Consider the following 71,584-nt stretch of genomic DNA (forward strand, 5'->3'; position numbering starts at 1 on the left):
ACAGCCAGAAAAGAAGAGCATCAGCTTGTGTGCAGCGCATATACAGCCAGAAGTCAGAATAGGTCAGCACACAGGAGAAGCCCACAGCCTAAATAACAAGCAGAACAAACAGCAGGATTTCATTCCTCAGCCGCAGACCTTCTTCTCTGAATGCTTATAGAAAGTGTGGTATACACCGGTGCTGTCATGACAGCAGAATTTCAACTTTCACGTACTGCAACAGTCAAGATTTGTCTACGTGTATAATCCTTTTGTTGATTGTTATAGGAAAAGTCAACCAATTCACACTGTGGTTCAAATTAACCCAAGACGAACAATAGATTCTCTGAAAAATCTTGCACTTAGCTGACATGCAATTAATGAATCTCGGGGGCATCTCACGGATTCTTTTCACGTCAGACTTTGTTTACAGGTGTGGAGGAGTGCTACTGCTGCAGCGTGAAAAGAAGTTGTCTAAAGCCTTTTGTGTTTCCTGAGGGAGCAGTGTGAAGTCTGACAAATGTCCTCCAGCGATTTCACTTGAGTCAGCTTCGGTTGGGACTGAAGACTAGATGTCTGCTTGAGGCTGGCACAACACACTCTAATCTCTGACAGAACAGAGTTGCACTGTGGGAGGAGCCAGGTATTGATAAGGAAGACGAATACGCAGATTAATAAAGGCAGCGTCTCTGGTTCCGTTGCATCGGCCTTGATATTAACACAGTCTGTCCACTTGAGTCATTTCAGTCCTTAAGCAATGGGCAGTTTTAAGAAGTGAAGATCTGCAAGTTCTCTGTGATTTAATATAACCAAACTTTGATTGGCTAAGCAACCATTTATTAGCACTTAATTGATTAAATGGAAATAGATGAATAGATGAGTCTCAGCAGCTCTTGTCTCATCTTTTCTTTTCTGACCAGAATGAAAACTTGGCAAAATATGTCAGAAATACAGCTGCATTTATCCATTCTTATATTGCTATTTTGATTTAAAATACTAATGTGTTATAATATTCAGTTTTATTTATGTCATGCCGTTTTGAATGTCTGTGAAGTCACAGTGAGCATACTGAGCAGACAGTATTATACTCAGGGCATATGCTTTCTTCTGCATTTTTTACACAACACTGGTTTTACAGTTCTCTGCAAATAAAGCTGAGTTATCATTTGCATTTCTTGCCAACTCATCTCCTTGACCCATTTAATGTCTGGAGTCTGGTCTGAGTGACCCAGCATGAATTTTCTGAACAGAAGCAGCTCATGAACTCATCAGCAAACCCGACATCATCTGAGTGTGTCTGTCCTTTTTTTCTTTTCTCTTTTCTCTTGTGCAAGACTGGAAAAACACCTGACTCTCAACCTTCACACTTTTCTTTTTCTTTTTTAACAAGCATCACACCCTGCGGGTACAGATAATGATCCCATGAGCTACCACAGTGAAGCATTTGGTATATACTAGCCCAACCCCTAGCCATAAAACCGGTAAAGATGACCCATGATAATAATCTGTGTATGCAAAATTTGACATTATGTAGCATTCATTCTTTAAAACCCATTTTCTGTTCTTTAATTGACACCAATGGAGCTCATGCCTCATTAAAACAATATTTTAACATAGTGGGGAAATAAACATATTTGATTTCTTGTTCGATAATAAGAATAAAACCTCTCTCATGTTTCTATATAAAACAGCAAGCAGCCTTTTAGCTTAGCTTACCCTTACAGAAAAACCACATGAACTTCATATGTGATTTTTCACAAAATTTTGCACATGGGAATCATGTTATTTGCTCATGGGAAACATGTGGTTTGGGCCCAATGTTATGTGAATCATATGTGAATTCCCATGTGAACCCATTTCCCACATGTTGTAACATGTTTTACACATGTGCACTACATGGTAACACGTGATCACATGTGAAAATGTGAAAATTGGACCAAAAACAAGTTTCCCAGATGCAAATAACGTGATTCACATGTGAAAAATGTTTCACATGTAAATCACATATGAAGTTCATGTGTTTTTTTCTGTAAGAGTCATAGGAAGAAACAGCAAGCTTGATTCTGTTGAGTAGCCTAAGTCAATATTAGCCAGAATTAACTGTGAGGAAGTGTGTATTGCTGTAAATTCATAAACTTTAGTAACTTCTGGCAAACAGTCCTTCAAACTACTGAAAATGACCCAAAAATAGTTGGAGCCACCAAAATGAAAATTTAGCCCCCTCCAAAAAAAGACAAACAAAAAAAAACTAAGAAAAACATCAAACAACACAGTGGTTTTGATATCAGCTGGGCGTCTGTGTTCTTTGGCCCCATTCACAAAACACTTTGCCATTTCATCCCTGGCTCCAGTCTTCACCACCAGTTTATTTGGACTGGGATTGGGGCTGAGGACATGCTGGAGTGTTTGATGCTGGGGCCATGTTTTTTAGCTGTTTGACCCTGACTGCTGCAGCTGTCAACAGCCAGAGTGCAGCTCTGTGTCTTCCAACCCTCTTCCTTCCTTCTTTTCTTTTTTTCTTTTCTTTTCCGATCGATGGGTTTACGGCCTTTGGCAGTGACGGGGAATTTGATGCTTGCAGGAAAACAGTTGTTGCAAATGAATTCAATCCCTTACAAAGGTACAGAACTGCTGAACTGCTGTTTCGCTCCACCTTAATCAAGAAAACAATGATGTGACTCAGGAATTAGAGGCAGGGGGAAGAATCAGCTCACGCACGCTGAGTTCTGGCACCGGTATGTACCAGCTTTTATCTCCAGGTTGTTGTTTTTTTTGGGGGGGGGGGTTTTCGTGCGTCGACTGTGTCTATGGATACGCTCAGTCTCATCAGCATTCATATGGCAGAGCAGGGGCCATAAAAGTGACATCGGCGGGAGCGTACCGTAATGGCCTTTTTTAAAGTAATAATGTACTGAGTGGGTATATTTATATGACTGTCACAATGTGTGTGATGGTAAAAGGGCAGGAGTTACAGTGTGACTGTGTGTCTATGTGTGTGTGCGTGTATGTGGGTGTGTGTGTGAGCGATTCTCTGTGTGTGACGGGAGGTTTATTTTCCTGCTTCATGTGGCTGCTGCACATCACATGAAGTGAAAGACAGCACTCTGGCATCTTTTACGCTCCAATACACAGGAGAATAAATTCCCTCACAAGACCACCCTATTCTCCATGCGCACACACACACACACACACTCACAGCAGTATCAGTCTAAAAAAAAAAAACCCTAAACATTAGGCACGAGGAACTTGCTGAGAAGTGAAAAGCCGTCTAAGCTGTTGATCCTGTTTGCTGCTTTGAAATTTTCCAGGAAATCTTCCTTTTCAATCTTTTTCACTGAGGGATGAGCGCGTGGCGAAGGAGGCTGGCGGAGACGGAGCCTTATCTCTGGTGGGGCAGAGGAACACCCTATGAAGCTCAGCACACTCAGGTGCTTCATTTCGTGTGTCCCCTGCCGGTTAAGCCTAAACCCTTATGAAACAGCAGGGCGGCTGCAACATGAAATAATATGAGGGAGTGCTGTCTGCTAAGCCACTATCTATGGACGACATGCTAACACAATACACAGGGTCTAAAATGTTGAGATATGTGGAGATTGGACACTTTGCTGATTAGTAGCCTACAGTACATCCAACAAGTCCTTCAACCAAACAGTTAGTCACAACTATCTACAACGGTTCAGTCAGGGTATAAGGGAACGACCATGATCATGGTGATACCGGTAGGAGAACTGCTACTGAAGTTTGCATGCTAACCAGGTAGCTGTGTTATATTGAGAAAAGAGGGTTGTCTCCTGTTTCATTTTGAAGTTCCTGTCCTGTCTTCCTGTGCTCTCCTTCCTGTGATGTCATGATGTGTCTCACTTGTGTCTGGTTTCTCCCTTGTGTCTTTTTTACCTCATTACCATTGCCCTTTCTTTGATCGCCTGCGTTCGTCTCCTGTGCTTGTTACTGTGTTTTTGTTCTTTGTTAGCCTACTTTGCACTTCATCAGTCTGCATTTGGGTCCAGTCCGCTGCAAAACCCGATATGACAACCCATTTTAACGTAGGCAAACATTGCTGTGTACGCTTTTTACAACTCGTAACACTCTGCTACTACGGCAGCCTCTTAATGCCAAAAGTAAAAAACAACAGGATAACCAAATGAACTAACTAACCAAATACTGAGAAGTATAAGCACCCGTTCACAAGGATATGGGTTTCAGTGAATCTGCATACTTTTTTTTTTTATTATTAATATAGTTTCAGCATTTTGTCCAGATGAAAACAGCATTTTGGGGGGACGAAATCAGTATTTTTTGGAAACAAGTCCCACAGTGGGAAAACCTCAAAATGCCGCCCCAGTATTTTCATGTACACACCCAAAATGGATCTTTTTTATGTCATAACCCCCACTGCTCCAACCTATAGCCACACCGCTAGAGTATAATCTACAGACGTAACGTAACAACAATTTGTCAGTCCCTCGGACACTGTGGCTGAATCGCACCCGTTAAATCATCACCGATCATAAAATTTAGGACTTTTAGAGTTTGAATACAGCGGGCAAGCTTTCCCTCTTCTTCTCACTTCTCGTTTTTCGCAGCATTACAGCGCCACACAAACACACCACAAAGCACACAGGCCTGGAATATGTAGCATTTTCAGTCGTTTTCAGGGAATCTGTGTGTACGCAGATATTTCCTGAAATGATGCCGTGTTTACGGAGATTATTTTCAAAACGAACAAGAAAAAGATTGTTTTGGGTGAAGCTCTGTTTCCGTGTGGACAAGGCCTATAAGTACTTCAACACAAACACAACACCCTGGCTCCTCTAATCCAGACTGATTGTTGCCTCTAATCCTTCTTGAATATGTAGCGCTGCTCAGAGGGCGTATTATTACCTCTTGTCTTGTAATCACAGCAGCGGCTGTCGTTCTAGTCAAGCAACAATCACCACTTCCCTCCTAGAAAGAACCAACACATCTTTGACCACTTTGAGTTATATTGGGTGCATTAAAACACTTGTCTGTCCATTGACGTAGTGCAATCACACTTCCTAAACCAATGGGAGTGTAGCTTTAAAGCTCAACTGGGTTTTGAGTTTCTGAGTGAAAAACGGAGAATTATTGCCTAATTGTGCAGTTGTTCTCAGCTTTATGTGGTGTTTAGTGTATTTTAGCTCTTTGTTTTGGTTTACCCACAGCTTAACTGTCTAAGTATTGTTTCCAGACTCAACAGACAACTGTTTTCAGAGATTACTTGCATAGCCCCAAAGATAGAATAACAATGGTGAAAATTGACTTACATTGGTAAGGGTAGAAACATGATTCCCAATAAAGACTGATATTGTTGAGCCTGCTTCATGAAAATATAAGCAACTGCTTGCAAACAAAAAAAAAAACAACGTCTTTATAAGGTGATGATATATCAATGTTGTGATTGCATTTGATTTGTGCTGACACCAAGTGGCCAAAAATCTGTTATTACATTTCAATATGTTGGACAGACTGAGTGGACTGAAAAGTTATGACCCAGATAACATCCATTAACATGTGCAACATTACTGGAGCACTTTTGTTTTTACATCATGTCCTCACTAATCTGGTTAAACTTGCCAGCTTGTTTGCCACGCTTTGAACTTTTGATTGCTTGCTCTGTTGGATTAGTTTTTGGCTTTTTCACCGTGTTCCAAGTACAACATTTGTGAGAGAGATGAGTTTCTTTTCTTTTCTTTTCTCCTGCAATCTGAGCCTTTGGCTTTCAAAAACCACAATCTTTATTCACATGCCCACAAGAGGTTGTGACATACTGGAGTTTGAGTGTTGAACAAGCAATCAAAGCTGTTGCTTTCTCACAAGTCTCAGGACTGAATCGGAAAATGTGGGTAAGGAAAGCGAATGAGCAAAGTGCACCCTGCTGAGGTTCAGTCAGTGGCCATAGACACCCTGCAGGTATCACTGGACAAATCACACTGTGCAGTCTCAAAAGATAAAACGTGGACTAGTTAGCACTCTTATTACCTTGATAAAATAAAGGTTAAATATACATCCTGCTCTCACGGTGTCTTATTTTAACATTTGACAGTTGAAAATCTGGTATTTCAGCAACCAGAGGTTGGATTTCTTTCAACATGAAAGAGTTTTTCCTGTAGTCTGCAGCCCTACTGAGGGGGATGATGAGTAAAGAGAAAAAAGAGAAAGTTACGAGGGCCAGAGAGAAAGACAGCGGGAGTGAGAGAGAATGAAAAGGAAAACACATAACTAGCTCAGAGGAGAAGTCTCCGAGGAGAGACGAGTTCTGCTCATTTCATTTGAACCTGCCCGTGTTCATTTTAAAAAGTTGCAAGATGCTGCTGAGAGATGCTCCGAATTAGGTGAGGAATAAGTTTGGAAGCGATAAATAAATAAATAAACACATAAACAAACAAATGAAGGGTGGAAAAAATAGTGAGATTGCGACAAGTCCTTTGTGGAATTTCTTATCTGACGGGAGGAAAAGGGACCAAGGGCCTGACAGATTCAGGGCACAGCATGTCATTGTGTGTGTGTGTGTGTGTGTGTGTGTGTGTGTGTGTGTGTGTGTGTGTGTGTGTGTGTGTGTCTTCCCCCCTTTTTTATTTGTCCTGTGAAATAGGACATGGTAAAAAGGTTCCTCATCTACTCTTGTGTCATTCTTTCAAGGACAAACAACCTTTTTGTCTGGTGTTGTGGCCTTCTCCAAAACACACACACACACGGACACACAATGTATGCACACGCTGTATGAGACGTCGGGCAGCGGAGTAGATGGAATTTTCTCCCACATTCACACAGATTCTTCAGTCCGCTGCCAGTCTGAAGGTAACCTTTCCCTTCCTCCCTTTATCTTCCTCAGTCTAACACTCTTCCCCCACTCCGTTTCTCACCTCCATTCTCTCGCCGCACAAAAGATCACCTCGCCGAAAAGGTGAGCCTTGCAATGAGAGACGAAATTTAATCAGACAAGAGGGGACATTTAGTGGATCGCCAAAGGGAAGGAATAAACAGTGACAGCCAACTCCGTGGAAAATGCCCGTAATCAAAACACAACTGTAACTGTCCGCCCTACACAGTAATAACCACTGACAAATTGAATTGCATACTTTTCATGCCACTTGTGTCATCAAGTGTTTTGTGGGGCAACTAAAATAGCTGGGAAATCGTTTACCAAGCCAGAGGATGGGCTGTGCAGTCAGCAAAAAAGGTGACGGGTCATGAATTCTGTTTTCCACAGGGGGAGAAAAAAAAAAGAGGATGAAAAACACTTCTGAGGGAATGAATGATAGAAGAGCCACGTCGGTCTCAACGCCTGACGCTGCCAAAACACACCTCCGTGGCGTGTTTGCTCGTGTGTGTGTGTGTGTGTGTGTGTGTGTGTGTGTGGGCAGGGTTCTTGTGCACTGTGCTGCCACGGTGTGTTTTTGTGTTTTGGCGCACATACGTTTATGTGTATAAAGCCGGAGCATGTGACTGAATGTGCAACTGAACCAATGTAATTAAGGCCTCTCTGCTGGTATTTCAATGGGAACTGGGCAGTGGTGTGCACAGAGGGGGTGGGGGTGCCCTGTGGGTCTTTTTGCAACTGCCCTTCAAAAAATCTGTGCACGCCACTGGGGCACAGTAAAGTCATTAAGTCCTTAAATAGGGATAGAAAATTGAAAAGCCACATCTTAATGTGTAATAAAGAGTTAAATGAGCTGGGTCATACCAGTCAGTGCAAAGCCGGAGAGTTGGTGCAGTTTCCACCCAAGTTCAACTGTGAAACAGAATTCTCCAAGTGCAGTGGAGGTGCAGATAAGAGGGAGGGGTCAGGTCAAGTGCATCCAGGTGTAGTGGAGACCAAGATGGTTGTAATATTTTTGACACTTCTGTCTGTATCTTGGAGCTCTTTTAAGCCAGTGCGTTCAAAATGTGATACGGACTAGTTACATGTGTCTGCTATTAAATGGTGAGGCTGTTATCTATGCAACACAAACAGAAAATGCATGGTTTAGTTTCAGACAAGGAGTGAAATGTTACAAATAACCCCGTAGTCTGGGTTAGTTGTAACACACCCTGGGGTGAAATGTAACATGGTAAAACACACACATTATTAAATAGCTAAGTATTATGACAAAAACTTGATATTGAAAGCATTTCATTTAACACTTACTTTTTAACATAATAGGTGTGTGTTGTGCGTCTCAATTATTTTAGTTACTGTCAGCCATAATCTGATCCTAACCCCTAACCCTAACCCCGGCGGCACGGTGGCACAGTGGTTAGCACTGTGTGGAGTTTGCATGTTCTCCCCGTGTCTGCGTCACTGCGTGGGTTTCCACGCAGTGAAAACCCACGCATAAAGTACCTTTACCTTCATCATTGTTTCAAAGAAATGCAATAAAAATTTGGGCTGTAGTAAGTTGCAACATTCTTCATTGTTGTTACGACTAACCCAGACCCTTGTAGCCCTGAACTATCTTACCGTACAGCTAACAACTAAAAGCACTAACATCTTGCATAAAGGATACACAATGAACGTGATTTAGTTTAACTACAATGCAGACAGTGCTATCACAAAAAGAAATAGTCATCTCAGCATGATCTACAGCTGCACCGGAGGCTCATGGGAGCTATGAAAGGAGGATTTGTCAGTTTTGCTATTACTACTTGGCTCAACTTATGGCTACATATTAAAACAACACACTTTTACCTGTAAAATGACACTTTCACAATCATTTTCACATTTGATTGACAGGTGTTGTGCCACAGTAGCCTACGCAATTTTGCTTGCCTGCAACTCTCCTGAGAACACACATCACTGGACGGCAACACACCAACATCAACACCTCTGTTCGGCTATAGGGAGTTAAAGAGGAACTATTCAGGATATTTGCCTTAACTCTGCTACATTCCTACCTTAATTATGGAGTAATTGTGATGGTTAAATAAATAACTTGTAACTTGTTACAGGGCGAATGGAGGCTCTCTGCCTTCCACCTAGCATCTCTTGGCTGAAAACCAACCTTGTAAGATCAGAGCCTCTGAACCGCGTCTCATCTCTGCGGCACAAATGTACACACATTGTAACGCATGTATGATCAATAACGTCATCTATGGTTCCATGGATAGCTTTCTCGCCGGGTTTGTTGAAAGCAAATGCACATGGCCGGGAGAAGGGTTAGCAAAACAGCACAAAAGCAACCAGACTTGCATAGTTCTCCTTTAACTAGCTCACTGTTCTCCAAAGAAGAAGAGAGGAGACCATCAAGGCTAAATCTTGGACTGGCTTTTAGTTGTTGGTGAGAGAAAAGACAGCAAGACCGACACCAAACTCACCATCTTAGTTGCTGGACCACAAGTCATGTCTTTGCCGGTCACGTAGCCTAGACTTCAGCTCGTCAACAGCTGCACATGTGCCCCCATCTCTATTCTATTCTCTATCTGTGAGCAGGGTTCAATTGAGATTTCTATTTACGACTGTATTGTGAAAGGGAATTTACACCAAGAGCAAAATGACTCAGCTCGCTTCCACACTTAACTTTGTCTTGGTGAATCCTAATTGTTCCAACATAAAGATGGATGTGCAAGCAAAAAAAAAGTAAGATTTCAGCACAACTTTTGCTCATTTTTCTTTGTTTCTGACTTGATCCAAATGATTTCTTGAAACAGAACTTTCCTGCCAAGTTTCACAGTTTTTCTTTCCAGTCAGATTTTTTTTTTTTACACTGCAGCATTAACCTGACAAATGCACATTCAAATGCAGTTACTCCGTCGGATACTGACTTTGCTTCAGGCTGTTAAACGTAGCAGATGGCTGAGGTCTTTGCTGCAGCTCGGCAATTCACGCTGCGCCAAACAAGACAAAAACACACAGAGCTGTAAAATACGTCAGTGTGATTGCTTACACTTGCTGCCACCCGTCATATTGTCTCAACCTGTAAATGAGTTTAAGAAGGCAAATGTTAGGAATTCTAACAGTCTCACTGTGATTTTAAGGTTTGGTCTGTGGGAACATAATAAATCGTGCAGTTTCCGATTTTAGGGTTCAGGTTCAGGTGACTTTATGAGTACCCATAGGTGGATTTGTTGTGCCGCAACACTGAGGGAATCTGCAGGACAATAAAACATTAACAGGGCACAGACACAGCACAGACATGACAGACAATACTTGTTGTTATGATATTTTTAACAATAAGTGTGCAAACTATTATTGCAACTTGCTACAGTAGTGACTACTCCAGGGCTGAAGAACCAACTGTGAACAATGTCTCCCCCATGTGGCTGATGGGGAGAATTGCAGGTAAAGATGAAGCTATTCCCCTAAAATTTTTGCATTCCACTGGGATATAACCTGTAAAGGGCATTATTAAGTCTGAAAGCATGCATATTATGAACACGCACCCACCTTTGCACACACGCAAATATACTCATACCCAGAAATACACACCTTTAATTAATTCAGAGCATTTGGAGGAGCTCCAGACTTCAGCCTCAAGGCCAAACGTTCAGCACATAACAGCTTTCTGAGGGATTTGGGGGAATATTATCACGATGCCATTACATTACATCAGTCAGTGTGTCCACAGGCAATAAAACACCAATGCTTTTTCTAAATGCCAATTTACTGAGACATATTAATTTCACCTTTTTGCATTCTACCACCTCCCTCTCTTCGCACGCACACAAGCTTAACTGAAAATCAATTAACGAGCTGGAGGACATCAATATTAGCTTATGTAACAATTTTCTAACAACTCTTGAGGAAATTTTTTCTCTGGAAAATATTTTCTTTGGAAATGTGACAAGCAGAGACTGATCAGCATGTTTATCTGATGAAGCACACACTGTCACTTCTGGAAATTATGGCATTATCTCCATGTGCCATAAGGCTCTCTGAGGTCACACTACACTTATTATTTATTGCATAGGTAGTATTTATTTTTTACAAGTTATGATTTACAGATACAAATACATACTGACATGTTCCAAGTGATAAATGTTGTAGGTGCAAAGGAAGATATTAATATTATATCAACATCTTGACATTTTCAGGGGAAAACCAATAAATTAACCAATGCAAAGGTAGTTTTGTAAATACTGAAAAACCCACAACATGCTTTAGGATAAGTGTATCCCTAACATGATTTTTTATACACCAAGAATAGGAGATCAACAGCTGGAATGTGCAACCGAAACATCTGCAGAAATGATGTGATGCAGTCATGTCGACATGGAGCAGAGTATGAATGATTTTAGCATCTTGTGGAATCAGTGCAGCAGAGAACTGATAGAGCAAAGGGAGGGAGTGTTGTGTTTCTACTAAAAAGTTTGTAAAATCATTTAACTCCAGAGAGAGAGGGGTTAGTTCAAAAGCTCAGATTGACATAGTAACAGTGGACATGTCAGCTGCTGAGAAATAACTCCACATCTGATGTTAATCTAAAATATTAATATCTCAATTTCCTTCCTAAATCCAGTATCAGCCAGACTCCTGACTGTGTGTAACAATGTTCTGATCAATTGTCCTAAACTGGGCCACTTTACTGAGCTGCAGGGCATGTAGAAGGAGGTGTTTCTGTATGAGGAGGCAGCCAGAAGTCCTGCAGGACGTTTGGAGCCTCCTCCAACACCAGCTCCCGTGGGAGAACAAGTCTGGAGTTGGACTGGGAGCCTCCAGCTGCTGCTCTGTCAGGCTCTGTCAGCCTGGCTGGGGATGCTGGGACGTCTGTGGGTTCATTAAATTGTGTTAAAAACTACTGCAGAACAGAAAAGAACAACAGAGCCACAACAACCGCTTGAACTGAGAGTCAACATCCTGCAAATCTGTGACACGCACATCGGCACAGCAACCAAGTTTGATCCAGTAAAAACAACTTTTATATATATATATTTTTTTACTTCTGAAGCAAACTTCGGATTTAGATGAAGATTTAGAAAAGTTCTCATCCATCTTGACTTTTTCTACACAAGTGGAGTGTTTTTACATGAATGCTCACATATAAAAAACTGATTTCTGCTTCTGCTTCCTCTTAAAAGAAGAGATGATAGCTTATGTTGGAAAGATTCTGAATTCAGGGATGCAGCTGATGATGGTGGAGGAGAAAATTGTAGTAGATAGTAAAAAAGATATTATTTTATAGTAAAAGTAACAATGAAAAGAGTTTAAAAAGGTTTGTTTTATTTATTTGTTTGTTTGTTTTAATTAGCTAGGGATATTTATTTCATGTTCATTTTCCACCTTCAACCAGTTGTAACTTAAAGGGATAGTTCAATTGCCATAATCCCTATAGTTTTAGGTGTAGGTTCGTTACCTTTAATTGTCAGTGCAACCTATTTTTAGAACGGCGGAGCAGAGCTGCAAGCTGCTCAGAGCTACGCTACGAAGGCTCATGGGATTTCTTGGTTTCCCTCACCAAACCCATCAAATACACAATCCAACAACACCAAAACGCTCTCGTGAACAAGTTGTGACCTGCACATTCACCACGCTATGAGGTAATAACAGAACGTTACGAGACAGAGTTGTTTTCGAGGCAAATGCAGAGACTGCTTGTTGAAAAACTGCCCCCGACAGGAACGCGCATCAGCGGTTTTGCATGAACTTACCAAACAACTCCGTCTCGTAACATTCCGTTATTATCTCATAGCGTGGTGAATGTGCAGGTCACAACTTGTCCACCAGAGTGTTTTGGAGTTGTTGGATTGTGTATTTGATGAATTTGATGAGGGAAACCAGGAAATTCCATTAGCCTCTGTAGTGTAGCTCTGAGCAGCTCGCGGCTCTGCTCCGCCGTTCTAAAAATAGCTTGCACCGACAATTAAAGGTAACAAACCTACTCCTAAGAGTATAGGTGTAACCTAGGTCCGTGGGTATAGTCACAGTCACGAGGTACCAGTAAGGAGAAGTGACAGCGTGTGGCGGTTAGCGGTAAGTTAAACTCACTCTCCCATAAAAAAAGACATGCCAACCAACTTGCCAAGTGCTCATTGAGCTCTTGGCGAAACGGTTAGCATCCGGGTTTGAAACCCACTCAGGGCAGGCATAGAACAACATCGGTCACATAGGGATTATGGCAACGGGCCAATTTGCCCCAAATGTTGAACTATCCCTCTAAGGGGAAGGCTGTCCACCAGTGTTGTTGTTGTGTATTTTACACAGCAGCAGACACAGGTCCTGTAAGGACACAGCCAGATCAGCACAGAGCACAACTGTCAGAGTCACTGAGCGTCTGACAAAGGCCCGTGAAACCACCTGTTTAGGCAGCCTTGAAGAAAACCTGAAGGCGCCGACAAGGAATAAATAGAAAAGGGAATCCGTTGTAAATCCCGGCTGCAACAGCGTCAAGGGCCGATGACTTCCTGAAACACAACCACTCCTTTTAATGACATTTCTTATTTCCTTGTATCTGCTTGTCATCTTCTACCTTCACTCCTCCTGTGCTTCATCACTTTACTGACGCATCACAGCAAAACGTGGGCACATCCTCATTCAGAAAGCGCTTTGTGTCCTTAATGACTCCACATTTTATTCTCATCTTGGCAAATGCATTCCTCTGATGTATGGACAAGGGACGACGTTGCCATCTTGTGTTGAGGATCGAGCCACTACACTCTTACACAGTGGCCCCCCGAGAGCTCATGCAGCACACAGCAGCCTCAGAAACAACAACAGCAAGGAGTGTTTCTAGGGGACACTAAAAAGTGATGAACTGGCCTGAGAGCTGTTGTTCAATGCCCAGTTGTGACGTTTGAAGATAAAAGCTCTGAATAACAAGAGCGTCTCAGAGGATTTGTCACTTCACTCTCAAGTTATTTTTTTTGTGATAGTGAGATATTGTGCAGAGGGCTAGTGGTGGGACTTCCTGTGGTTGTGATAACACCTTCATGGTGAGATTTCCTTGTTCCTTAAACACCCCCTCATTTTTTCAATATATTTCAAACATGTACAACAAGATGGCACAATTTCAGTTTGTTCCTTCGTCTGTAAATAACATAAACAAGCTGAAGAACAAAAATTGAAAACAAAAACACAAAAGCAAAATCATACATTTTCGAAAAAGTGCTTATTGAATCCCACTCCTTTCCACAAATCAGGAATAAATCACTTGTCCCACTTCATTACATTGTTTGTGTTAGGGGAAAAAAGAAAATGAAAAAGAAGAAGAAATTAGGTTAATAAAAATAAAAGTAAAATTTATTTTTTGAACACCCCCTTCCTTGTACCTCAAGAGTCATGTTTTTGTACTTCATTGAGAACTGCTCCATGTTTGGACTGTTCCATAGTTTCACACCACATTCTGTATAGACATGCAAAAAACTTTTCCTTGTAGTTCTTCCTTTGGCTTTTGCGAAATAAAACAATCAGCTAAAATTATATTTTTCTTCCCTCTGACTAAACATGCTCTGAATTTTGGATTATTTTTTTGTCTTTTAACATGATTTGTGCTGTTTGATACTCTATTTGATCCCTAAGTTTTATTATCCTTGACTGTTAAAACAATAGATGTGTATGGTCCCTGTAGCCAGCTGTGTTAACTCTCCCGATTGCTCTTCTCTAGACTAGTGCGCAGTAGAGTGTGTGAAGTGATGTGTTATCTACAATCTGTTTCGCTTATAATACTGCAACTGTTCTTGAAACTTTAGACTAGATGTTTTATATGAGGTTTCCAATCAAGGTTTTCATCAATTATAACCCCCTGAAATTTGTTACTACGGTCTATTTGAACCTTTATTTGCTAAATTTTACTGCAATTCCCAAATACCATTATTTTTGTTTTGCTTAGATTTAATGATTTATTTATATTAAACCATGACTTTGCTCATTTCTGAATCTGAGCTCTGTAACTCACTATAGTGTAAGGTGGGACATAGTTGGTAGGAGTGAGACTCTTAAAGCACTTTTGTTTTATGCACTTAGGTTTGATACACGTTTATACCGTTTTAGTGATTAGCAATAATTGTAGATCTATTTTTAAAGATGCCGTTTGTTTTATTTATTTATTCTGTCTATTTATTGTTATGTCGTTGTTCGATTGAATGTATGAATGGGCTGCTGGCACCAAGACTTTCCCTCTGCATTAATAAAGTTTATTCAATTCAATTCAAATAAACCAAGACACCCCATACTGATTGTTTACACTTTTATTATTGTTATTGTTTTCTCATTGTCAGATAAAAGCAGATAGAGAGGAGCATATTCATCAGAAACAGCGTGCAGCTTTGGGGAGGGGGGGAGGTTCCTTGTCCAAAGCTGGACGAGTGACCTGTCTGAGGTTGAGTCTACGTTAACACCACAGGGGAAAACCCCACCGTCATAAATGCTACATAACACTGCTCCGTATCATAGACAGTCACAATAATGGCTGCTGCGCTGTCGCCGTGTTTCCCGCGACAGTCAGCTTGTAACACATTCATGACACACAGTTTATTCTGAGGTAAGCTAGAGTTGGCTAGTGTTGTACTGAGCAAATATACTATTCTATCACGTACTGTATATCTATAGTGTTGTGACTGTGTCGTATCCTGCTCCTGTAAGCACAGGTTTCTGTAGCTCTTCTCTACCTTGGCATAGCTTTGGCAATAGGAGGTAACATGTTAGCGGCCCCGGTGTGGGGCCGTTTGAGAACAAGCGTCTTTGTCCATTTCATGAACAATGTGGGGAGTGACTCCCCAAGGCCTTGGGCCAGTGAATATAAGGGACTACATGATGCAGAGAGTTTACGTCAGCTATTCGTTATTTCAAGTCTGACAAATAACAGTTTTCTATATACTGCTACTGTATTTGGAAGGAAAGCACCCATAGACGTGTATATGATCTGGGTTATGTACATGTCTGGGTCCAGATGCAGGGGAAGATGTCTGCGTCGCTCCCTCCTCTTTCAGTTATAGTGAGATCCACTTTGAAGTGCAGCTTTGCAGTCGGAACAACGTACAAGAGCTTTAAGCTTTAGCTTATTCCAATAGGAGAGAAGGTGCTTGTAGCATGTAGGCCTACACATTATGTTTTTGTTTTTATCACATTTGTCTTTAGCGTTCTTTCAAACGTTAAAAAAAAGAAATAAAAGAGAAAAAAAAAACAGGTTCATCAGAGTAGACTTATGCAGTTAGTCTAGCTTCACTGGCTGAGTTGAGGTTTGAGACAGATTGTGAAATGAGGGTAGACTACAAAAATGACCAGAGCAGCATTCAGTATAACAAAGAAGACCATTTGATGACAAAGAGACACTATGATATATATATGTATATATATCATCCTAGGCTTGTTTTGCTAATATAAAAAGGTATAAATAACACATCCAGTTTTGGTTAAATACAGTTAAGATGAAGAAAAAACAAAAAGCATTGTGTTAAGACACAAAAAGAAACCTGGTGCAGTTCCTCACCGTCTTTATCCACCATTGTTTGGGATTACCTGAGATTCCAGTTGTCCCTCAGGGCTTTACGGATTTGATAGCGAACAGCGCTGATTGATCGACCTGTTTGCCCGATCGATTGATCGATTGTGGTCTCGTGAACCGGATGGGGGTCGGAGACGTTCGAGCGAGCAGAGAGGGAATTCTTGCCACAACAGACCCGTGTCCTTGATCTTATACTTGTTTATCCCCCCCACCCTGCACAACCTGACCTGCAGGCTCAGCACGTTCATGTCACCACAGTCCGTCCAACTACCACTCTGAGAAAAGCTAAAAGAAGGCATGTAGCGAAGACAACAGAAAGGCTTAGCTTCAAACGGGCGAGGTATCCTTTACATAATTCTCCCTCTAAGGAATTTAGGCTTTTTAATACCATCTTGGAATGCTCTATATATTGAGATATATATATATTTATATATACTGTATATTGCAGTTAATATAAGCAGGATTACTGTTGATAAATACAGTGGCCTCCTTACCATCAGAGGCACCTCAGCAAGATTCAGCACCCTTCTCCCTTTGATTTTTGGGTGTCACGGGCCCCAAAGGCTCTGCATGGGTGGTGGATGAGGATTAGGAGGAAGAGGAGGAGCCGCCACTTATTGTTTTCCTATTTCATCTGGTTAAAAAAAAAAAATCAAATATGATGATGTAACACTACACCGGCTTTGGTCACTCCTCATCCACAGTCTCCCTTTTTGAATCCTCTTCTTTCTGTTCCAGGACCTGAGGGGTGGGGCTTGGCAGGGCTGCCACCTCGGTAGTAGCCAGTGAGGAGGGGTCTTGTTGGTCTACGATCCTTTGGGAAGATGCGTCTTCCTGAGGAAAAGTCACAGGAGATATGAGAACAAAATATAAGGAATTTAGCAGCTTTCCTGTTGTTATCTACTGCCCTCCCTTTTAGATTGTTACTTTAAACAAACAGCCTTAAAGGGATAGTTCAACATTTTGGAAAATTCGCCTATTGCCATAATCCCTATAGTCATAGCAGTAGGTTCATTACCTTTAATTGTCAGTGCATGTTGTTTTGAGATCAGTGGGACAGAGACGCAAGCTGCTCCGCGAACACAATGGAGGTGAATGGTACAGGTCCCCTGTCCTTCAAAACTCATCAAATACACAATCCAACAACTCCAAAACACTCTCGTGGAGAAGTTGAGACCTGCTCATTCACCATTTCAGGAATGAAATAATCATGTAACATTACACACATGACATTAGGCAAATAGTCGGAACTACTTGCGCTTTTGAAATCACTCCGCCCAGCAGCCGTGTCTGTAATGTAGTACGAACTATGCATTTGCCTCAAAAACAACTATGTCTCGTAATGTTACATTATTATTTCACAGCGTGGTGAATGTGCAACTTCTCCATAAGCGTTTGGAGTTGTTGGATTGTGTATTTGATGAGTTTGATGAGGGAAAGGCAACAACATGCACTGACAATTAAAGGTAATTAACCTACCTCTATGACTGTAGGGATTATGGCAATAGGCGGATTTGCCAAAATGTTGAACTATCCCTTTAATGTCCCCATAAGCAGTTTCTGACTAGGTCAGCTTGTAAGTTTAGCCGAGCGGCTCAGGAAGCTTAACAGACTGTGTTTATGTGACTCTGCCAGCAGCTGGCTCAAGTCTGTGCTGCAGCCCCTCCTGACCTCTGGCAACTTCTCCATTTGTTCTGGGTGTAGTAAACAGAAGCGTAGGCCCACCTACCACTGGCCTGGCTCGAATGTTAACATGTGAGCAGTGATGCCAAGAATATCACCAGCAGAGGAAAGACAGAGGCTGATGTTATGTTCATGTCAGAGCAGCAAGATAACACAAAACACAGCAGAGACGAAGTCGGTGTGTGATATGCTGCTACAAATTACGCAATCGGCATCATTACAGGCTTCTTGTAGCATATATCTCTAATCACAGGTGGTGCTGCTAATGTTTATTATAGCTGCAGGGCATTTATGCACATCTCTGCTGTCTCACTAGCACAGCTTATCGCCCATGAATAACACATTTAGGTGTTATTCATTTAGGTGCCTACTACACACCAAAGGACAATTTCAGTCATACTGTATATTTTCAAGCAATTATAAAATCCAGTGGTTCTACTTATTTTCACAGTCATCCCTGCTTGATTTAATTTTCTACGTTGCATGAATGCAAACATACAGTACATAATCGTTACATCTGCTGTTCTGACTCATGATCACTCCTGATGACTGTGGACAATTTTCAACAATGTTGAACATTTCTAATTATTTTCTGAGAGCAGAAGAACTGGCAACAAATGCTCCCCTGTCTATAAACCAATGAGGGTCAAGTTTAGGGAGATGCAAACCTGCATTGTGATCAAATGTACACAATGTAACAAACACGTGAACCCTGGTTCAGTTTGGTCCACAGTTTCAGGTATGGAAACACAGTCAAAGTGTAATTATTCTTAGTGCGAAACCTGCTTAAACCAACAGATTTAAAGAACCATGATCAGAGCCTATCGATCATACAACTGGTTGTCTAGTTTCCTGTCTCCATGGCGACTTACTTGTTCTGAGAATCGGTGGGTCACCTGATCGGCAAACTCCTGCATCTCTCCCTCCTCGCCGTTCGAGTGGCAGCTCGGGCTTGGCACCTCAATTCCGTGGCTTTCCAAAATGGCAGCCTCTAGTCGTGTTCGCCAACAGTGGAGAATGGAAACACAGGAAGCATAAATGTCCGTGCAAGCTGTTCTGCCGTCCACAGACGGGGACAAGCGTGGCCACAGGCCTGCAATCATGACACGTGAGGCGAGTTATCATGTCCTCACCAATATTCGCTCTCCTTTTCATCTCCTTCCGGCGGTTGGCAAACCAGTTGTACACCTTCAACGCCGTCACACGCTCGAACTCGGACAGCTTACAACCTGAGAGATGTCACAAAATACACAGTTAATGTTAAAATAATGCTGTGACCAGGCCCATGTTTTTTGGTTTTGCCACTCCATCAGGTTGTGTATGGTATTTAGTCTTTTGGATATACAGATCACCCCTGGACCTTTAATTTGTGTAATTGTTCAGTGTTTTGTATTTGTCTTTTGTTTTAACTTTTTCAATCTCTGTACTGAAATATGAAAATGATCTATAAATAAAGCGTTAAAAAACATTGTAATAATGCTGCTACCTACACTCTTAAAGGGATGGTTCAACATTTAGGCAAATTTGCCCATTGCCATAATACCTATAGTCATAGGAGTAGGTGCATTACCATTAATTATTGGTGCATGTTGTTTTGAGATCAGCGGGGCAGAGACGTGAGCTGCTCAGCGAACACAATGGAGGTGAATGGTACAGGTCCCCTCTCAAACAAATTCAAAGTGCTCTTGTGGAGAAGTTGTGACCTGCACATTCACCACACTATGAGATAATAATGTAACATTACAAGACAGAGTTGTTTTCGAGGCAAATGCATAGCGGGAACTACATTCCAGACATGGCTGCTGGGCGGAGTGATTTCAAAAGCGCAAGTAGTTCTGAGTATTTGCTTCATTTGTCGTAATGTTACATAATTATTTCATAGCGTAAGGGTAATGACTATAGGGATTATGGCAATGGGTGAATTTGCCAAAATGTTGAACTATCCTTTTAAGACACTACTACTGGGAGGTGCTACTGATGGACAGTCTAAAAATATAGTATGTACAATGATATGAGCAAACCTTTTATATTCTAGGGGCTGGAAACAGCAAAGATCTGGTGTTTTCACCGACATAAATCAACTGAAATGATCAATGTTCAAAACTGCCTTTGATTACCTAATCTCCTGACTAGTCAACGCATCAGAACTAATACAGATCAAGTATGCAGCATGCCATTTTTTAGATGCCTATTTTTAGACGTTTCCCTGGGTCACTTCTGACAGAAACGGGCCCGGTGCACTGAAAACTGTCTCCGAGTACCTGGCTTCTGAATGACGGAGTTACAGGCACTGGCGATCTCCTCCCGCTTGGCTTCGTCCGGATACTGGTTCTCCATGAAGAAACTGGAGGAAGACAAACAGCCGCGGTATTGGAAATGCTTTAAATCACATGACATCACCCCCGGCTCCGCATTCATCAGGAGACGGCACCGGTCTGAGCAGCGCTAGTTACGCCCTCATTTTACACCTCATCAACTTTTAGTCTTTTGTATTGAACCGGAGGAGAGAGAGGACAATATTTACACAGCGGAGGAGCATCAGGAGAGGGACTCGCTGTAAAGGAATAGATTAATGGATGCATTAAGTGGATTAATTTCTGCAATTAAAGCTTTACCCACTTAAATCCCCTCTTAGGCCTATAAATATGAAGGCTCTCTGGTAAAAACAGAAATGTAGGTACCCAGGTAAAAACATTTTTTTCCTTCCTCACCCTCCATGACTGAGAGAGAATCAGTATCTCACATTACAAAACACACTGATCAATTTCTTCAAGCCCTCTTATCCTCTTACCCTCTGGGTTGACCTATCCTGTTCATTCTGTCTTGCACACACACACTCGCAAACACACACACACACACTCGACATCGGTTTCACCTCTACTTTATCGTCCTTGGGTCTAAACTAGCTCATAGGGATCAGCACTGCAGAGGGATTGCGTAATCCGAGGGCACTGCTGGTGAGTGTTGTCTGAGGCCCTGTGTGGTCTTATTACTGCGAGTGGCCAGTCTGCACCCTCTACTTACAGCAACCATGTAATAGAGAAATCAATTGCCAGCAGCGGGTAGAGAGGAATGCCTACTCCTCTTTCTCTGTATCTTTCTGAGAAGACAGTCTGGGACAGAGGAGCACCGACATAATACACCCTATCAGAAAACTGCATCAGAAACCCAATGCTTCTGCACCAGGCAAAAAGTCACAGTAAGACCCGGAAGGAGGTTCTTCATACTGAGGCTTCCCTCCTGTCACATGGGAAGGACAGTCTGAGGACTTATGGTTGACTTTTTCAAGTATTGACAGGAGGTCTTACCCCCAATTTCCACTGACTCCGATGCGGTATAGCCCCGTTTGACCTATCAAGCCCTCGCCATCTGGATGCGTCGCTTCTCCAATCCATCGGGTCTCCAGCGGCTCTGGGCTCTGGAGACCCGAGATCACGAGAGAACAACAAACTATCGTGACAATAGCCGTGAATAAAGTGAGAATAAAATGTAAACAACAGGTCACTTTGCCTTTCTGAGGTGAATTTTCTGTTGCCGCTGTGTTTTTGAAATTTCCGGGTTTGATTGTCATGTCGGACGTCGCGCTTGTGACTCTTCCAGTGACGACGCTCTGCCCAATCAGTGGAAGGCAGTTGGCTGACGTCACGTTTTAGTATCGCTTCGGCTCGCTTGGAACCAGGGCCGAGACGGTACTAAAATAGTACCTGGTACCAGGTACTAGGGGCTAGTGGAAAAGAAAAAAAAAACGGGTAGAGCCGTGCCGTACCGCGCTAGTGGAAAAGCGCCATTAGGCTACTTACTTACTCTGCGGTATTTTATTACTTTCTGTTTGTGTAGTATCATAAAATAGGCTATTGTGGTGTTCCACCTCCATGATTGGGCTAATGTTTTTTCATCCATGACGTCCTGTGAGCTCTGATTGATTGATGAGTTGTTGCTTGAAACTAAAGTTGACAAAGTGATGATTCACGATCGGAAAGTTGTTTGTTGTTTTATTTTGAAATTTACCGGATGCTCTGTGTGTTGGACTTCCAGTGCAGGGCGATCTAATCGATGTGTATTGATGCGTGATGGCTCTGTCATCTGGTAAAAATAGACTGTGTATTTCCACCGGACCGCCGGAGCTACGATGCAGCACACGTGGCCGGAAATGCTCCGATTGGCTTGAATGGAAGCAAATTGCTGCGGCGTTCACAATGGAGTCGGAACGGAGCGGAGACAGAGTCAGTGGAGATTGGGGTTTATAGTAAAGCATGGTTGGACAGGAACTCCTTTTCAACATTTGGTGCAAAACTCAGTAAGTGATGCATCTGTTTACAGCAAATCAAACTGAACACTCAATATATATCAGGACTTTGCACAAGAGACAGATGTGTAGATGCCACATTGGTCTATTGGAAATTCTTCCTTTCATTTGGATAGTTCACAGACAAAATGATGAAATGATAAATTGCAAAAGAAAGATTAGTTGCAGCTGTGCCTGAACAATATGGGAAAAAAAAATCCTGATGCAATATTATTTCGGCAGATAATTGCAATGCCAGTCACTATTTCAGTTAGAATGGTCATTTGTGTTTTCAAATTACAGTGAATTAAAATGTAAAAATGATGATGTGATTGTTGTTGAATTAAAGCAGAAGTAAGTGATATATTTGTGTTAAAGCAGAAGTGAGTGATCCGGTCGTTTTCGCTAATGCTGCGTTCCAGGCAGGCTTTTGAAATCATAAATTACAGCTTCAAGTCACAACTTACGACTTTGTAGCGTTCCAGGCAACCCACTCGTGTTTTTCCGACCTGTTTTACCAGTGAAAGTCACTATAACGGCCACTCGTAACTTCCGACTCGTGAAATCGTACCAGTACGTCTTTTTGTACAGTCTATGTACCAGATCGAACTGGTACGACTTCACAGGTCGGAAAAAAACGAGTTTCCTTGAACGCACCATAACAGTCCTCGTCCCTACGTCACCACATTCACGGCGTCCCTTGGCTGCACACACAGCCCTGCATGCCGTTCTCTCTCCTCATTGGATAAAAACTGTAGGATACGATAAATGTTTTCTCCTCGACTCAGAGCAGAGCAGAGGGACTGACAGACCCGTGATTCAGACCAAACACTCTATGTAAGTGATTGCTGTCAGAAGATATAACTATTTAAGACTTATATTAACACAAATATATCACTTACTTCTGCTTTAATATAAGTCTTAAATAGTTATATCTTCCGACAGCAATCACTTACATAGAGTGTTTGGACCGAAACACGGGTCTCTCAGTCCCTCTGCTCTGCTCTGAGCCGAGGAGAAAACTTTTCTCGTATCCTACAGTTTTTATCCAATGAGGAGAGAGAACGGCATGCAGGGCTGTGTGTGCAGCCAAGGGACGCCGTGAATGTGGCAACGTAGGGACAAGGACTGTTATGGTGCGTTCAAGGAAACTCGTAACTCGTGTTTTTCCGACCTGTGAAGTCATACCAGTTCGATCTGGTACGAGTTCACGGGTCGGAAGTTACGAGTGGCCGTTATAGTGACTTTCACAGGTAAAACAGGTCGGAAAAACACGAGTGGGTTGCCTGGAACGCTACAAAATCGTAAGTTGTGACTTGAAGCTGTAATTTACGGTTTCAAAAGCCTGCCTGGTACGCAGCATTAGCCAAAACGACCGGATCGCTTTAACAGGATGACCCTGACATCTAGACTCCAGAGAATATTATGATTCATAAGCAGCGCTTCAGTTCTGGTCTGTTGTGACACATTGTAACTGTAGCTCTACAGATTTGGATGTTGCGTTAATTGTTCAGCCCAGGTTCATTTCATATCCAGAAAAAATCTGCTTCACTTGAAGGAAGTCAATGTAACTGTGGAACTGAGGAAATCTTCATTTTACACCCTTTTCCCATGGGACATGAACGCAACACAAACAGAGCTCGTCTCCTTTTTGAAGTACATCCAGACGCTCTCTCACCTCTCCATGATTGATTGGCACTCCTTCCTCCAGGTGAACCTGCTTCCTCTACGCAGCCTCAGCGGCCCGCCCACCATCCCCGCTCTGTCGCCGGACATGATCCCCGTCCTCCAATCGGGTTCCTCTTTTACCAAAGATCGCATTGATAAGGTGGCACCTGAGGCGGAGACAAGACACCAGGAAAAATTTGACTGTTGAGAGTTTGTGAAAACAAAAATGAAAGTGATGATGTTCAGACAGGAGATGGATCTTAAAGAGATAGTTCAACATTTTGACAAACTGGCCCATTGCCATAATCCTAATAGTTTTAGGAGTAGGTTCGTTACCTTTAATTGTCGGTGCAAGCTATTTTTAGAACGGCGGAGCAGAGCCGCTGCGGAGGCTAATGGAATTTCTTAGTTTCCCTCAAAACTCATCAAATACACAATCCAACAACTCCAAAACGCTCTGGTGGACAAGTTGTGACCTGCACATTCACCACGCTATGAGATAATAATGGAACGTTATGAGACAGAGTTGTTTTTGAGGGAAATGCAGAGACTGCTTGCCGAAAAACTGCCCCCAAAGGGGACACGCATCAGCGGTTTTGCATGACTCCGTAGCGTAGCTTTGAGCTGCTTGCGGCTCTGCTCCACTGTTCTAAAAATAGCTTGCATCGACAATTAAAGGTAACGAACCTAGTACTCCTAGAACTATAGCCATAGCCATTTGCCAAAATGTTGAACTATCCCTTTAAGTTGCAGAGTGAGACACCCACAGCAAGTTATCACATGTGGGCAACCTAACACATAACACAAGTCTGCCTGCTGCCTCAGTTATAATTAAATAACACATTTTCCAATCATCCATTGCTTATCTTTTACCTTGATGTTATTTCCTGTGGGTGGTCTTATTCATAATACATGAAAAGATTCTCTGAGAAACTTTCATCCTGGTCAAATATTCAGTTCAAATAAAACCAAGTGGAACCAGGTGTTGACAGTAACACTGCATATCTCCAGCATAAACACTGGGGTCTTCACAACACACAACGACAAAGTCTCTTTGATCATAAATGGGAATGGTTGTAGCCTGTCACAGGAAATGAGCTCCTGGTTTGGACTGGGTCAACTCCTCACTGTGTTCTTAGCTCTTTTCCAACAGGTCATTTTCTAAATCAGGCTGCACCACTAAAATTTGAGAGGCTCTAGCTCAGGGGTGTCAAACTCATTTTAGTTCAGGGGCTACATACAGCGCAATTGGACTGGACCAGTATAATAACAACATGATAACCTATAAATAACTAGAACTCTAAATGTTTCCCTTTGTTTATTTAGTGCAAAGACGTACAGGGAAATTTAAAGGATAGTTCAACGTTATGGCAAATTGGCCCATTGCAATAATCCATATAGTCTTAGCAGTAGGTTTGTTCCTTTAATTGTCAGTGCAAGTTAGTTCTAGAATGAACTGCTCAGAGCTACGTTACGGAGGCTCATAGGATTTCTTGGTTTCCCTCATCAAACTCATCAAATACACAATCCAACAACTCCAAAACGCTCTGGTGGACATGTTGTGGCCTGCACATTCACCCCGTTATGAGATAATAATGTCATGTGAAGAGACAGTGTTGTTTTCGAGATTTCTGATGCGTGTTCCCTGTCAGGGGCACTTTTTCAGCAAGTTTGCCTTGAAAACAACTCAGTCTCGTAACGTATTGTTATTATCTCATAGCGTGGTGAATGTGCAGGTCACAACTTGTTCACCAGATGAGTTTGATGAGGGAAACCAAGAAATTCCATCAGCCTCCGTAGTGTATCTCTGAGCAGCTCGCAGCTCTGCTCCGCCATTCTAAAAATAGCTTGCACCGACAATTAAAAGGTAACGAACCTACTCCTAAAACTATAGGGATTATGGCAGCGGGCCAATTTGCCAAAATGTTAAACTATCCCTTTCAGATGTTTACAGTTTATGAACTATTCTTTTACAAAACATTATCAACAACCTGAAATTACTTGAGAAGAACATGTTCTATATCAACAATATGATGCCTCTTTTGTCTTCTATGTAATTTTTACACTTGGAAAATTCATCCTACAGGCCGGACTGGACCCTCTGGTGGGCCGGTTTTGGCCCGTGGGCCGTATGATTGACACCCCTGCTCTAGCTTATAAAGATGGATAATATGACTAAAAGTAGTTTATTGTCTCAGTCTTTACTTTCTTGATCAAACTACACCATGTCTGAGCTTACACTCAGCCACAACAACAGCCTGTAAGAGCTTTCTGTTAATACAGCAGAGTCAAGAGGATTTGAATCATATGGAGCCACTTCAGTTTTAGCATTAGAGCTACAAGCCTCTGCTTCATCAACAGTGTTTCAAAGTGCTCGTGGGTTTAACGGCATGCAGGCCAGCCGGTGTGAAGGCGCCTCTTGCTGCAGGCTACCGATGCCGGGGGGGGCTGGGCCTGGGGAGGGGGAGGCAGGGGGAGGGGCTGGTTACCTGGCTGGGCCTGGGCCTGGGCGGCGGCAGCAGCAGCAGTGTACCACGGCAGCAAGTGCATCAGCAGCTCTCTCTGCCTGCTCCACACGGGGTTGGGGTTGAGGTTGGTGTTGGGGTTGGGGAGGACGTTGGGGAGGCTGCTGCTCGCCCCCGCTACTGTCCCGTCTCTGTCTCTGTCCCCTCCCCTGGCCCTGGGCATGGGACTCACGCTGTGCTGGCTTTCACTCCACCTCAGCCCTTCAGTCGGGACAAAACCAATGGTCAGGCAGGGGCCAAAAAGCCACGGAGTAGATTGTTAAGACAGGTTCAGGTTCTCTGGGTTTACTGACACACTCCTGTAGACCTGTCTTGCAATTTTCAGTCATATTTTTCTTTTTTTATAAAAAGTGTTGATTTCAGTGCATTTGCCAATTTTCTTTTAAAAATTGACTGCTTCTTTTAAGTTTTCAGGTCAATAGGAACCTACGTCAGAAGCAAAGCACTGTCACCGCTTTGGTTTTTTAGAAAACATTGCAGAGAAACGTAGTTAATGTTAGTATCGTTGTTAATAGCCTACTTGTTAGCCATGTGGGAATGAAAACCAGCACCAGAGTACCTCCAGCATCACGGCTGAGAACTACAGAGGAGCTAAGGAAGAGCTTGGGGTGGGCAGGAGGAGGAGGAGGAGGAGGAGGAGGAGGAAGAGGAGGGGGGAGGGAATAAAAGATTAAGATGAAAGGAGGCAGCAGGGACAGCAGATGGTCCATCAGTGGCTTGGTTTGTTTTACACAACTGCAATCGTAAAATATTGCGACTTTTTTGACGTGATTTATCGTGAGGGTGCGCTGTCTGACGCAAAAACCATGGTAACAAGCTGTGAGCATCTCCAGCAGACGACGTATCCCTGTACCCTTGGACGTGGAGAACCGACCCAAAAGCTGTTACTCTAGCCTGCACGGACGAAAACCGCACTCCACCCGCTAAAGTTTCATTTCCAAAACCAGAAGCCTTAATATTATTGATCAGCATCTCCTGTGACAGGACTACCTTTATCGTTTGTCTTTGCTCTGAAACTATAGATTTGTCTCGTGTCCTTCCTTGACCTCGCAGCCCTCGAGGACAGGGGATGGGAGTTAGCGTGAGGAAATTAGAGGTGTGTGGGTTTGTACCATGCAAGAGCAGAGGAGAGGGGGGTGGAGGGTGGGGTAAGGATGTCAGGGGAAGGTTAGCAAGCAGTGGTTCACATTCAGGAAACATAAGAAATGTCACATTTTCTTTAATACCAGCCTGCCTTCCTGCAGCGCTGCATCTATAATCTGTTACATCAAGCTGAAATTCAACCTTCCTCATCATTAGACTTCCTCTGCCTCACATTCATCATCCTTTCTAACGATCTACACTCCACTCATCGGCCCTGTAATGGCCCTATTCTTCACCGCGGCCCCGTCTCACCTGGGTTGTTCCTCTCCAGCAGGTACCAGCGGTAGAAAGCTCTGCGCTTGGAGTCGCTCATCTCCAGGCCCTGCTGCAGCAGCCACTGGGAGATGTAGCTCTGGCTGATGCCTGCGTGTGTGAGGGCAGGAGGACACGTTATCTTTACACGCCAAAAGACTTGATTGATTTCATGGCGCACCTAACCGGCAGCATCTGTACTCTGTGGAAGAGATGGGCTGCGCGCCAGCTGTGGACTACTGCTGTTAGAGCTAATGGAGACAATTCCATGCCAATAGTGTAATTAAGGACATGTGAAGTGATGGAAAGTGTCATGAAGTGTAGAATTTGGTTGAATCTTGAATATAAAGGGGCAAGGGGCACAGGCAATACCAACCTGCCTATTACTTAACTGCATTATTACATCTATTATTATTCAAAGGCTATAAGCAGGCAGACACATTTAGCCCACTATTGTTTTATTTACACTGCAGCCTGTGTGAGATTTTATTTATTCATTTCACCTAATGTTGTTGATAAGAGGTTGTTGTACCATTCAGTCATGTGTAGGGATGTCACAATTAGCCTATAGGTTTTCTTTGTGTGATAATTGTCAGAGAAATAATCACTGTATTATGCTTTAATTCATTTCACAACACTATTAAGGTGTAATATAATTACATTACTAATTATTTACACTAAATATTTTGAGTATCTATTAAAATATGACCAATTATTATTCGCCCAGGGGAAGGGGTGATTCATCTTCAGTTAAATGAAACTACTTGAAAAACTACTGAAATTCTAGCCAGCTCAGATCAGGCAGTTGTGTTTGATTTCAAAGTAAAAGGCCTGTAGAGTTGAGTTATGTAGACAGTGACAATGACAGATGCAGCCGAGGAAATTCTATTGAGCTAAGTAATTTTTCGATTAACCAATCAGTTGGTTGACAGAAAAACAATCAGCAATCACTTTCATAATCAATTAATCTTTTTTTTTTTCTTTCAAGGACTTTCTGCTTTTCTTTCTCTCATACTGTGATTCAATGAAAACTGAAATGAAACAGAAAATCCTACACATAGAAACCAGTAACATACACTTTCATGCATGCAGAAAACTGGAACATAATCACTGTGGGTAAAAGTTTCAAATTCATTCACCCACTTTGATCGTTGATAGTCAGTTACATTTATGTTTCATGTTTCTTTTCAGTGAACTGGAGTGAGAAGCTAAATATAGTTTCCCTTCTATTTAATGAATCAAGAATCAATTATGTGTCTTGTTTGAATCTAAGTGAAAGTGGAGGAGGAGATTCCCGCCCCCACGTCTCTGTGTGCTGCACGTAACTGCCAGCGACTGACATCTGACATGTGTCACCCGTCTCTGGAGCCGTTCACAAAGGCGTCGTGAGAAAGCAGCAGCGTACCTGTGACTTGGCCTACGATCGCCTGAGAGATCCTGCGGTTGTTGAGGAAGGTTTTGATCTCCTCCTTCACTAGGTTGCTGTCTCTCCTGTAAAAAAAAAAAAGAAGCAAAAAACGAGAAACCCAACCTCGGCATGAGAACCACTGCACTGTGGTTAAAGCACGAGCCTTTGCTCTGCCTAACCTTATTCACTGATGCTTCTCTTTTCTCAGCCATCCCCGAACACCTGACCTGAATTAACTCCACTAATATTCTGTAGAACCAGTCTGCACCTCTGGGGACGGGAGCTGTCATTATCTGATGTTATAATAGTCTCTCTTTGTCTCTACTATTCTGTTTCTTTTCAACTCATCCTCACCTGGTGTTAAATCATCTATGGCTCTCTCTTAACAATTAACCATCCCCCTCCCTCCTTCCTCCCCTTCTCACCTCATGTACTCCTCCACCTTCTCCTCCAGGTCCCACTCCTCCTCTCCCATCATGTCGTAACTGAACGACCTCTGAACGGCCACGCTGGGGGGGTAGAGGGGCGGCGGCGAGGCCTCGTAACTGTGGCTCGGGGACAGCGCGGCGCCGTCCAGGCCGGACGTCTGCGTGGTGGCCGACGCCAGGGACAGCGAGGAGGAGGAGGACGACGACGAGGACGGGGCCGGGGCGGCTGCGGTCGGGGTGTTGTTGGATGGGGCCGGGTGAGAGTCGCAGTGCGATGGGCGGTGGTCCGGGTCCAGCCGCTCCAGCGACTCCAGGGCGTGGATGATCTGAGGTTTGGTCATGCCGGAAAGACGCAGGCGCTGCAGGAGGTCGATCTGTTCGATGGTGTAGCGGGGCTCCACCTCGCAGCACTCCATTCTGGCATCTGCATACATAATGAAGGGTTTGTTACCATAGTGAACTCGAGACTGGCTTTTTCTTTTTCTTGAATGAAATACAACACCAATTTTGTAAGTGAATATGAACCAACTGTAGCTCCATTAAAGGGATAGTTCAACATTTTGGCAAATTGGCCCATTGCCATAATCCCTATAGTGTTAGGAGTAGGTTCGTTACCTTTAATTGTCGGTGCAAGCTATTTTTAGAACGGCGGAGCAGAGCTGCTCAGAGCTATGCTATGGAGGCTCATGGGATTCTTGGTTTCCCTCATCTAAGTCATCAAATACACAACCCAACAACTCCAAAACGCTCTTGTGGACAAGTTGTGACCTGCACATTCACCACACTATGAGATAATAACAAAACGTTACAAGACAGTTGTTTTCAAGGTAAATTCATGCAAAACCGCTGATGCACATTCCCATCAGGAGCAGTTTTTGGGTAAACAGTCTCTGCATTATTTTGCCTCGAAAACAATGTGCAGGTCACAACTTGTCCACCAGAGCGTTTTGGAGTTGTTGGATTGTGTATTTGATGAGTTTGATGAGGGAAACCAAGAAATTCCATAAGCCTCCGTAGCATAGCTTTGGCCAGCTCGCGGCTCTGCTCTGCCATTCTAAAAACAGCTTGCACTAACAATTAAAAGGTAATCTACTCCTAAAACTATAGGGATTGTGGAAATGGGCCAATTTTCCAAAACATTGAACTATCCCTTGAATAAACCAAAGGTTTGTGTGGGACTGGGTTGAATCCTCAACAGATAAACAGCAACCCAAGGTTTCACAAAGCGTTAGCAGGACATATACAGCTATATTTGTCTCCACTCAGCACCTTTGATAGACCTTAAATTTAGAGACTATGTCGCAGACTTTTTTCAAAAACCTCCCGACAAACTGATAACTGATGAAAGGATTATTAATAGATGAAAACACAAATAAAAAAAGCAACACGCAAGGCCAGATTCAAACGCCGCACTTCTATTGTTTGGGGTCCATTTGTCTTGAACACGGCACTTAATCTGAAAATAACCAAAGTGTTGTAGGTGTGCCATTATCAAATTATTACTCAATAACCCCTTGCTGACACAAGAGCTGGTTTACAAAACTCAACTTAAGGAGAAGAAATAGACTGCATTCTCCTCTGAAGAACCCTTGGGTCATTCAAAAAATTTGGCACCCGTTCAAAACACTTGGCACAGACAGTTGGGGCTAACCTTGCTCCATTTGTCCAGGGTGGATTTAAAGAAAGATCACCCTGGCATACATCGCCTAAACATCAGCTGCCTTCAGCCTAGTCAAGTCTGTCCTTTCACTTTCTTTACCTGCCTGTCCTGTGCACATAACAGTTGTGGAGAGCGTAGCTTCAACAGTCTGCATTAGTGATTTAAGAGTAAATGTTGTATGATGCCAAATTAGAAAATTTGGCAGTTTGACATGACCTTGCCTATAAGAAAGAGAGAAAACTTGGGACATAACTTGATATTATTAGGAAATGTATCTAAACCAACTCTTCAAATTGCCATGGTATTTCATGACTTTGCAAAGCCATCCAACAAAAACACAGTGGTGAGCTACAACAAACTGGGCAGGGACTCCTATGAAAAAAAGTTGCTCTTGTTAAGTGGGATGTGTAAACAACTGATCAGGAGGATAATGATCACTGGGATGCCTCTACTTTTCTTGACTGTCAGATTATGTGAATCTGACGAGCAGGACAGAGTTAGGTTGCCAGATTTGGGGTTTGAGATGTTGTGTTTACGGGACCCGCCGAGGTCCCACCTGAGCTAAAGTTGTTGAAGTCCTCCAGTGTTCACATGCCCTGCTCTCTTTAGTGCAAAATCAAACAATCTCCGAACAAAGATAACAAACATGTTTTGGCTTTTAAAAACGGCAAAGTGTAACGGTGTCCCCGTCATTGAGGGCTGTCTTACCTGGTGGAGGGGGTGACACGGACACGCGCCCCGGGAGTGGTTCGGTGCGTGGGGTCGCAGCGGGGACACACCACTGTCGCATGGCTCAGCGGAGTTCAGCTCGGCTGGACCTCTACGGAGGAAGACAGGAGAGTTGCTGCAGTGTGCTGCGGCTCAGCTGCCTCTACTAGCATGCTGGCGAACCTGCAGCGGCGGGTTAACTCGCTAGCAGGCTACGTTGGCTAAGCTAACGCCGTCAACTCTGCCTGGTGCCCCCCCCTGAGCACCAGCCCCCCTCATCATCCGTAGCTGGTGGTGGTGGCGGCGAGATGGCTGTGTTAAGTTTGACAGCGTGAGCTAAATACAAAGCGGAAGCACTGTAGTGTAACATTCACAATAAAAGCATGCGTCCCGTCAAAAGAGAAGAAACGATGAAAAACGACATGATTATATTTCCAGAGGAGAAGACAGAAGGATTCTTACTTGCTCTTTTTGTTGGGAGAGAAACATATGTCTTTTTGACAAATCCTTGGCTGCATACCACCACTACACATTATAGAGTATAAAATAACTCAGAGGGGTGTTATGCCTTTGTCACTGATGTCTACCATGGACTTAAAATGATTATTCATAATTTTGGTGTATTGAGTATTCACTTAGAAAGTCAACCAACCATGTAAAAAGTTATAGGCTACATTGCAAAATCCCATTCTATTTCACAAACCCACAGTACGGTCCTGAACTTTGCACACTTCAAAAGAATGTAGAGCAAAAAGAGGAAGAAAAGTGTTACTTGTTTATATGTTTACTTTACCTGATTGTAACCAGAGAATGTGGTATAATTTAATAATTGTTCCAAACAAAACCATTTGATAAAGTTTGTACAAACTATATGCAGACTATAACAAGCACAGGGACAAAGTTTGCCACTATTTCAAAGTAATTTTGACAAGTGAACTTGCAGTTCATTCCTACTTTTAACAATTGTCCCTAAAGGGCCAAGGCAACATACACTTTTATTTTGAAGGTTAGAGGAAATAACTATTCAGTTTGGCTAACTTGATGGTGATAGTCTGCCTTGTCTCGGTTATCAACTTATCTAAAACTTGAACCCTGGCGGTATAAATGACAGCATGACAACATTTTACACGTCTGCTGTTAACGAAACCTTTACGTTTAAACGTGGCTGCAATACAAATATTTAGTGTATTCGCTCGAGGAGCTGGAACTCAGCCAGTTGCTAACGAGTTAGCTCGCTAGCTAGCAAAGTTAGCCGATAGCTAGCAGCAGATTGTCCCACCGCGGAGCACCTCTCTTACCTCCCGTTGCTGTGGAGAGAGCTGCAGCCGGCCGGACGAGGAGGGAAGACGGTGAAAACAGTGGAGGAAGTGTCGGTCCGCTCGCCCCCCCGGTAAAGAAAGTAACTCCCCGGCGTGGAGCTGACGGTTAACTAGCGACCAGAGGGTGAACGGTGCAGGGTCATATTGTCTTTGAGCTGTGCAGTGGGGAAATACTGTATGCAAGTGTGGGAGTCTGTCTCAATTTATGACCCCTCACCCGACACCAGTCAAGCAAGCAAAAATTATAATTATTATTTCCGGTTATACTGTACCCACTATAAAACACCATAGATCAACATAAACAACCAAACCACAGTAAAAGTAAAGGTTACATTTTGATTACATTATTTTGAAGTTAACATAACGTGCATGTACACACCTACTGTAAGCAGCTTTAGTTGTAGGCTACTCTCATTCCAGCAGTTAAATAGTTTATCCTCTTATTTTGTCTGCCAAAGGAAAATATGTCACTAAATATGTCTGCCTTGACGCAGCACCACCCTACACATAAGTGGCTCTGTCTCTTTACATAAGTCTGTGATCTATTTACAGATAAGATGCCTGTCACGTCTATAAGCGTTTATTGAAGAAATAACAAGAATGGGAATTATAATCAACACTAATTATTATGATCACACAAGATATATAATAATTAAATGATAATGATAATAATATAAATAAGCTAATAATGCAGCTGGTTTTGGATTTAGGTCCTGTGAAGGAATTTAAGCTTCAGCTACAATTTAACATGAAGTTGGATGATATAGGCTACTTGATACCAGAGGTGAGTGGTTAAAATTAATTGATTTTGGTGTGGCTCTCTATGGACCTCTGAATTTAATAATGGGATGGGCACTTGGCTTTTTTTCTAGCACACATCCACACATGTTCACATCCTAATGGAAGCAAACTACCATGCGACAAAGCTTTTCTTTTTATGGAAACTGGAGGAATGCACAATGACATATGAAACTATTAATCTGAGTATAGATTTCTCTAGAACACACTTCAGTATGGCTGTGAATTAATGTTCAGCAATCTGTCTGCCTCTAGACCTGTGGGAATGCTGTGCCTTTATTCTGCCGTTAATTGTACACTACAAACCCAGAATGAGGGGTGGGGAGGGGAGGGGGTCATTGTTGTTCCGAGAGCGGAGGTAGTCACAGACATTGACATTTTTTTTGTGTAAAAGGGGGAGTCGGCTTTACAGGACAAATGCTGTTTTGTCACAACTCTGATTTCAGCACCAGCATGCTACCTGAAATCACTCACAGGGGCGGCATTATGCTGCTCTGTGTGGTTCAGTGTTTAAACAAAGGTGGCATAAGCACATCAGGGGGCTTCTCAATACCATTTGTGATTTCTATTTATAAGAGGTTCATACCTCTCCTGCCTGTTAGTGAGAGCGTCTCCTATCACAAGTTCCACTAGTGACTGTAGCTGAAGAATGAGTCTATGTTTGCTTTGCTCAGTATTTCTCCCTCCCCTTCAACCTGTGCCAAGAAGGCAGCAGTAATAAGTACTATATTAAAGAGCCTTTGTGCCTGATATGCTCAGTTCAGTGTGAGTCCAAGCAATCTGTATTTGAGCACTCAGCAGAGTGTGTGCCAATTTCTGGGGGGTTTGTAGGATTTTTTTCCCTTGAACGGGTCCAGTCTAATATCAGATACAACACCATGAACTGGGCCTTCCTCGAGGGCCTCGTTAGTGGGGTGAACAAGTACTCGACAGCGTTTGGCCGAATCTGGCTCGCCATTGTTTTCATTTTCAGGCTTTTGGTTTTCCTGGTCGCTTGCGAGAAAGTTTGGGGCGACGAGCAGAAGGACTTTGACTGCAACACCCGCCAGCCCGGTTGCCACAATGTCTGCTACGACCACTACTTCCCCATCTCCTACACCCGACTCTGGTCTCTCCAGCTGATCTTCGTCACATGCCCTTCCTTGCTTGTGACGCTCCACGTGGCCTACCGAGAAGACCGGGAGCGCAAACACCGACGGAAGCACGGAGAAGATTGTACCCCTCTTTATAAAAACACAGGTAAGAAACGAGGGGGTCTCTGGTGGACCTACTTCTTCAGCCTGCTGTTCAAGATAACGGTGGATGCCGTCTTTGTCTTCCTGCTGTTCTACATCTACGAGGCCACGTTCTTCCCTCCGTTGGTCAAATGCAATGAATATCCATGTCCGAATACCGTGGACTGCTATATTGCCAGGTAAGGGCTCCTTAGCTTTTGGAAGCTTGATGGCTGAACTTGGCTTCTGACATAGTATCAATAACTCTTAATACTGTATCTCTCATCTTTGACCATGTTTTCCCCAGGCCCACAGAGAAGAAAATATTCACCGTCTTCATGGTGGCGACCAGCTTTGTGTGCATCTTCCTCACTTTCTGCGAGGTCTTGTACCTGTGTGGGAAGAGGTTCAGTGAGTGTTGCAGAAGAGGACCTCACCCCATGAGAAGAAACTCATTCATGATGACCAGAACCCCTCTGAATGGGAAGGAAAACTCAGCGTACAATGATCATGTCCTGGAGAAGGCCAAGATGACTGACCATCGCAACGGAGAAGTTGGCATACAGAGTTCAGCCCCAGCCTACAGCGTAGCAGTCTCCTGAGTTTGACTTACGACCACAAAGTTAAAAGTCTCAGGTGGATTTTATTCTGTTGGCAGTTGTAAGGGAATTTTGTTTACAAAAGTGATATCACTGTTAAAACAATTTACATCAAAGATATGCAATGTTTGTATCCCCTTAATGTTGCTTAGTGAACATATACTTTTTTATTACTTTGTAATTTGTAATGTCTGATATATAGATATTTGTCTGTTCATATGTTATTATTTTGTTATCTTTCTCCAAAATATCATGGCCACATACATTTACTGGACAGTGCGTATATTGAAAATAAAGTGGAAAGGAGGAAAGCAAGGAGCATGTGCAATGTCATGAACTTAACCCAGAAATTGGCAGATGTTTTTTATATTATATAAAATAAACCAACATCCTGTGAAATTTGATGTTGTCTTTCTTTATTACTGTTTGAAAAAATCAGAATCATTCAAGTCATTAATAATAATTTCTATACAATATGGAACAAGAAATGGGTGTGGAGCAGTAAACTGAGCCAACAGAGATTCAGAGTGTGGAGTGAAAAGTCGTCATAAACCACAATGTGTTGCACAACAATTGCTACATTACAAAAAGACTAATTTATGGTTAGTAATGTGAGAATCACTAGTGACAAGCTGATAAATTACCACTCCCACAGTAAGTTTCAGACTAACTTGATGACAATTAAACATATCCTGCATTCCTCCATGGCAGAAGAATATACTGAGATTACATTTGTGAAAAGGACAGTATCATAAAACTGAACGAGCCAATAAGGCAGTGGCTGTATACCTGAGGACTGAACAATGAACAAGCAAAGGGCTTGTATTAGATTTTGCAGCACTGGCTCTCTGTATCTCAGCTGTAGTTAAAAGGTCTTAAGAGTGTTTGCTCAAACAAACGCAAGGTGGTGGCACTATTTAATCCTGATTATTCAAAGGCTACAAAGGGACATATCTCCACATTACAGCTGCTTAATGGAACTGATATGAAGTCACCTGTAAAGAAGGTGTTTGTCTACCCTGGTCACCACACCAGGGTAGACAAACACCAAACCCAGGACCACTGGTGTTATGTATTATAGCCTACCCTATCACCTTTATTAATTTGCACAGTCATACTTTGGTTAAACCAATGATGTCCAAGTCTACAGCTGCCACAGTGCATTCATTGTTCCTGGAGCTCTTAGCTGAGTGTCAGTTGGAAGATAAATCGATGCAGACAAGAAGCTTAAAAATTAGTAAGTAGCTGGAGTTTAAAGGGAACCTTGGGGTGGTTGCCAGAAGTGGCCACACCTCCAGATAATGGCCAAGAGTTGAGTCTTCTACTCAGTCAATATTGGAGACCCACTGTAGGAGAGACGTTGGCCAAAGGGAGCAGTGGAGCCCTTTTTCCGCTGTAAATCTATTTCCAAGACATGATCGACTGAGTGGTACACCAGAATTTATTAAGGTAAGCTAAGATAAAACTTTGTCCAATTTAGTGGAGTAATGTTTTAGGTGTTTCTAAAAGCTCATAATTAGATGTTTCAGAAATATTACTTTCAAAAAAGTAGATTAAATTTAAGAGAAGAATTCAGTGTTGTAATGACAGGAAGTATGACAGGCAAGAAAAAGTAACACGACATTTAAACTTCACCTTAACTTTCCTAAAGGTGTGAGAGGCTGAAAACATGCATTGCTGTGGAGTGTGAAAGGTTTTATGTGCAAAGCATGCAATTGATGATGACTAAAGCAAAGTATCAAGGCCTGTTAAGGATCGGCCCAGAAAAGTGAAACATTTGATCAGAAAAGAAAACACCCATCAAATACATTTAAATATATTTTTGTATTATTTCTGACTTTGCCTTTGTATCTTTACTGCAGGTCTGCATAAGGTTTCCCTACTTCTAAGAGCCAAATCAACGCTGAACTCATGGATTGGAAGTTTCTCCAGGGTCTTCTTAGTGGGGTCAACAAGTACTCCACTGCCTTCGGACGCATCTGGCTGTCAGTGGTCTTTGTCTTCAGGGTGCTGGTCTTCGTAGTGGCGGCCGAGCGTGTCTGGAGCGACGACCAGGGACACTTTGACTGCAACACCCGCCAACCAGGTTGCACCAACATCTGCTATGATTACTTCTTCCCCATCTCCCACATTCGCCTCTGGGCTCTCCAGCTCATCTTCGTCACCTGCCCTTCCTTCATGGTCGTTCTGCATGTGGCCTACAGAGAAGAGCGGGAACGCAAGTACCAGGCCAAGCACGGCGAAAACACCCACCTGTATGACAACCCAGGCCAAAAGCATGGTGGTCTCTGGTGGACTTATCTGATCAGCCTGTTCATCAAAACCACCTTTGAAGTCACGTTTCTCTACTTGCTCCACTACATCTATGACAGCTTCAAGCTGCCCAGGAAGGTCCAGTGTGACATCAGTCCCTGTCCCAATTTGGTGGACTGCTACATCTCCCGGCCCACTGAGAAGACCATTTTCACCTACTTTATGGTGGGGGCGTCTGTAGTGTGTGTAGTGCTTAACATCTGTGAGATTTTTTATCTGATTGCAGCCCGTGTGGTGAATCTCAAACGAAAAGGCACTGTGCACACTAGGCCTACATCTAGAAAGATCCACCCTGAAAAAGACTGTGATGGCTGCAGGTCATCTCTTACATCCTAAGTGGAGATGCAGTGTAGACAATCAAGATGTCCTTTTATACCTCTGGTAATTAACTGTTGGGTTATCTCTTTCCCCCCCTCTATTATAGATTAAGTTCACCTTTTTTTCAAGTCTGACTTACTACAATTGTCACATGACTGCATGGTAATTTACATTGAAAAAGTTGTTGGTTGCAAAAACCCATATTAATGTGAAATGTCAGGAGTAGATTATATCCACTTCATTTGTCTAACTCAGAGACTGTTAAAGCCTCAGCTGAACTACAGGATGCATTGTTGCACATAACAGGACTTGGTCCTACAAGTTTTTTTTAAGTTAATAAACCTGCTCTACATGGATGCCATGGACAGCAGAAACAACCACCGCAAACACCAACTTTACAGTGCACATTGGCCATAGAACACACACATGGAAACGGTGAACTTGTCCCCTAAGGATATTTTAATTTTCTATAACTGGCCTAAATATAGCCTAGCTCTTAAACACAAACATGCTTTGCCTTATGATATTATAATTATTTTATGTGTAATGAACATTTCTTTACCCCAATGAAACATAATGAACCAATACTAATTAAAACGTGGTGCTCTCTCTTCACATTTGTGAACATTGTCAGCATACAAAACTGGCATTTGTAATGTATTCCCTGAAAAATATTGTCAAAGCAATAAGAATAAATTTTTCTTTTCAACTCAATCACAGAAAACTTCTGTTCATGTGATATGTTTTTCTCCTCATTTAATGATGCTTTTTCTCCACCTGGTGGCACTAAAGGCACACAGTATCATCATGCCGAGGGTGTAAAGCCCTCATGACAATGATCACCTGATCATTCACAAATCTTGTGCTTCAAGTGTCTATCGACAACCAATTTCTGTCCATGAACTATGACTTGTGCGAAGGTTCTCATTAGTAACTTTACAAGTGATGTAAGAATTTTAATTGTCTGTTGTCTGATTGGCTTTGATCCAGGTGTTTAAACCGGAAATGGCATAATAGACTGAGGTTCTTTAATGCACCACATTGGCAAAAACAATTGTTTAATGCAAAAAGAAAAAAAAAGAAAAAAGCTTTCAGAATAAGTTCATTGATAGTAGCCTAATAGTGCATTTTCATACCACAAAAAAAAAATAAAGGCTGGGGAAAGTACCTGTTCTCATTTACATAACAGTTGGCTCAATTTAACGGACGAGTAACTTTGATTTCAAAATAAAAGCACAGACTACCTCACTCTGAAAAAGGATTACTTTGAAGTAGCCTATGTTTATGAAAATGCCTATAAAAACTTAAGGATTCAAATGTATTTACTATCTATCTTACACAGGGGCACCTGAACACACATTTAAAATGCTTGTAAGAAACAACAATAGCTGTCACAACACGTTTTAGGCTACTTTGCCTGTTTTAGTCTATGCATAATTTCTTATTCATGCAAATTGTCTGGTTTTCTTTTTTAAGTAGGCTATATAGGCTATTCTAGCCGATACTATAGGTTGTTGTCAAACTCTTGAAAAAAAATCAGTTCTATACGTGATGCGCTTGAAATTAAGATGAGGTTTTATTTTGAAAAGTCTGGACGGGAGTATCCTTTTTTGTCTGTCCTACTGAGTGGAGCGTCTCAGTTTGAGGAGATGAGATAATAGGGAAGAGGGGGACACAAGTTAACACCACACGTTACTTTAAAACTTTACTATGAATGTAAACGAATGGTGACCTGACGGAGATGGCCGGCGCAGGTAACAATTGTCACTGAGAGGTTTGTTTATGTAAAATTGCAGGCGGTGTTTGTTCAGAAGTTTCGGGGGTGTTTGTTAAGGTGTGGTAGCAGAGTGGCTCACCTGTAGAGGATGATCAACTCTTATCTCGTGAGGAAACCTGTGCAACACGACTACTTGGAGGGCATTTCTGGTTCAGTGTTTTTTGTTTTGTTTTATTGTATCAAACACTTTAAACGACACGTAGGCTACATCAAATCAGTGGTGATCAGCACTGATCATTTAGCCAATTGGTCTTGATAGTTTACATAGGTTGAGAGAGTAAATAGGCTAGGTTGATACCTAGGGCCTATAGACTAGTGTCCACACCCTTAGGACCACGGTTTGTAGATGAATCTGAGCAGTTTTAAGGCTCAGATTTAGAAACTCTGCATGTGTGTTGCAGGTCTCTCTTCTTACTTTTCAGGTGGCATTTGTTGTCCCTGGTTTTTGTGTAAAATTTTAGTTTAAAATGTCATCTTTTCACTGTCAGGTTGAGAATGTCTGATCTGAATGCTGCATGTGGTCAGTATACAAAAAAGTAATGACAATTTACACATGTAGCTATACTCGTTACCTTACTAAGAAATAAAAAAGAAAATATTGCTAAATGGTCATTATTGTAATTCTTCTGGTTTTTAAACGCAACATTTTGCTGATTCAGCACATCCTCTTAACTTAAATTCTTTGAATGTGTGGGTAGTTTTTTTTCTTTACATTCTTCAGTCAACTCTATGCACTTGTTTGAGACAGCTCCAGTGAGGCCAGCCTGGACTGTAGTTATGTGCTCAGCAGCTAATCATTAATGCAGGTGACATCTCTGTGGTGGTTTCGACCAGTCTTCTCTGATCAATAATACCAACGGTCAACCGGCATGATGTAATATCATCTGAAATAACTGACACTCTCTGAGTTTTTGTTATATTGCACTGCCCTGAGCTTTAACTCACTTCTCCTCTTCCCTACACTCTCCAGGACTGTGTTGTTCCAGCCTGGAGGAACCCAAGGTCCTCATGAAGATGGGCCTCAGCATGATTCTTATTGGTCATGTTAACTTCCTGTTAGGAGCGCTGGTACACGGCGTGGTGCTCAGACACATCAACCTTCACAAGCAGGCCCGGGCCATGGAGTACGCCATCTCTAACGTAGTGGCTCTCACCTCCGGCCTGGTGGTGAGTGTATGAAGACACACACTGCATTCAGACACCGTCTCTTGTTCCCCATGTTGTTATGTGGAAAAAATCATTAGAATTATTTGTTTTCATCGTCTCTCAATAATCCATATAGACAAAGTGACATTTTACACTTTTTTCAGCAAATTTATTCAAAAAGAGAAACAGAAGTACTAGCCTACATTGACATGGACATGATTAACCCCCATTTGTTTTGGTCACGGAAATGTCTCCACACTTTGATTGGAGTCCACTTGTGATGAGTTCCACTGGATCATCTCTCTTTCCCTCTGCTTGACTCTCCTGTCTCTCACTTTCACTCTAGCAGCAAATCAAAAGAGAAAAGTGAATGGACCCGTTTGGGATGCACTGATTATTCAATAGTTTCATCTTAAAAAGTCACAATTGGGTATTGAATGCCAAGTCCCATTCAGGTTCCCCTCTTTTTTGTCTTCCGGTGTGCTGTGTTAATTTGCAGTGCATTTGAATGTATTTTCTTCATCTGCAGTGTGTTTAGTTTTCAGTACAGAAGGTTTTAAACTGTGAGTTTGCAAAGAGTGGCTCATTCAGCTGATCATTGCAAACAGATGAAAGTTAAAGGGCGATTCCATGATGAGCATGCTTTGGCCTGACAAAAACAACTTCACAAACACACACAAAGAGACACTTCTTGAACACATATTTGAAATGCTTGCAAGAACAACAATACTGTCACAACATGTTTTTTTACTTTGCCTGTTTTACTACATTGAGACTGGCTGAGAGATATGTGATGTGAAATCTTAGCATTTTTAATGTTCTGGTCCTTTTTTCCAGGATGTCTGCTGTTGTTTGCTCCTGTCTAGTCATAATAGAACAATATCTGTCTTGTATCTACAGGGAATTGTTGTTGGCATTCTGGCTATCATCCTGTCTAAAAACAAGAGGATCAGAGCCCTGGTCAGTATCACTTACATTTTTTTCCTACAAAATTGTTACTTTTTTTATTTGAAAGTCCTCAAAAAAGATGATATACTTCACTGGTCCCTCCCTACTTTGTCAGATCAGTATTTCTCACTGCGCAGCACATACACTTTATTCTCTTTGATATTTTCCAGCTTTTTCACACCATCGTTCTCCGCTTTGCTTTTTATCTGTGAAGTCAGGAGAACATAAAATAATCCCTTTGAGCTCCTCCATGTTGCTTCAGGTGTCTTGAGTCCAGCCCCGCATAGCTGGAGCGGTCTGTTTATTCAGTCAGCTGCCTGTCAGGCTGCTCAGACGGGACTGACAAGGCAGCGATCTGAACGGAATGAGTAAGCTTTGGCAAACCTGCCGTGATAAACCACTCCCGCTTTCCCTTTGTTAGTGAGAGCAGCTGTGAACTGGCCAGGGCAGAGCTGACAAACAGCAGGTTACCACCTCATCTACTTTTTTATCTTTAGTCAGCCATCCAGGCATCACTTAGCATGAATGAACAACATGTAATCTCAGCACTCCCCTTTTTCATGTGAATGTCATGTTTTTATCTTGTACCGGCTACTGCAGTTTCTAATCTCCCAGACAGATTATATTATTCCTTATTGTTTTTAACAGGTTATAATTGAATTACTCAATAATCTTCACAAAGCAATGTTTCCAGTGTAGAGGTTTTGTGAATCCATGTCTCACCTTCTGTAAACTCCTTAAAGGTTGGGTTTCTATACAAGAAACATGTAGTGATCATTTATTATCACATATGGCTGATTGCATAACAACATAGTTTGACTAAGGATTATGCTACACCGTATTACTCTGACTATCAACAGACCAAAACCAACAGTGTGTGAGTCAGTGTGGGTTCATACTCCATGGTCATGGGCACCTCATAGCTTCAAGCCCAATGGTTCCTACTGAAAATGTAAAGAAGACTCAAAAAACATGGTTTGAAAAAATGGGGAGGCTCACTGATGTGTTTTTAGTAGGTGCTGAGTAATAATGGAGGTCAGCAATACAGAGGAATGCTGTATATCAAATCATATTAGATTCACAGAATATTTGATAGGATGATGAGAAGGAATTAAAGGATGAACATGATTATTTTAGCACTGTTTTTTCCCACATTCCTTTATCGGTAAAAAAAGAATAACAAAAAAGTTCATCGGAACACAAGTGGACATGTTTTAAATGTCTTGTTTTGCCTATTCAAAAGTCCCAAACCCCAATCCTGTGAAAGGGTAAGCTTTAACCTGAGAATATTTGATCTGATGTATACTAATAATTAAATAACTAATATTTTATCACCATTTTTGCTTTTAAATATACAATTAATAAATTTTCAGAGTAGTTGCAAATTATCTACATTTACAGTATGTAGAACAACAAATGAATTCATTTACATTAAAGATAACCAGAGGAGTTTGCTTTTGGTTATAAAAGAGTCTCATATTAATGTCATGGGAATAACGTCATTGGATCGCTAGTTGGCATCGTTTATGGTCGTAACTGATGAAAACATTCTTGGCAAATGTTTTCGCTTTTGTCCATCTTGTGCCAGTCCAAGAATTTCACCATGTGTGCGGAGGCTCATGGGAAATGTAGTGTGAAAACACTTCACTTTCGAAACTCCTCGTAGTCCCTTTAAGTAATTTTAGCAGGTGCTTATATAATTGCTTCTGCTCATTGGATTTGTTGATGATTAGAAAAATATCAAACATTGACTTATTCTTTAAATTTGAAACTCTTGGACGCACATCATTTTTGCTTTTTTAATTAGTATCCATGTATTATTGCTTTCATGTTGCAACAGATGCCTTAAATCTGCTGTATTTGCACTGTTTGTATATTGTTTATTCTTTGCTGTGCTTTTATCTATTTCCAGCTGCAGATTCCCCAGGTTCCCTGCTGGGTGCCTTAAAGCTTCATCTTAACCATCATTTTTCTTTCCTGATTATTTTATTTGTGTGTCTCACACAGACGTGGTCGCTTTTCTCAGTCGGTCTGGCAGCATCAATCATGGCAGCAGCTTCAGCCGTTGGACTCCTGGTGTCCGTGGTGATGGCCATCATTCATGGCGGGCGGAGCCTCCTGACTCACTGCCGCTTCCCCGATGCCATTGGCTACTCAAGCATCACCAACGAGTGTCCTTTTGACCCCACGCGCATCTATGTGAGTGTGTTAGTGTGTGTGCCGCACACACTGAGATCAAAGCATGAACTGCCACTTTTTCCACAGCAGCTGGCTCTTTGAACAGCTGATCATTGTCTCCGCTGTATAATGGCAACAGAGCAGCGTGGCAGTGCGTTGCAGTGGCTGTATCACTTGTGTGTATGTTTGTGTACAACCTACATAGTGTGTAAGGGGAAGGAGTGGGAGGTTGAGTGTCTGTCTTTTCTGTCACTCAGTCAGTCACACTCTGTAGCCCATGGGCTGGTGGCAGAAATGCTGACCTGACCCTGTCGGCCCACTTTAGGCTCCGTCCTGTTCCAGTGTGTTGCAGATGGACTGTCAGGCTGACTCAGCCTCACAGCTGCATCCACGCATCAGCACCACTTTGGTGTTTTAGCACAGCTAGTAGTCTACAATTTGTCAGTTAAGTGACCTTTGTCTTAAGCTGGATTTATACTTGACACAAGAGGTTAATGGCGGTGCCGCTGCAGATACATACGGCGTAGGTTTTGAGTAATACTTCAGTGGTGGATTTCACCCATTAATAGCACAAACACCAAACTAAATGGATGTTGTATTTGTAGACTACAGCTCGTTGCTTTGTTTACATTTGTATGTTCACTTCTGTGACACAGAGCAACACCTGAAGGTGTGACTTTTTTCATTATTGAGACTTCTGTGGAATTACCTGTTTACAGATCATTCAATTATTCACTGTCACAGAAAGGAGTATCATGTGAAGCTGAAACTAGCCAGAATATCGCACAGACTAGGTTCACTTTAACGTCTAAGGCGCCTTACAAGTGTTTTTAAAGAGTAACTAAACCCCTAAACCATTTTTTTCTGCTGAAAACAAATACAGTATATTTGTCGCATACTGGGGTGCCATGTGGAGCAGTAGGTAGAGCAGGTGCCCGATATGCTGAGGCTACAGTTCACGTTGCCGGCCCCGGTTCCGGTTTGAATCCCGCATCAGGCAGCCCTTAATGCATGTCATTCTCTCTCAACTATACTGTCAAATAAAGGCAAAAAAGCCCCCAAAATATACTTTAAAATAGGAGAACACACAGCAGCTTATTGCTAACAAGTCTCAGTTTTTGGTATCTCTGTAGACATCTTAGCTTGAAGAGGTGCAAATAAGTCTCCGTAGCTACAGTAGCTACTTCAGTTATTTCCATAGAAATGTCTCAACTAGCGAGTTCAGCATTGGCCTTACAACAAGATACTAGCAATAACCACAAATGAATAACAAACCAGTTTAATTTGTCAGTCTAGCTGTTGTTAGGCAGATGTAGATTGATTTACTCCATCATACAAACATTCACATGCTCTGTGTATCTCTTTCATGCTAGCAAGCTATCACCAGAACATCCACCCAAATATTAAACTCACTGGTTAACATTTAAGTGTAATTTTTGATAATGATTGGGTATTGGGTTGTTGTTGTTGTTTTTTATCTTGTCAGTAGGCTAATGGGAGAACTTAGCCTACTCACAGATCAGGTTTTAAACAAACCCCCCAGGTTAGCAAGACTAACAATAAATTCAATAAATTATAAATTTACATCAATAATCTTCAGTTTTTCAGTGTTTCTAAAGAGGGATAGATGTATATATGCTCATTATTGATTTTACTTCAATAATGGTGGCAGTGAACCTAACTAAAGTCATAAACAGTTATTCTGTAATCAGAAAAATGGTCCCTACTGAGACTGAGGGAGGGGGACTAGCCTACATCACCTGAAAATGTGTCTTGTTTCTGGTTCTGATTGTTGCTGAGTTTTTTTAATACTTTCTGCATATTTCACCACGAATCCCAAAGAAAGCTCCAGACTTTGAACTGGAAACTTTGATTATCTTTGTAGTCAGCATGGCTAACAAAAGGCAGCTCTTCCTTTTTTTGAATTCCCTCTGCACATTTTTTTACTTTGATACATTCCTCACTGCATAAGTTATTCACAATGCTGACTCCCCTGTGTCCAAAAAAAACAAAACACATTCTGTACCACATAGTAACCCACATTGTTTCCTTATTTATGTAGAGCTGCTGAGCGATCGTGCTTCAAACTGTGCTCTGTACAGTCCAGCTGGTGGTTGGCTCTAACTCCACTTCTCCATCTCTCCCCAGAGTACCACTCTCATCCTTTGGGTGCCTCTGATCGTGACTTGTGTCATCCAGATGGTGTTCTGCGCCCGGTGCTCTGCCGTCTGCGTTTCATTCCTGGGCCTGCGTTGCTGCGCCAACAGGAAGATACACAGAGACTACGGCAGAGCGGTGAGATTTTGAGACAAATACGCATGCATTTTAAAGGGATAGTTCACCCAAAATTCAAATTTCACTCATTATCTACTCACCCTCATGTCGACTAAAGACTGGGAGAATTTTCAGAGTCCTCCGTGCCTTCTCTGAGTTACGGGGGGGTCTACGCAGCAGTATTTGTCCATATAATGGTTGTGAATGGTGCTCACTTTTCTTCGTCCAAAAAGACACACCAAAAAACATCCAAATACCTCCATACTGCTCGTCTGTAATGTCCCTCTTGTATTGAAGCCCCAACATGAGAAATTGTTATGAAAAAAATTAAATAAGTCTATATTTTAAGCTTGTTTGTAGCGGAAGCTCCCAGTGTCTCAGTTCACCGCTCTTCCTGTGTCACCGGCGGAACAATTTCTGATGTTGGGGCTTCAATACAAGAGGGACATTACAGACGAGCAGCATGGAGGTATTTGGATGTTTTTTTGGTGTGTCTTTTTGAATTAAGAAAAGTGAGCACCATTCACAACCATTATATGGACAAATACTGCTGCGCGGACCCCCCCGTAACTCCGAGAAGGCACGGAGGACTCTGAAAATTCTCCCAGCCCTCAATCGACATGAGGGTGAGTAGATAATGAGTGACATTTGGGTGAACTATCCCTTTAAATAAGGCAGAATTTTAAATCTTGGGCAAAACACTGTAATAAAATAATTTCTATGTGTTTGTGTAGATCAATGTGGTGAGGCCAATGGAGAAAGCTGCTTCCTCTTACTACAGTGAACCATCGAGAACTCACAGTGAACCCCCATCTCGCTATAGTGAACCACCACGAACTCACAGTAAACCCTCATCTCGCTATAGTGAACCTTCAAGAACTCACAATAAACCTTCATCTGTTAATACTGAACCTTCAAGAACCTACAAGGAACCCCCTGCTCGCTATACTGAACCTCCACGGACCTCCAGTGAACCTCCATCGAGCAGTTGTGAACCTCCTAGAAGCTACCATGAACCTCCACGACGGAACACTGCGCCTCCAAGACGGCAGCACCGACCTCCACAGCATCCTCCCCGTCAGCAGCGGAGTCTTCCTCCCTCTGAGAGGCAGCCTCTCCGCCAGCCGTCCAGAGAAAGGTCAGGGAGAGAGAGGCAGGAGACGAGGGCTGGCAGCTGGCAAAGGGCACCGGAGCAACACCAACTGCTGGAGAGGAGTACATTTGAAAGGTCCAGTTTCTGGATTTAGCCATTATTTGACAGGCCAGAGCTCACAGAACAGGGGGCTGTGAGGTTATGAACTGAAGCTGGAGCCTCAAAGATTGTGTTCAATCTCTAACAGCCCTGTTTCATGTCTGTACTTCAAAGCTATGGACTTTGAGAATGAGAATGTTTTATTTAGTAATGCAGCAGATCTGAAACTGAATGTGATGCGTGAAATTTCTGCAGTGTAGCATCTTTGAACTGCATGATGAATCCCAGTTATGTGAGTGTGTATGTTCATGTATATTTGTGCTTATGAGGTCAAAGGTGTTCGCATTGGGGCAGATTTAAAACAAAAGCCCTAACTAGGAAATTCCTGTTCTCTGATTGGCTGTACTTGGTAAGACTTGAACTATTATTATTAACTGTTACTTATTATTCAGGTTTTGCATGGAAGTCATGAGAAAATAAGGCAACACAGAGTGCAGTGTGTGTGTGAGAGTGCCTTCCACCTTTTACCCATTTTTAATAAGGATGAAACTGTGCTGGAGTAAATGAAGAAAAAGTGTGTGTGTGTGTGTGTGTGTTTTTTTTGTTGTTGTTTTTTTCTGCCGGTCGGTCAAGAAAACTAGTTTCATGAGAAACTAGTGCTGCAAGATTTTGTATTTATTGCTTAAGTAAATAAAGTTTTTATTCAAAATTACGCAGCCAGTCTGTGGTTGGTATCTGAAAACTGAAACTAAGAACATTTCATTTTTATATGTGCTTATAGCAGTAGCCATAGTGACCTGACAGGTATGACTGGTTACAGTCAGTGGTGTAAGTGACAGGCTGGTACAAACACATTCACCCATGTCCTGTCAGGTGTATGTTAATGAAGGCCTGCAATGTGGCTTGACAGACTGCAGATGCATGAGAGTCATGCTCAGCAGTCAAACCAGACATTAGCCTCCTCCACTAAGTGATACTCTTCATGTGTTGCATTCATGAACAACCAGAAATGAGGACACAGTCCACACGTACAGCTTTGAAACACTTAGGTATATTTCTATTTCAGGTCAAACTGAACAAACATGACATCCTCACGTGAGGTTTTCATGCAACAGAAAAAATAGGAAAGAGAGGTTAGGAAGGAAAGAAGGGAAGGAAGGAAGAAAGAATGGGGTTAGGCAGGGCATATTTATCCAACACAAGGTACCAGTTTATCAGAGGCAGTGAAAATAGAAAAGGGTTCAACTGTAGTAATCATGGGGGAGCAACTGTTGTTCCTTATCCTACCAGCAGAAGGCAGTGACACTACAGGGTCTCCAAAGCAGAGAGGTGTGGCTGGTTAGGAAGCTCCTGTGCAAATGTTTGGTACCAGTTTACCTTAGATCAGATCTAATGTCATGTGGATGCAGCTGCACCGGCACAGCTCCCAAGGCTCTGATTGGTTGTTCACTTTGCCACCACTGTGCACAAGTCAGTCTGTGAGTTAATGATGTCAGGCAATGTAATTTAAATGTAAATCACAATTAGAGTTATAATTGATGCTGATATTTAAAAAAAAAAATAGATGTTTATCAGTTTAGTATAGTTGGAGTTTCATTTTTGACCACAAAGCAAACACATATTTCTATCCCACACAGCAGACAGAGAAATCAACCAGGGTGCTGAAGTGTTTGCGTTTCATTCCTCACCTTTTCCCACAGTGTGTAGACTGTGGAGCTGCTAACCTACCTGAAATAACTGAATCCATCTGAATACATTGTTCCATTTAAAAAGGATAACAAATGTGGAATAAACACTGAATCTTTCACAGGGAGAGGCCATGGTCAAATTGAGAGATTTTGAATATCAGCTTTGCTTAATGCCAGTGGTGGAAGAAGTATTCCGACCATGAGGTAAAAGAAGCAGTAATAAAACGTAAGACCCCGCTACAAGTATAAAATTTGCATTAAAACTGTTTACCTAAGTAAAAATTACAGAAGTATCAGCAATAAAATCTACCTAAAGTATCAACAGTGAGAGTACACATGCAGAATGGCCCTATCATTATTAAAAGTAAAACTATTATTGAATGTAATACATATCGGGGCTAATTTTAACTACCTTCACTACTTTTAAGTACTTAAATCTATAACAACACATTAAATTCTGTTTGTAAAATCTAAATTTAAAATAACTACAACTTAGATAAATGCTGTAAAGTAAAACTTAACATTATTTGCCTCTGTAAGTCTCAAGAAAGATAAAATAAAAATCCTCAGGTAATGTTTTTAATAGATATAAGTCCAGTACTTATACATTCCACCACGGCTAAAGGTATTATAGACTGGTATCAGCATGTAACAACGGAAAAGTCAGTCAGCCTCAAATTTCGTGTGCATCAAATCAGGAAACATTTTTAAATGGAAATAGTACCGTAATACTACTACTTATACTGCAGGTGAATTGGTTTCAGTCTGGCCCGTGGTTAGCTACACCACAGACTGACTTTGTGGTGTGTGTTCAATATCCCAAACAGAAGATGGCAACAGTGATCAGATGATGGAGCCTTTACACAAGAGTGATGCTGGCACTGCTGCAACCAGTGGCTCTGTTTACATTTGCACAGTATTTCAGTTTTTTTTTTTTTTTTTTTACTGTGAAACATGTTTTTATTCAGTCAAGGCTATGGTCTAATCTCACACAGTGTAAGTAATTTAAAGTCTTATATTTCATTCACATCCAGATTTGATGCCCCGTCTGGAAGTGTTTCACTCTCTCTGTGCTCCAAATAGAAATATGTTAGAATAGGTTATTTGAGATATGAAGGATTTAGAGGTGCTGATATAAACATGGCCACTGGCTTCTTTCTGGAGAAACCCTAAAAGTCCAAATCAGAAAAAAAGCATCTAAGCCTGCTCCTGTCTCCTGACACGTATCCCTTCATCTAACTGCCCTGTAAGCAGACTAATCCAGGAGGTTATAAAAGCATTCAGCTAGAGAGTGATGAACGAGCCCTTAGTGAGTTTTCATGTCTGTCATGAGGAAAAGAGAAAGAGTGGGGTCAGGGTTTGTCCCAAAGCCTGGTACTGTAGGGTGCCGAGGAGGCTGCAGAGCTACAAAAAGCTGTGCGTTAACTGTTTCTGTGTCGTTGTAGTTGTTGGGTTCGCAGGATCATGCAGTATAGTCACAGGTCACGATTATCTTAAGTTTACTGCTCGTTGATAAAGAACTTTAAAATACTTACAAATTAAGAAACAACACAACATGGTAATACTGTAAAAGTTAGCCTCGAGCATACGGTGCATATTCACATGCACACACACACATTCAGACCAAATGCACAGCCATACTTTATAAACACATGGCGGCTCAAATGATATGTGCTACTGGTGTCGTTGATCAAATGCATTATGGGAGCTCCTTATTTCACTAGAATTTCATATTCCTCGCCCAATTTAACAAAAACCACAAATCCCAGAGAGGTCAGTCTTAACTCGCATGTTCTCTCTCTCTCTCTGTCACTGTAAACTAGAGTGTGGTCATCTTAAACAACATATCAAAGTAAAAGCACAATAATAAGAATAAAAATGAATAAATAAAATGACATGAATGAGGAAAACAATATGTACAAATGAAAAAAAAAACACATTTAAAATTTAAAAATCAACAAAATGCAAGTAGATATTAATAAAAACCTAATGGGATCTTAGGCCTTCTTTTTTCTCAGTGAAACGTCCCAATATAAACCCCCACCCACTTCCAACCCCCCACGACCGCTCATTCAGATCAGACCAGGAAGCTACGCTACATAATACTGCCTTTCAATGCCAGAGAGTGTGCACCATACATGAAGACAAATGTACTTCATCTTATGATATACATAGACATACAGTATATACATGATATACATGAGTGTTGGAGGAGAAACTGAACAATCCCCACCCTGCAAAAAAAAAAAGAAAAAAGCTTTGTCACAAGCCCCCTGGAAATCCGATGTTCCAGAGAGAGAGAGATATTCAGGAACATTAGCGGACACCTCTGTCTCTGACTCATCATTTAAATGTATCCATGTCCCTTCATTTTCTTTCCCCCAAATATAAAAATGAAAGTAAAATGACAGTGATGACTTCTCTGTTATCCTCTTTAAAATTCCTCCTCCATCCTTGCACACAACAATTAAGAATTTAAGATGATATGAGAGACGAGAACCATCATGCATTGATTTGAGTGACTGGTTCAATAGCAACGGAGAGGGTGAGGAAGAAGGGGTCATAGCGGGGCAGTAGTTCAGAACTGGGAGGCCGAGCTGGGGTCGCACTGGAGTAGCCGGACGATGGAAGGGTCGCTTTTGGCACCTTTGATAAACTCCTCCAGGGACAATTTGCCTGCAGAACAAAGAGAAAATTATAAAAATAGACTTCTTTTTTTTCCCCAGTGGTGCTGCATTTAATATGGTGTAAAGAGGCATTATCTGAGCTGTGGATTAGTTTTTGAGCTACAGTTCAAGTCCTTAAAAATAGTTTTCATGTGTGAATCAGTAGGCTACAACACAGTGGTATTTGAAATTGCTGGGTATGCACAAACATGCACCAAACTTGGCTATAGCAGGGAATATGGGATGGGAGCCATGTAAGATATTTATAGCTCAGTTATGGAATCAACGAGTTCAGATGGAAGAAACAGGCTGACCAGAAAAATATTTATTTGGGGTAAACAACTTTTTGGATCTAAGTCAGAAGTCATGTGCAATTTGTTTTACAACTCTGGGTTTGTGTGTGTATTTTTAGCCATGCTAGCAGTGTGGCTGTATAATTTACATGGTAATCAGAGTCACTCTGTCAGTCAGCTGGTTGGTCCATCCACTGAAACATCGCTACAACTACTGCATAGAGTGTCTTAAAGGTTTGTAAGTACAGTGGTCCCTGGATATGAATCATTTTTGGGTTTTTGGTTTTTAAATATATTTTACTACATGTTGTGGGGACTGAATTTGATACATACTATATGGTCCCAAGAAGGTGAATCCTACTAGTGATCCCAACTTCTCATCGAGCACCATAGCTACATGGTCATCTTATTGGATGGACTGTCATAACATAATAATGATATCGACCAGTGACACTGGTGATTCTTGAACTTTTCCTGTAGTGTCAACATTCATTGCAGTGTAAATTAGATACCTTGATAGTTAAACATTTAGGCAAATTGGCCCATTGCCATACTCCCTATAGCCATAGCAGTAGGTTTGTTACCTTTAATTGTCGGTGCAAGCTATTTTTAGAATGGTGGAGCAGAGCCGCAAGCTGCTCAGAGCTACGCTGCAGAGGGTCATGGAATTTCTTGATTTCGCTCATCAAACTCATCAAATAGCCTACACACAATCCAAGAACTTCAAAACGCTCTCGTGGACAAGTTGTGACCTGCACATTCACCACGTTATGAGATAATAACAGAACGTTACGAGACAGAGTTGTTTTCTAGGTAAATTCATGCAAAACCGCTGATGCGCGTTCCCGTCGGGGGCAGTTTTTCGGCAAGCAGTCTCTGCATTTGCCTCGAAAACAACTCCATCTCGTAACGCTCCGTTATTATCTCATAGCGTGGTGAATGTGCAGGTCACAACTTGTCCACCAGAGCGTTTTGGAGTTGTTGGATTGTGTTTTTGATGAATTTGATGCGGGAAACCAAGAAATCCCATGAGCCTCCATGGCATAGCTCTGAGCAGCTCGCGGCTCTGCTCCGCCATTCTAAAAACAGCTTGCACCGACAAATAAAGGTAACAAACCTATTCCTAAAACTATAGGGATCATGGCCAATTTTCCAAAATGTTGAACTATCCCTTTAAGCATTTAGCTCAAAGAGCTGTTGTGTGCTGTACCCTATGTGAACAGCCTCACAGGGAAGGGATGGCTGCAAGTGCTGAATTATGAAAAGGTCAATATTCTTCATCATTCATTTTGTAAAAATGGATGATGCACAAAGCCTAAAATGGTTGTGCATTCATGAAATATATAAATCAGCCAGTCATTCGGAGAAAGCCTGGGAGTTCAGAGAGAGGCTGAGTCTTACTAGTCTAACTATAAGATCTCTTGTTTTCAATAACAATGAGCACATTTCAAGAATTATCTTCTACAAACTGTCACATTTCGTCTGATACCCCTCACTCCTGCCCTCTCCTCTCAGCATATTCATCCCTCCTCGTTGCCATTTCCTCCACTCACCATCATTATTGAGGTCCATTTGTCTGAAGATCTTATCTGTCCTCTTCTCCGGCGTGGATTCATCCTCTGGCATCTTCATCACAGATGACACCATCTTGTAGATGGCCTGAGAGACAGAGCGGCAGATCAAGCAAGATAGAGAGAGAGACACACAGAGAGAGAGAGAGAGAAAGAGGGAGAGAGACAGGCGTGGTTGGGTGGGAACGAGAGGAAAGAAAGATAAGTGAATTCAAGCCAGCAGGGATCCATTAAGGGGACTCAGCAGGAGAGAACTAAAACAAAACTGAGCTGAAAAATAATGTCACTGCAGCTTTCAAGATGCTGATATACACACTTTCTAAAGTCCACATGATCCACTTCCATTTGTTAGTCCTGATGCTAAGAGCTGCTCCCTGGGCAGCTTCTCCACAAATACCCACGCAGGGTCTGTGTGCCTGTAGGACTACACGCCATCATACCACAGTGACAGGGATTGTATGTACCAATAGTTTGGGGGCGAGAGGCTTACAAGCAGAGCTTACTATATTGATCTGATACATCTTTATCTCTTGACTGATAGGAGCACCCCCTGTCCCCTGATAGTATTAAATTAACCTTGCAAGCCAACACCGGACAGAGCAGCTGCAAGTACCAGAGTATCTGCAGTCAGCTTACTGACCGTAGATCAGTGTCACAGCAGCGCCCTCAGAAGTGTAGGTAGCCTGCATGAAATAAGCCCTCTGAGCTTTTCAGTAAGACATAGGGATTTAAATGCATCTCTTGACTGAAATATATTGTTTATTGCCTGACTGGTTATATATTGAAAAATACTAAAAGATAGGTGCACAAAACAATTGAGTTGATTCCAAATTCAGTTTATTCATTTATTTATTTACTATTGCTTCAAAAAAAATTATCATAGTCTTATGAAATAAATCAGCCACACAGACCAGACAGTGATTTAACAGCCTGTCTTTAGACTGACTATGAAAATAACAGTAGATAAGAAAGAACAATAGAAATAATACAATCCATTTAGAGTTCCAATCCATCTGAAAGCATAGTTTTAATGGAGGAAAAAAAACTGAATACAATTGAATTAACAGTTATTTGGTCCCTGCACAGTTGTTGAGTTGCACAGTGCAAACTCTTTTGTGTTCTGTTTGTTTGTGTGTAGTGATACACAAGGTTTGGCCATTTTAAATTAGCTTCTCAGAAATAATGGACAATTTTGCAGGCTAAGATTGACTCTCCAAAGAATATCACCCCTGCACACATTAAGATGAGGCCTATGTAGTCTTCAAACAAATCTACAGGGAGCTGCTAGCACCAAACAAGTGTACAGTAAACCATTCATTCCTCAAGTTTTATGTTATATTCAATGTCTTTATGGGGCATGTTTACAGAAATGTAAAAAACTATTTGTGGTTAATACAAAAATATGTTGTAAACTTTCTTGGCAAACTGTATCCTTCCTAGAGTTTTGCAACCAAATTTCTTACTGTTTACTACATTGTGCCTGTCAAGAGACATAGATAAACTGTTGGAACTGTTAGATAAACTCTTGTTAGGCTAAGTAAAGCTAAGCTAATAGCCTCCAAGCACTTCTTATCTAACTCTCAAGAAAAAAGTGAATGAATAAATACATAAATGAGTAGCCTAATGTATTTCCCAAAATGTATGACTTCTTTCTTTCAACAGAGGGTAAACTCAGTTTGCTGTTTTCTGTTCAATGTCATTGAAAGCTACTTAAAAAAAGGTGGTGAATAAGCATTAGATTTTAACTTTAAGTTCCTGTCCATGGATCAATAAGGATATCCGATTGTTCCAGTGGTATTCTGATGCATTTATTCATGCGTGTCGAACAAGGTTGTAGTAATACTGCAACATCCTCTGCTGTTTGGGGAAAATATCCATTTTCTGCAGTTTGATTTAACTAAATTTCCTCCTTACATCATTTTCAATCAGCAGGAACAAGTTGATTTGGTAGGTTTCAAATAAGATTAAAAAAGGACATTTTGTTGGGCATGTGTTCTGATTGGGGCATGTAGGGTGAAGACCTGCCCTGCTGTCCGATAATGTGGTGTAAAACAAATTTGACTTCCCCTATTATGACAATCTCTCTGTCTCTCTCTCACAGTGTACAATGACACAATGGGCCCCTCCTCTCACATCCAGCGGTGCGTAACCTCAATGAGCTTGAGGATAATCCCAGTATTCTGCACACTCAGGGATAAACTCTGGTTAAATTTAACTCACTAATCCATGAGAACCTAGAAGCGTGTGCACGCAGACAGCGCGCGCACGCACACACACACACACACACATGCACAAGCACACACATACACATACACACAGAGAAACTTGTTTCATTGTCCCCGTGAGGTTCAGTCATGGACATAATGGATTCCATTACTCAAACCTTAACCATCACATCACATGTCTTACCCTAAAACCAAGCCCTAAAACTCAAGCAGTTCCTTTCCCTGAGGACTTAAATTTTGTCCCCACAGTGTCCCTGTGTCCCCGTGGGTAAGTGTGTTCATGCTGGAGTCCCCACCAGGATATGAAAATAAGCCCACAGAGAACACACAGCAAGATACTCAGTACAACATCCCAGTCTGAGTCTCTCTACTTCGTCTCCTGAACAATGAAAGGATTACATGCTGCACAAATGTAACAGTGTACTTAGCAGTCTTCATAGAAACTGTTGCCTGTGCCAATATTGCATTCAGCATATTAAATATGCCTATTAGAGTCTTTGCATATTAGTGCTTGAGCCTCTCCATACAGTACGTACTGAAACGAATGTATTAACTTGCATAATTGAAGTAAACACTGTCTATTTCTGTCCATGCAGAGTCTACACAGGCGTCTGGTTAAAATATAATATCCAATAGTGTTTTTTTTCAGTATTTTCAAGAACTTAAGAGGTTGATATAGTGAAAATTTTTTTTAAAAATGTTGATCTCTGAGTGACGCCAGCACCTCCATACTTTTACACTGCATGTGAGCTTTGGTAACTTAGAGAGTCATGAAATTATTTAGGTATTTCCTGTGATGCTCATAAACCCTACCTGACAAGGATTTGGGATTCTGCAGTTTCTGATTGGTGTATTTTATCTAAAAGGAACAAGTTGAACTCTGCACATTGAGGTTAGCTTAATTGAGGAATATGACTCAGCATGTGAACATATCTGTAATTCCCTCTAGAAGAGCCCCCTAAAGCCCCAAAAGAAAACAATCCTGATGATGTCACTGAGGTTATCACAGCTGTGGATGGAAACTGAGTATTTATAACGGCAAGTCTGCGGCAAAGGCAGGATAAAAATATAATCGGTTGAATTGTGGAAAAGTTCTTTCTGTACATTCCTAGTCATTTAAAAGAATTGAAAAATATCCAACTTTATTCTTAGAGTTCAAAAACCTCAGCCAATCCTGAAACCCCCAATCAAACATTACCCATTGTCTCTTGCTCACCTGTACAATCTCCAGCATCTCGTCGCGGCTGATGTACCCGTTCCCGTCCAGGTCGTACATGCTGAAGGCCCATTTCAGCTTTTGCTCGAGCTTCCCTCGTGACGTCACGCTCAAGGCAATGATGAACTCCCGGAAGTCTATCGTCCCGTCGTTGTTGGTGTCAAAGGTTCGGAAGACATGCTCAGCAAACTTGGAGGCATCACCGTAGGGGAAGAAATTGGCGTAAATCTTCTTGAACTCCTCCACATTCAGAGTCCCACTGGGACAATCCTTCAAGAAACCCTGAGGAAAAGAAAAAAGATGATATGAGCCAAGACAAGGGTGACAATAATTCCTTTAATGCCTTCTTTCAGCCTCCGGGACAATACATCTCTGTGATACAATTTCTACATCAGCAGACACTCTTTCCATTATAACTGACAGATAAAACCATTTCGATCAGGAATCAAATATCTCTAACAAAACTTTTGACTTGTAAATGTTTCATTCATGTAATGCTCCATTCTGAAGAAGTATTTTTGCAAAAAGAAATTAGTCTTGGATATTTGAGAGCAGTTCTATCTTCTTTTGAGGGAGTCACATTTGATAAAGCAGCATTGTGCCTGAGAAGAAAAGGGAGGTAAAAGTCATGTCAGTCATGGTCTTTGTTCAGCAGAAATGTAGCACTTTTTAAGATCGAAGCAGTGAGGTGACAAAGTCATTGTCCTGTTTTAAAACTGGAGTTACTTTGTGATCATCATGTTAAATATTATCATGGGTGAAGGCAGCAAGGCAACACGGCTCTGCTCCTAATACATTTTTTTTTCGTTCTTTGTGTTTTTGACATTTCGCTACTTTCAGCGCGGCTTTCTAACTCCAAGCTCAGATATATGGCCAATAAATCCCCAAAAAGAAGACAGGCTGGATTTATTCTCCAGGACCTAAGGCACTTTAACATCCCGTGGAGCATACTTCATAGTTTATATGTCATATCCAGCATCCAGGACCTGTTAATCCACTGAGACCAAACACCATCATGACCATTGTCAGTGTGAGGGGACCTGGGGTCAGTGAGGCTTAAGTCACAGATCAGGAAGGTGATGGTTTAAACATGTACAGCTCTCATTCAGGACAGCTCACACAGCTGTTCTGTAGGTCTAATCCACACATAAAGCCATATAGCCATTACACAAACACATATCCATGAAAACAAGATGAGATAATGCATGCGGTCAGTCTGCTGTGGCACTTCATCACGGCAAAATTAATCCGGTCTCCCCAGTGGATTACCAGACTGGGTGGTGCTGTGACTTGGACGGAGATAAACGTCATATTCTAGGCAGCTGTCGGTTTTACTAATTACTGATGTCATGACCTTACTGATGACGGGGGGCTCTGACAGATTCATGTGGATATAGGTGCAACGGTGCTACGGTCAGTTCTCAAAAAGTAATCGTAGTACTATATCTATTACAACCTGGGATATTGCTTTGTTTATGTTGAAGAGCCATCCAGTTCCAATCTGGATTGGCTAAAAATTGTCTGAACAACCCCTACGGCTGTTTTCGAAACCGTATACTACTGTACTGCCTACTACATACTGCGTTAGTATGTACTGTATACTGCATACTGAATGTGGGATTCAGTATGCTATTTCAGCAGACCAACGCCATTCACACCGCAGTATAGACCAGAGCGGCATCTCTATGCAAATGAGAATGACTGAGGCATCCTGCAGTTCGGCGGCAACCGGCGGCATCCTGTCAGAATAGAGATGTCTGTCGGCTGCCTTTTTTTCCTTTTTTTTGTATTTCGGCTCCCCAATGACCAGCGTGATCGAACTTTGACGTCAGTCACGTGACGAGCGGCCAAAGCGGCTGAAAATATTTGCCGTTTTGGGAGCTGTCTTATCTGACGCCCACCCTCGAGCGTTTTTGACGCTTTGGAAGCTTTTGGTGTGAACGCAGTAACTGGATGAATGACCCCACGCAGTGGCCAGAAATTTCTTACCCGGAAATCTACATGTATTTGGTCGAATCACCAGGTAGGTGTTGTCTGTAAATAGCCTATTAATAGCCAACTTTTTGTTAGTTAGTTTGTTAAGCCAGTTAGGCTGAACTTTCCAAATGGAGGGATGCCGGGCTCTGCCCCTAAATGACCCAGGATGCCTCAGTCACTCTCATTTGCATAAAGATGCTGCTCTGGTCTATACTGTATACAAAACAGGCGAAAAGCTGTTTTATTTCCCGCTGTAGCGAAATGAAATGAATGTCTTTATTGTCATTGCACAAGTACAACGAAATTGGGTGCAGTCCTTAAAGTGCAAGTAGGATTGGTATTACGTAACTTTATTAATTTTTAATATTTTTTCATGTGAGAAAGTAACTGTTTAGATCCCAAATATAAGGCTAGTTTATCCAAATGACAGCTTTTTAGAAGTCTGCTCCGATGTTTTTCGGAGAAGTGAAGCTCCACCTGTGTGAGCAGTGACCGGGACATCACAGAGGCAGCAGCCGGTCTGCAGAGCTGCTCGGCCGGCCAACCTTCGTCTCCCGGGGGAGAAAATGATCGCTAATTAACTTACCCGCAGGTTTTTAGAGGTTTACCACTGGCTGGTTAAATTATTTTTAGGAGATAAATGTTGGGTAACACTACATAATACAGCCCGCGACTTAGAGCGTACCTACCGCCCTCTTTCCGCATAGGTTGCCCCTTATTTCACACAAGTACTGAGTAACTGCGGCTCACTTCCCCCCTTGTTTCCCCCGTGCATTTACAGTGTAACTAGGCTGCGTCTTAGCGCGTAACTCCGGTTAACTTACATCCTGCTTTACACCAACTTCCACACAAGTAAAGAGTAACTCTCGCTCACTTCCCTCACGGTTTTACAGTATAACTAGGCTGCGTCTTAGCACGTAACTCCTGTCCTACTTTACACCAAATTACACAGTAACTCTCGCTCACCCCGCCACTATTTCCCTGCATTTTACAGTATAACTAGGCTGTGTCTTAGAGCGTAACTCCCGTACAAGTACGTGCTACTTTGCCCGGACTTACAGTGTAACTCCTGGTCATTTCCCACCAATGATTTTAACCAATATTAGAAATTAAAAAGTCTACTACAATATGAGCACAATTGTTACAATCCATTTTTTTTTTATTGTCAGCAGGAAAATGTCACCTCTATTCCAGAGATTTATTATTAATTAATTAATTGTATGGTTTGGAATACTGAGAAATTGGGATAGAGCATGGAAATTGATCAATAACAGGCTGGCTGGTAGCAAACTTACCTCTCTAAAATGCACATCTATGAAAGTCTAGTTCTGTCATCCAAGGGCAAAACACAAACTATACAGTAATACATCCACAATAATGAATCATTCAGAGATAGAAAATGTATTCTTTATTCTTTATTAAACAGAAAACACATGACACATCCACATCCATGATCATTCATAAACTTTAATGCAAGTAGATCTTAATTTCCCTGTAAATGAGCACTGTTATTCCCTCCTTAGTGTGCAACTACACTCTAGTTGTCCTGGAGTTACCCAGTAACTACAAGATAGCGGGCTGTATTATAAAGTATTCTTTGTTATTCCCTCCTTAGTGTGCAAATACACTCTAGTTGTCTTGCAACTACACTCTAGTTGTCCCGTAGTTACCCAGTAACTACAAGATAGCGGGCTGTATTATAAAGTATTCTTTGTTATTCCCTCCTTAGTGTGCAAATACACTGTAATTGTCCTGCAACTACACTCTAGTTGTCCTGGAGTTACCCAGTAACTAAAGATAGCGGGCTGTATTATAAAGTATTCTTTGTTATTCCCTCCTTAGTGTGCAAATACACTGTAATTGTCCTGCAACTACACTCTAGTTGTCCTGGAGTTACCCAGTAACTAAAGATAGCGGGCTGTATTATAAAGTATTCTTTGTTATTCCCTCCTTAGTGTGCAAATACACTGTAATTGTCCTGCAACTACACTCTAGTTGTCCTGGAGTTACCCAGTAACTAAAGATAGCGGGCTGTATTATAAAGTGTTCTTTGTTATTCCCTCCTTAGTGTGCAAATACACTCTAGTTGTCGTGCAACTACACTCTAGTTGTCCTGGAGTTACCCAGTAACTAAAGATAGCGGGCTGTATTATAAAGTATTCTTTGTTATTCCCTCCTTAGTGTGCAAATACACTGTAATTGTCCTGCAAATACACTGTAATTGTCCTGCAACTACACTCTAGTTGTCCCGTAGTTACCCAGTAACTACAAGATAGCGGGCTGTATTATAAAGTATTCTTTGTTATTCCCTCCTTAGTGTGCAAATACACTGTAATTGTCCTGCAACTACACTCTAGTTGTCCTGGAGTTACCCAGTACCTTCTACTACAGCTGTAACTACTGTCTAAGTAGAACCAGTAAGTTAGAACACAGTTTGTTTCACAAGATAACATCATCTGAAAGTACAGTAATACAAAGACAAAACTAACTGAAGTGTCCCAGACCCTGACATCATAAAATAACAGATTTCTACTGGCTTTTGTTATTTACATTAAAGTTAAGTTTTGTTCCGTCTGTTATAAACTGTTTAATTTAGTTTTGATCCATCTGTCTGGCCCTTCTAAGTCTAAAATAGTCAGTCAAGTCAGTTTCATCTGACAAAATGTACTTTCTAAGTTAGAAGAGTCAAGTTGAAAAGATCGTTGTGATACTACTATCACACCGGAGTGTGACACTCAGTAATGGAGAATGGATGGGCTCCTCCATAAAAGGTGATCTTGATCTTGATCCAGCTCCTTGGGCCAAAGCAGAGATCAGGGTCATGGGTGGCGTGCCATCTCCCTCGTCAGGCACCATTTTCATGCCATCTCAAAAACCTCACCTGTGTAGAAACATAATTATATATTGTATCATCAACTTCATCACATAAAATGCATCACTGTAAAACAAAGTGAGAAAATTAATAACTTTGAACGGTACAGTTTTTCCTCATCATGGAATACTTAATCCCGGTTTTACCTTTCACATCATGAATCATTAGCCTTTTAAACCATAACTTGTGATTTTTAAGTATATTAATCAATTACAAATTATACATATTTTTTTCTTTAACTATTGAGTAATTATTTTAACCATTTAAAAATCTTAAATTTTACAAAATCAATGCTATTACCATACTGTTTCACAACTGTAGGCTGCACCAGTACATTAACTGTTAATGTTACTCTTGACTGTATTCATCATAACATTCATGACCAACAGTAACGTTAGCTAATGGAGCTAATGTGTACAGTACTAACACAAATACAACCTCAAAGCAAAACCGCAGCACTTACAGTTCCCGGTTGCCTGGTGCAGGGGAAAACACACACTATTATCAAAGACGCATTTATTGAATATCTTTGCTATTATCTTTAGCACAAGCTAACATTGCTAGCTGCGTTAGCATAGCTACTTAACTCACCAAGAGGTTGATAACACGGTGAAACTGCCGTCGCACAGGTCCTGGGTGCATCCCTCACGTCTCCCGGGGTGTTTGCTCTGTGTTTATATCAACATATCACATCGTAGACATTGCATAATTTCCCTCATTTCTCCACTTCGTCTCCTCCTGTCGTCCCTGTGGCTGTGTCAACAAGCTCCGTCCTCGCTGTGGGGTGGGACTTTCTACCTTCTCAACAGGCAACCAATGACAAGTGAGCAGCTTCTGGTCTGACCAATGACAGATGGTCAAAGGTGAGTGACTGTGATTGACAACTTATGTGATCAATGATGAGCAGCGTAGTTAGACAGGTTATAATCAAATAGGATGAAATAAGGTGTCAATCACAGTCACTCACCTTTGACCATCTGTCATTGGTCAGACCAGAAGCTGCTCACTTCTCATTGGTTGCCTGTTGAGAAGGTAGAAAGTCCCACCTCACAGCGAGGACGGAGCTTGTTGACACAGCCGCAGGGACGACAGGAGGAGACGAAGTGGAGAAATGAGGGAAATTATGCAATGTCTACGATGTGATATGTTGATATAAACACAGAGCAAACACCCCAGGAGACGTGAGAGATGAACCCAGGACCTGTGCGACGGCAGTTTCACCGCGTTATCAACCTCTTGGTGAGTTAAGTAGCTATGCTAACGCAGCTAGCAATGTTAGCTTGTGCTAAAGATAATAGTGTGTGTTTTCCCCTGCACCAGGCAACCGGGAACTGTAAGTGCTGCGGTTTTGCTTTGAGGTTGTATTTGTGTTAGTACTGTACACATTAGCTCCATTAGCTAACATTACTGTTGGTCATGAATGTTATGATGAATACAGTCAAGAGTAACATTAACAGTTAATGTACTGGTGCAGCCTACAGTTGTGAAACAGTATGGTAATAGCATTGATTTTGTAAAATTTAAGATTTTTAAATGGTTAAAATAATTACTCAATAGTTAAAGAAAAAAATATGTATAATTTGTAATTGATTAATATGCTTAAAAATCACAAGTTATGGTTTAAAAGGCTAATGATTCATGATGTGAAAGGTAAAACCGGGATTAAGTATTCCATGATGAGAAAAACTGTACCGTTCAAAGTTATTAATTTTCTCACTTTGTTTTACAGTGATGCATTTTATGTGATGAAGTTGATGATACAATATATAATTATGTTTCTACACAGGTGAGGTTTTTGAGATGCCATGAAAATGGTGCCTGACGAGGGAGATGGCACGCCACCCATGACCCTGATCTCTGCTTTGGCCCAAGGAGCTGGATCAAGATCAAGATCACCTTTTATGGAGGAGCCCATCCATTCTCCATTACTGAGTGTCACACTCCGGTGTGATAGTAGTATCACAACGATCTTTTCAACTTGACTCTTCTAACTTAGAAAGTACATTTTGTCAGATGAAACTGACTTGACTGATTATTTTAGACTTAGAAGGACCAGACAGATGGATCAAAACTAAATTAAACAGTTTATAACAGAAGGAACAAAACTTAACTTTAATGTAAATAACAAAAGCCAGTAGAAATCTGTTATTTTATGATGTCAGGGTCGGGGACACTTCAGTTAGTTTTGTCTTTGTATTACTGTACTTTCAGATGATGTTATCTCGTGAAACAAACTGTGTTCTAACTTACTGGTTCTACTTAGACAGTAGTTACAGCTGTAGTAGAAGGTACTGGGTAACTCCAGGACAACTAGAGTGTAGTTGCAAGACAATTACAGTGTATTTGCACACTAAGGAGGGAATAACAAAGAATACTTTATAATACAGCCCGCTATCTTGTAGTTACTGGGTAACTCCAGGACAACTAGAGTGTAGTTGCAGGACAACTAGAGTGTATTTGCACACTAAGGAGGGAATAACAAAGAATACTTTATAATACAGCCCGCTATCTTTAGTTACTGGGTAACTCCAGGACAACTAGAGTGTAGTTGCAGGACAATTACAGTGTATTTGCACACTAAGGAGGGAATAACAAAGAATACTTTATAATACAGCCCGCTATCTTGTAGTTACTGGGTAACTCCAGGACAACTAGAGTGTAGTTGCACACTAAGGAGGGAATAACAGTGCTCATTTACAGGGAAATTAAGATCTACTTGCATTAAAGTTTATGAATGATCATGGATGTGGATGTGTCATGTGTTTTCTGTTTAATAAATAATAAAAACATTTTCTATCTCTGAATGATTCATTATTGTGGATGTATTACTGTATAGTTTGTGTTTTGCCCTTGGATGACAGAACTAGACTTTCATAGATGTGCATTTTAGAGAGGTAAGTTTGCTACCAGCCAGCCTGTTATTGACCAATTTCCATGCTCTATCCCAATTTCTCAGTATTCCAAACCATACAATTAATTAATTAATAATAAATCTCTGGAATAGAGGTGACATTTTCCTGCTGACAATAAAAAAAAAATGGATTGTAACAATTGTGCTCATATTGTAGTAGACTTTTTAATTTCTAATATTGGTTAAAATCATTGGTGGGAAATGACCAGGAGTTACACTGTAAGTCCGGGCAAAGTAGCACGTAATTGTACGGGAGTTACGCTCTAAGACACAGCCTAGTTATACTGTAAAATGCAGGGAAATAGTGGCGGGGTGAGCGAGAGTTACTGTGTAATTTGGTGTAAAGTAGGACAGGAGTTACGTGCTAAGACGCAGCCTAGTTATACTGTAAAACCGTGAGGGAAGTGAGCGAGAGTTACTCTTTACTTGTGTGGAAGTTGGTGTAAAGCAGGATGTAAGTTAACCGGAGTTACGCGCTAAGACACAGCCTAGTTACACTGTAAATGCACGGGGGAAACAAGGGGGGAAGTGAGCCGCAGTTACTCAGTACTTGTGTAAAATAAGGGGCAACCTATGCGGAAAGAGGGCGGTAGGTACGCTCTAAGTCGCGGGCTGTATTATGTAGTGTTACCAAATGTTGGTCTCATTGATGAAATCTAACAATTGTGGCAGTAGCATTAGTTTGTTTGCATGAAAAGTGAAGCTTCACGTGTATTGGACAGAAGAGCGGCGTTGCCTCGGGGCTCTGTGTGTACAGAAATCACCACATTTACATCAATAAATAAATGTTTTACAATGAACCGATCAGTCTGCATTAAGTTTTATTTTATTTTATTAAGTTATATAACTTGGTTACGGTACACAGCAAATAAACTTAACTACTCTAAAGTTCACGGACATGGAGGACAGGGCACGCCGAGACAACCTGCTCATCTTCAATCTGAAAGAGGACAGCGAGGGCCCGAATCTACGCGCGTACTTGGTTGAGAATATCCCAAAGTGGTTCCCAGTCTTCGGGTCTGCACCACCGGAGTTGATGAGAGCCCACCGTCTTGGCCATTTAACTAAAGCGGGCTCCTCGCGGAACACACAGCGCACACGGCCGCTCATTGTTAAATGCCTCCGCTACACGGATAGAGATCGTTTACTCAACGAAGCAAGGAAGAATCCCCCGGAGGTGGCAGGTACCCTGCTGAAGTTTGCCGCAGATTATAGCGAGGCGACCACTAGACGCCGCAAACCCTGCTATACAGTGATGCATGAGGCTCGCATTAAAGGCTTCCAGGCTTTCCTGCTGTACCCGGCTACAATCAAGCTCTCTCGGGGACGCGACATCTACACCTTTGCTGAGCCGGGCGAGGCTGAACAGTTTCTAGCTTCACTGGACAAGGAGTAAAAACTCCCTTGAGGAGGACAATGCATTCCAGAAATGGTAAGACTGAGCCTTGTCGGGGCCATTTCAGGCTGGATCTTCTTCTTTTTTCCTGCCTTTTTTTTTTTTTTTTTTTTTTTTTTTTCTCTCTCCCTCTTTTTTTTGTTTTTGTTTGCCTCTAGGAGTGGACTACCTTAAGCAGTTTTTTCCCCTTATTATTTAGGCCTGTTCTATTTTATTTTTTGTCTTCCCCTTTATTTTTTCATTTACCTTTTTATGTATATGGCCAACTGTTTGTATTTACGCTTCCCCCCCCCCCCCCCTTTTTTTTTTCTTTTTCTCTTTTTGGCCTGTGGATTTAATCGTTTATTTGATACTTTGAATCTGACATGTCGTCATAATGGGGGTTCCCTGTGGGCCAGTGGGCTTATTGCTAAAATAATAAAACAAAACAAATTAAATTAAAAAAAAAAAAAAAAGAAAAGTTGACTTACTGCTGCCATGTAGTCTGAATGAAACTCGTATGGAGGGTGGGGGGGGCGAATAAGTCTGCTCCTTCATGGACATTGGTGTACTTTTTTTGTTTTGGGGTCATGGGACTGCTCTCCCTCTGAATGAAGAGTGGGGGCAGGGTTTGCTTAAGGCAGGATGGGAAAATGTATCAGTATTTTTGTTTTTTTTTGTTGTTGATTCTTTTCTTTTTTATCTGTGTTTTTGTGTGTGGATGTGTGTGCGTGTGGAAGGGAGGGGGGTGGATGGGGTACAGGTTTCCTTGGTGTCAGTTTTTCTACATATGAATAATAATGGCTATAAATAAGATTACAGTGCTGTCTTGGAACTCACGGGGCCTTAATTCTCCTCAGAAGCGCATAAGCACCCTCGAGATGCTTCACAGGAAAAATGTTCATTTTGCTTTTATCCAAGAGTCACATTTTTTGGAGGCTGATGTATGTAGATTGCAAAACAAACATTATCATGTGATTGCCTCCTCATGTCATACAACCAAAAGCAAAGGTGTCCTCATCGCTGCAAAACGCAATTTAAATTTTTCCATCTTAGGCTCAGGTGGAAGCGATGATGGTCGTATTACATTTTGCAAAGTAGTGTTAGATGGCATTAAAATAGCTTTAATATGTGTTTATGCCCCTAACTCTTTTGACCAGAATTTTTACGACTCGCTGGCCTCTATATTGCTAGATCTCCCAGAATACCAACTCTTGATAGGTGGGGATTTTAATTCAGTATGGCTCCATGATATTGACCGTACAGGCCTAAGAGGAAGTGCAGAGCAGCAGCGAGCATCAATTGCGATGCAGAAATTAGCTAATGATCATGGAGTAATTGATGTCTGGCGAATGATGAATCCTTCCACTAAGGAATTTTCTTTCTTTTCTGCCCGACATAAGACTTTTTCAAGAATTGACTATATTTTTGCTTCTAAAACTCTTTTTTGTGATATTTGTAACACTGATATGATCCCAATATCATGGTCTGATCATAGAGCTGTTTTGTGCACTTTTTCTTTGAGAGCTGTCAAATCAAAAGCTCCACGCTGGCGATTTAATACCACCTTACTTCAAAACGAGACCTTCAAACAAGAACTTGAGGCTGAATTGGATGAATTCATTAAAATTAACGGCAGTTCAGTTGATGATCCCAGAGTATTGTGGGATGCAGTCAAGGGCTGCATCAGAAATAAAACTATCTCCCTTGCTTCAAATCTGAACAAAACTAGGAAACATCGCATTGAATCTTTGGAGATTGCAATTGTAGCTGCTGAGCAAGCATTATTGAATAACAACTCAGCTGAAAATATAGATAAGCGCCGAAAGTTACTGGACGAACTCAGTGGCCTATTGAGACAGAATGCAGAATTCATAATCCATCGTACTAGACAGAATCACTATATGAATAGTGCACGCCCCAGCCGCCTCCTTGCTCTCAAATTAAGAACAAATGAGGACAGAGCAAACATCGCTGCAATCAGGACCAATGACGATATCTTAACCTCTGACCCCATAGAAATTAATAGTACTTTCAAATTATTTTATCAAGATCTTTACAACTCAGAGATTAGCCATGATGAACAAGCCTGTAATGTTTTTTTAGAGTCCTTAAAGTTACCAAAATTGACCTCAGAGGCAACGAATATTCTGGAGGCACCCTTTACTTTGGTAGAGCTGGAAAAGGCTATAAGACAAATGAATAAAGATCGATCACCTGGGCTGGATGGATTACCCCCAGAGCTTTTCATTCATTTTTGGTCTCGACTAGGCCCACTGCTGCTAAACATGATCAATTTTTCTATTTCAAAGGGTTCCTTTTCGACTAGCTCAAATGTGGCGGTGATAACTCTTTTGTTGAAGAAGGATAAATCGCCCACTGACTGTTCCTCCTATAGGCCACTGAGTCTTCTAAATTGTGAAATTAAACTGTTCGCCAAGATTTTGGCAAGTCGCTTGGAGAATTACTTGCCTCACTTGATTCACCATGATCAAACTGGCTTCATGAAGTCTAGATATGCATCTGATAATGTCCGTCGCCTTCTCCATCTTATTCATTCAGCCTCAAGATCAGATGATACAGCCATCCTCTCTTTAGATGCAGAGAAGGCATTTGATCGGCTAGAGTGGAATTATTTATGGGCAGTGCTTAGACATATGGGGCTTGGTGAAGGTTTTATTTCTTTGGTCAAATTATTATATAATAATCCGAGTGCGGTGGTATTAACTGGTAACATGTGCTCATCCAGATTTCCAGTCTCCAGATCTTCTCGGCAGGGCTGCCCCTTATCCCCCCTTTTGTTTGCTCTCTCCTTAGAGCCCGTAGCACAGGCTATTCGACAGTCGGAGGCATTGGAGCCAGTGATGATTTGTGATACACCACATGCCATTTCTTTGTATGCGGATGACATTTTGATTTTTACAAAAAATTCATCTAAATCATTGCCTCATTTGCTTAAGATCTTTCAAGATTTTGGCAATCTGTCGGGATACAGAATTAATTGGACGAAATCTTCATTACTGCCTCTGGGGGACTCTAATGATAATATACTTCCCTCTAGTATTCCCGTTGTTAACCACTTCAAATATCTAGGGGTTTATATTTCTTCTTCTCTGGAAGCTGTAATTAATAAAAATTATAATAAAGTACTTAATGATATTCATAATGATTTGAAGAGATGGAGCAAACTTCCTACCTCTTTTCAGTCAAGACTCTCTATTGTAAAGATGAACATATTACCTCGTATTAATTTTATTAGTGCAATGTTACCCCTTGACCCACCGACCGGCTTCTGGAGGAAGTTAAATTCCCTCACTAGCAGTTATTTGTGGAATAAGAAAAAACCTAAAATTAAGGCCTCTACTCTGCAGAGACAGAAATCGGCAGGTGGTGTTAACCTTCCTAATTTTGAATGGTATGCATGGTGTTTTGCCTTGCGGCCATTGACCGTTTGGCTAAATTCAGCATCTCAAGTGTCCTGGCGCCCTATTGAGGAGCAATTAATACATCCATACAATCTAGCAACTCTTATTTATTCAAACACACCACAGAAGATAGTAAAACGGGTCTTTGGTCCAATTATTGCATATATGTTTACTGTATGGCACAAAGTGCAGAAACTAGCAAACATTTGTAATACTTTTTTTTTTCAGTCCCCTATTTTTCATAACCATTTCCTTTTAATAGATGGTAAACCAATTGTTTTTCCACAATGGTCTGAGAAAGGGGTTCACAAAATCCAAGATATTGTGGGACAACAAGGTCTTCGTGAGTTCCATGATTTACAAAAGTCTTATAACCTCCCGGGCACGTCATTCTTTTTTTATTTGCAGTTACGTGCAGCTATGCGGACTCAGGGCGTACCATGGGGCGCACCTCTGGAAAATCATCCCCTGCATGTATTGCTGAGCAAAAATAGGGAAAAAGGTGGAATTATCTTGGCCCTCTACAAGTACATGGCAGTGGCCTCCTACAAATCTCTCCCACTTGATAATGTCTGGAGAAAAGACATAAATTGTTCCTTAGCTATAGATTGGCATACCATTTGGCTTAATGTAACTTTGTCATCTAGAAATGCTAACCACCAGATGATACATTACAACTTTATCCATCGATCTTATTTCACTCCGCAGAGATTGCATAAAATGAAGCTTAGAGATGATCCCTATTGTGGGTTTTGTTCAAACAATAAAATGGGTACCTATATTCATATGGTTTGGCAGTGCCCGGAGGTTGATAGATTTTGGTTAAATGTTACTAGCACCTTGTCCAATCTTCTGGATATATCTGTCCCTCACTCACAGCATTTGCTCCTGCTTAATGATACTTCTTCATTAAAGCTCACTGTAAACACAAAACGACTTCTGTTGGCTGGACTGACAGCTGCAAAAAGAATCATAGCCTGTCGCTGGAAATTGCCACATATGCTGTCAGTGAGGGAATGGCTTTTGAGCTACAAGGAGATTGCTCAGATGGAGCAATCCACTGCACAACTTCGCCATGCCAAAGCACAAAATGTCTCCTGCTGGTCAAGGCTTCTGCAAAGGATATGTGATTTGTTGTAGTATTCTGTACTTGGTATGATGTTCATGTTGAGAT

General features: G+C 41.6%; 5 protein-coding genes across 6 annotated transcripts in view; 3 read left to right on the forward strand and 2 right to left on the reverse strand.

Annotated features, from left to right (window-relative positions):
* Nucleotides 1-15,116: 15,116 nt before the first annotated feature.
* LOC310993398 (homeobox-containing protein 1) lies at nucleotides 15,117-34,591 on the reverse strand. 2 transcript variants are annotated; one of them, XM_083981735.1, is made up of 11 exons: nucleotides 33,414-34,590; nucleotides 32,116-32,227; nucleotides 29,745-30,171; nucleotides 29,317-29,402; nucleotides 27,912-28,022; nucleotides 26,481-26,717; nucleotides 24,002-24,158; nucleotides 20,300-20,382; nucleotides 19,172-19,267; nucleotides 18,911-19,029; nucleotides 15,117-17,189 (listed from the first exon to the last, which is right to left on the reverse strand). In XM_083981735.1, the coding sequence occupies exons 2-11, from the start codon at nucleotides 32,195-32,197 to the stop codon at nucleotides 17,043-17,045; spliced, it is 1,545 nt and encodes a 514-aa protein (XP_083837861.1). In that variant the 5' UTR covers nucleotides 32,198-32,227; nucleotides 33,414-34,590; the 3' UTR covers nucleotides 15,117-17,042. The 2 variants fall into 2 exon arrangements, with proteins under 2 accessions (XP_083837861.1, XP_083837862.1); XM_083981736.1 differs by lacking the exon at nucleotides 26,481-26,717 and having other exon boundaries at nucleotides 33,414-34,591.
* A 273-nt stretch (nucleotides 34,592-34,864) lies between these two features.
* Nucleotides 34,865-36,271, forward strand: LOC310993400 (gap junction beta-3 protein-like). Its single transcript, XM_083981738.1, has 2 exons — nucleotides 34,865-35,646; nucleotides 35,754-36,271. Exons 1-2 carry the CDS (start codon nucleotides 35,111-35,113, stop codon nucleotides 36,046-36,048), a joined length of 831 nt encoding a protein of 276 aa, XP_083837864.1. The 5' UTR covers nucleotides 34,865-35,110; the 3' UTR covers nucleotides 36,049-36,271.
* Nucleotides 36,272-37,956: 1,685 nt separating this feature from the next.
* On the forward strand, nucleotides 37,957-38,694 carry LOC310994161 (gap junction beta-3 protein-like; the record flags this gene model as incomplete). Its single annotated transcript, XM_083982751.1, has 1 exon — nucleotides 37,957-38,694. One exon carries the CDS (start codon nucleotides 37,957-37,959, stop codon nucleotides 38,692-38,694), a length of 738 nt encoding a protein of 245 aa, XP_083838877.1.
* A 1,610-nt stretch (nucleotides 38,695-40,304) lies between these two features.
* On the forward strand, nucleotides 40,305-48,903 carry LOC310993312 (transmembrane protein 54-like). Its single transcript, XM_083981633.1, has 6 exons — nucleotides 40,305-40,430; nucleotides 41,424-41,620; nucleotides 42,500-42,559; nucleotides 44,555-44,746; nucleotides 46,874-47,020; nucleotides 47,734-48,903. Exons 1-6 carry the CDS (start codon nucleotides 40,418-40,420, stop codon nucleotides 48,244-48,246), a joined length of 1,122 nt encoding a protein of 373 aa, XP_083837759.1. The 5' UTR covers nucleotides 40,305-40,417; the 3' UTR covers nucleotides 48,247-48,903.
* A 3,545-nt stretch (nucleotides 48,904-52,448) lies between these two features.
* Nucleotides 52,449-71,584, reverse strand: part of LOC310994142 (hippocalcin-like protein 1) — a gene marked incomplete at its 5' end in the record, with an annotated part of 20,028 nt that continues 892 nt past the window's right edge. Inside the window, 3 exons of the mRNA XM_083982730.1 lie at nucleotides 52,449-52,555; nucleotides 54,392-54,497; nucleotides 57,851-58,132. Coding sequence (XP_083838856.1) covers nucleotides 52,458-52,555; nucleotides 54,392-54,497; nucleotides 57,851-58,132 — 486 coding nt within the window. The 3' untranslated portion in view covers nucleotides 52,449-52,457. The remainder of the gene's footprint in view (nucleotides 52,556-54,391; nucleotides 54,498-57,850; nucleotides 58,133-71,584) is intronic.

This window comes from Trachurus trachurus (genome assembly GCF_905171665.1).
Source record: "Trachurus trachurus genome assembly, chromosome: 11".
NCBI lineage: Eukaryota > Metazoa > Chordata > Actinopteri > Carangiformes > Carangidae > Trachurus > Trachurus trachurus.

Coding starts and splice junctions, on each gene's coding strand:
- LOC310993398 (XM_083981735.1), bottom strand. CDS start 32,197: ATGCGACAGTGGTGTGTCCCCGCTGCGACCCCACGCACCGAACCACTC. Junction 30,172..32,115: donor CGTGTCACCCCCTCCACCAG/GTAAGACAGCCC, acceptor TTATGTATGCAG/ATGCCAGAATGGAGTGCTGC. Junction 28,023..29,316: donor GATCGTAGGCCAAGTCACAG/GTACGCTGCTGC, acceptor TCACACACGCAG/GCATCAGCCAGAGCTACATC.
- LOC310993400 (XM_083981738.1), top strand. CDS start 35,111: ATGAACTGGGCCTTCCTCGAGGGCCTCGTTAGTGGGGTGAACAAGTAC. Junction 35,647..35,753: donor GTGGACTGCTATATTGCCAG/GTAAGGGCTCCT, acceptor TGTTTTCCCCAG/GCCCACAGAGAAGAAAATAT.
- LOC310993312 (XM_083981633.1), top strand. Junction 42,560..44,554: donor ACAAGAGGATCAGAGCCCTG/GTCAGTATCACT, acceptor TGTCTCACACAG/ACGTGGTCGCTTTTCTCAGT. Junction 44,747..46,873: donor TTGACCCCACGCGCATCTAT/GTGAGTGTGTTA, acceptor ATCTCTCCCCAG/AGTACCACTCTCATCCTTTG.